At 42.0% G+C, this 72,089-nt stretch overlaps 2 protein-coding genes across 4 annotated transcripts in view; one reads left to right on the top strand and one right to left on the bottom strand.

The window, feature by feature from the left end:
* Window positions 1-31,488, top strand: part of ikbkb (inhibitor of nuclear factor kappa B kinase subunit beta) — an 84,655-nt gene extending 53,167 nt beyond the window's left edge. For all 3 annotated transcript variants that reach the window (XM_061928950.1, XM_061928949.1, XM_061928948.1), the window contains 4 exons: window positions 12,072-12,219; window positions 16,893-16,990; window positions 17,902-17,995; window positions 30,439-31,488. In XM_061928950.1, coding sequence (XP_061784934.1) covers window positions 12,072-12,219; window positions 16,893-16,990; window positions 17,902-17,995; window positions 30,439-30,498 — 400 coding nt within the window. In that variant the 3' untranslated portion in view covers window positions 30,499-31,488. The remainder of the gene's footprint in view (window positions 1-12,071; window positions 12,220-16,892; window positions 16,991-17,901; window positions 17,996-30,438) is intronic.
* A 5,108-nt stretch (window positions 31,489-36,596) lies between these two features.
* On the bottom strand, window positions 36,597-71,616 carry vdac3 (voltage-dependent anion channel 3). Its single transcript, XM_061928871.1, has 11 exons — window positions 71,390-71,616; window positions 71,229-71,283; window positions 55,820-55,920; window positions 51,203-51,274; window positions 51,067-51,116; window positions 50,502-50,654; window positions 48,532-48,584; window positions 48,208-48,435; window positions 38,525-38,675; window positions 38,383-38,440; window positions 36,597-37,041 (listed from the first exon to the last, which is right to left on the bottom strand). Exons 1-11 carry the CDS (start codon window positions 71,409-71,411, stop codon window positions 36,950-36,952), a joined length of 1,035 nt encoding a protein of 344 aa, XP_061784855.1. The 5' UTR covers window positions 71,412-71,616; the 3' UTR covers window positions 36,597-36,949.
* Between the last annotated feature and the right edge of the window lie 473 nt (window positions 71,617-72,089).

Genomic DNA, 72,089 nt, shown 5'->3' with positions numbered 1-72,089 from the left:
TAATTTCTTTTTATTCCTTTCATTGCTTGTCTCAATATATTGGTCAACTTGTTTTTGTAGTTCTTACAGCGTTTTTCAGCATTCTCTGTTCTTGATTTGATAAATGCCTTTCAAAGTCTATTTTTCTTTTTACATGCATTTTTCAAACTGTTTATCATCCAAGGTGCATTATTTTGCCTTTGTTTAGATCTGCATGGAACCTCAGGACAATGCTTGTTATACAGAGTAATATAATGTTTACGAAAAGAATCATAGACCGTGTTTATATCGTCTGTATACACCTCTTCCCACTCTTGTTTTAATAGGTCATACCTGAAGTTGTTAATATGATTGACACTTCTTTTCCTCTTAAGTATTTGATGATATGCTCTTTTAGGGAATTGATAGTCAAATATTGCAAATATAGGCAGATGATCACTTATGTCATTTATCACTAACCCAGTAGTGATGTGAATCCCTAAAACATTTGTAAAGATTTTGTCTATTAAGGTTGCACTAGTTGTGGTTATTCTACTAGGCTTTGTAATTAATGGGTACAGCCCTTTTTCATATAATATCTCTACAAAATCTGATGTTTGTTTATGTGAATCTACCTTTAGAAGATCAATATTATAATCTCCACAAATTACGATAGTCCTATTTTTATTTAGACCATTAATCATTTCCTTTAATTTATCCATAAAGATTTCCACTTTTGATCCTGGTTTTCTATATACACATGTAACAACAATGTTTCTGTTTTGTTCTAATTCTATCTCAACAGCTACACACCCCATTAACACATGTATGGCCATTATCATACATTTAACTGGTCTGCATTTAGTTCATTATATACATAGAGGGCCACCCCTCCTCCAGTCCTATTGTCTCTGCTAGTGACATACAGATCATAGTCCTTTAATTTCAGATCAACCTCCTTGCCTTTCTTTATCCATGTTTCAGATAAAGCAATTACCTTAAATCTACCTTTAAGCGACTCCAAAACATTTTTGATTTTAGAAAAGTGTTTTGGTAGACTTCTACAATTAAAATGAATCAAAGAAAATGTATTTTCTATGCCTACGTCATCAAGTTGTTCCTCAGTATAATATTGGAAGAATCCTTGATATGCTTAAATATATGAGTCTTTGGATGCACTTCATTATCAAAATCAAATGTGTATCCATTTATCTTTCTCTTTTGGAGTACTTTGTTGTTGCATATCTTTTAGTACATCATTATTCATGTCACTAGTTTGTAGTTTGAAATTTGTATTTCCTTTTCTGTTGCTTGTTTTGCTGTTTTGTCAGCAAACACATTTCCTATTGATACTGTGTCTGTTCCTTTGGTGTGTGTCGCATATTTGCATATTACTATTTTAGCTGGTAGCTGTACTGCTTCTATTAATTCTTTTTTCTCTCTTTTTTATTTTTTTATTTTTATTTTTTTTTTATCAGTTCTCCAATGTGTTACAGATTTTCCTGTTGACTTTATCATTCCTATATTTTGGCTATCTTTATATATATTGTGACCTTTTGATCTTTCATTAATTTACATGCTTCTATTAGTGCTTCTAGTTCTGCCGCTTGCATTGAGCAATTTGATGGTCATTTGATAGCTTTCAAAATTTTCGTTACTGTAACAATCGCACATTCTGTTCTATTTTTATTTCACAGAATGCTGCTTTAGCTTCTGAATTCCACTCTACAAATGATTTAATTTTTTCATTAATTTACTTAAAGGAGCTACTATTTCAGCATAATTTGGTATTCAACTTCTACAATAATTAGTTAATCCTAAAAATTACTTCATTTGCTTCTTTATTTGTGGTTTTTGTACTTGCCGTACTTAGTTTTTCTATTTTCCACAATAGTGCGTCCATTTTTGTTTAGAGAACGTTCTAGATTCTTTACTTCTCTTTTGCATAATTGTACTTTTATTTTGCTAATTTTGTGTCTTTCACTATGTAGATGATTTAATAACGCTAATGTTATTTTTCCTCCTAATTCAAATGTTATACATATTACTTTATGCATTTTTTAAGTACCGTATTTTCCGCACTATAAGGCGCATCGGATTATAAGGCGCACCTTCAATGAATGGCATATTTCAAAACTTTGTTCATATATAAGGCGCACCGGATTATAAGGCGCACCTATGTCAACAAAACAGTCAGATAGGTCAGTCAAACTTTATTAATAGATAACAAACCAGCGTTATGACAACTCCGTTCACTCCCAAAATGAATAAACAGCTGATTTACTCGTGTTACGTAAATCAAACGTGCAATCACAATATAGTAACACGTGAAATAGTGCAGAGCAATAACAATATATCAATAACTCAACGTTGCTCAAACGTTAATGTCACACAACACAACACACTAAATAAAAATGTAAAGCTCACTTTATGAAGTTATAGCTCATTCACAAATCCCTCGAATTCTTCCTCTTCAGTGTCCGAATTAAACAGTTGAGCGAATACGGCATCCAACATGGCCGGCTCCGTCTCGTCGAAGTCGTCATTAATGGAGTCAGTGTCGTTGCCGTTTATTAGTTCAGTGACAATTCCTGCCTTCCTGAAAGCTCGGACCACAGATGAGACTGAATCAGACCAGGCATTTACGATCCACTGGCAGATAGTGGCGTATGTCGTCTGGCGCTGTCTCCCTGTCTTGGTGAACGTCACGTGTGTTCGCCTTCTGTCATCCACTGTTCCCACGCAGTTAGCAGTCTAGCTTCGAATGCCCTGTTGACACCAATATCTAGCGGCTGGAGGTCTTTTGTCAATCCACCCGGAATGACGGCGAGTATTGAATTAAGCGCGTAAGCGTGTCTCTTAATGTGATGTTATGAGCTAGCAAATATAACAACTACACTACCCAGCATGCAACGATAGTGACGAGCATGCGTGGTAGCCCTGAGAAGCGTTGTTGTATGCTGGCAGTTAGAATGTGGTTATGAGCACGCTGTGAGTAAACGTTGAGAACTCAGTTAACACGCCTCGTCTGCATTATTTATAATTAGACAGACAACACACTTAATAGGAGCCATTTTGGGGTCTTTACATAAACACACAAATGGAAATGAAACGTCACATATCCCAGCATGCACCGCGCGCTTCTTCTTCTTCTACGGGGAAAAAAGATGGCGGCTGTTTACCGTAGTTGCGAGACCGAAACTTTATGAAAATTAATATTAATATTAACCCATATATAAGGCGCACCGGATTATAAGGCGCACTGTCAGCTTTTGAGAAAATTTGTGGTTTTTAGGTGCGCCTTATAGTGCGGAAAATACGGTAATGTTTTAAACTCACTTAACTGTCTATATGCCACTTAATCTATACTTTTAAACTCTGAATTTACATTATTCCCATTGTTTATATTTTTTATTTGCAATTACTATTCAACAATATTTAAAACAAACAGTTGTCTATCGCTAGCTGATAGTTTTCCTGATTGCCATACCTCCTTATTTATTTTATGTTATGTCATTATCTTATCTTAGCTCAACACTCAGATGAATGGTTGCAAATGTCTAAAACATAATCTAACTTAAGAATGTTATACTACACTTCAAAGTTAAACCTACTTTAAATTTACATGTAATAAATTCACTTCCACACCTCCCCCACTGCGCCACGCACACACACACACACACTGTGGTGTGCGTGAGTGCACTCTTAAGGGCAAAGGTCAGCAACACTTGAAGAGATTTCTCTTTTCTTTTTTTTTTTCTCTCTTCTTTCCTCAGCTAATAACCATGTAACCCACTTTATCATTTTATCATACTATACATCTCAACTCTTATTATAGTTATTAATCTAGGTTTTTATTTATTCCATTATTTAATTATACATATATATATTTGTATATATAAAAGCGCTCTTTATATATCCAAACATACATGTATATCTTCAGTCTACCTTTTCTTCATCTCTTATTTCAATACCCCCATTATCTCTCTTTCGCATTAGTTTATTTCATTTTGCATTAATTCTTATTATTGATTTTTCCCCATTTCTTCATTTATTTTTACTTTTCTCTCACTTCAGCACTTTGAGATTTTTCTCCTATTTGCTTTTTCTTTTAACCTATTTTTATTTTTATTTGAACCTCCGGGGTTTTTACACAATTTGTACCTGGAAAGATACACACTTAAACACACACTAACAAACAAACAAACAAACACATTTGCAGCGATCTTACCACCAATGGCATACGCTGACAACATGACTAATTGGTGTTGTCTTTTAACAGTCATGCTGAGTTACTTTGATTGTTAATTTTTTTTTTTTTTTTTTTTTTTTTTTTTCCCCAGGACAGTTTCTTGCAAAATGCCCTTCTCTGCTACAACGCCAACATGTAACCGCTGACGTTGTGGTTGTTGTCTTCTATTTTGGTTTAAATAGATTGTAATAGACCATATTCGATCTGCGTTTCTTTGTGTCCCTCTTTCCATTTTGAGAATTTGGAGTAATCTGTCGTCTCCTACAGAGCCGAACTTATAAGGATTACTTTTGTTTTTGTTGTAAGATAGTGGTTTAATTTTATTATTGTGGTACACATCGCTTCTACTGGAGATGGTTCCCCAGTGGAGGTGTCTTGCCTAGAGCATCCACAATAACCCACTATTTACTTCTCACAACTTTAATATGGAGTGATAGCCTAATGGCGATTACTCCCACACACTCTCACATTCACACCTTTCAGTATATTGATCTACGGAAATTTCAATGTATATTACATGAGGATCCCGTCGCCCTCCAGGTTATTGTTTTTTAGACCATTTTAGGTCTGCATTGGACGCCGTCGTCCCCAGGATAATGGCTTACGGATATTTCAAATAATTGTGGGCTCCGCCTCCCCCTAGTATATTTGTTTACGGATATTACGGATTCCAGTTTTCGCGGTTCCGTTTACCTGCAGAATATTGGCCTCTTCAGTTTTAGAATTTTATTTCGGGTATTCCAGTTTTCGCGGACACCGACGTCCTGCAGTGATTTTGGCCTTTTATACCTGTTAGAGCCTAGGATTTACAGGGTTTGTTTATGCGTCGTAACCCTCGTCACACGCTTTTTCTTAGTCGTTTCTTTCTTCGTCAATTTAAAACGTACTCACTTCTCTCTGCGTTCCTTCCTCTTGTCCTTGGATTTCCGTCAGTCTTTCAATTCCAGCCCGAAATGAATCAAAAGCAGTTCCTCAATCAGGATTTGGATGCCATGGTCTTTCTGGTTTCACTCACTCATGCTGGAATCGTCAGACGTGTTGGAATCCGGCTCGAAGGACCAATTAGATGTCACGTTCAAACACAGGACATCTATTACACAAGACAAAAGGCAAAGAATCAAACAGAGACAGAATTCAATTTGGACTCAATATTGAGGAAAGACATGGCCGCTGCACTCTCTGCACAGTCCTGCACCACGCTCTGAGGAAGAAGGTCTTCGTCTCCTCTTTTAATTCAGATGTTCCATGTTCACGCACCAACATATGTCACAGCAGGAATTGGGAGTATGTAAAACAGTCATTGTTTTCGGTCGCCTTGAAGTCCAAGAAGAGGACTTCTCGGGCTTGGGCTCTTCCTGGATCCAGCTGGGGCAGGTGTTGGAGGACAATGGACAACCCCTCCCGTCTCCTGTCCACAGCAACTTCAAGAGGGCAGCGGGTCGTAAATAGCGTTGACCAAATAGTTGGAAGAGAGTTTGGGAACCACTTCAAAGAGAGTTCGTTTAACACTTCAAAGAGAGTTCCTCCGGGAGTTGAGCACATCCTGCCATCTGTCCGTGCTGAAATCACAGTGGCGTCTCACGAGCCTTCCTCCTCTTGTTAGGCCTCGAAATACAGCCTTCATCTTCTCATCAGGAACATAATGCAATATAATGTTTCTTTTGTGATAACTTACAAACAATTATTCTAACACAAACTTTTCAGCAGCTTTGAGGTCTTCACTGAGCCCCTTTTGACGAGGGGTTCAGTGTACGGAGCAGGTTGATGCATCACCTCTGTTTTCTTTGTACTGATGGTGAGTCCAAAGTCTGAGCATGCTGTGGCGAAGTTGTTCATGCTCAGTTGCAGTTCGCGCTCGTTGAAAGCATTCAGGGCACAGTCGTCCGCAAAGAGGGAGTTGCGAACCTTGGTGGTCTGTACTTTCGTCTTTGCCTGGAGTCTTCGCAGATTGAACAGCTTGCCATCAGTGCAGTATCGCAGGTCTATCCCCATGTCCCCAGACCGGAAAGCATCTGTCAGCATGGCTGAGAACATCATGCTGAACAGAGTGGGTGCGAGAACACAGCCTTGTTTGACTCCGTTTTCCACATGGAAAGGCTCAGATGATGCGACGTTGTCCTGGCCTCGTGCCTGCATTCCATCATGGAATTCACGGACCATGTTAGAGCAGCCAAACTTTGCCATGATCTTCCAGAGGACCTCTCGGCTGACAGTGTCGAAGGCCTTCGTCAGATCTACAAAGGTGGAGTATAGACTGACGTTCTGTTCTCTGCACTTCTCTTGGAGTTGGCGAGCGGCAAAGATCATGTCGACTGTACCACGACCCTGCCTGAATCCGCATTGGCTCTCCGGTAGGAGGTCTTCGTGTTCAAGATGTTCCGTCAGGCGGTTCAGCAGAATTCTGGCCAGGATCTTTCCTGCTACAGACAGCAGAGCAATGCCGCGGTGGTTGTTGCAGTCCTGCCTGTTGCCCTTGCGTTTGTATAGATGGACAATGGAGGCGTCTTTGAACTCCTGTGGCAGCTTCCCTTGGTTCCACATGGTGCAGAATAGGTCTACCAGTTGTTTGGTCAGAGGTGGTCCACCAGCTGTGTAGATTTCTGCTGGAATTGCATCAGCACCAGGTGCTTTGCCATTTGGAAGTCCTCTGATGGCTTTGATGACCTCAGCTTCTGTTGGTGGTTCGTCAAGGGAGGTGTTGACTGGGACTTGAGGGAGGCGTGCAATTGCTTCGTCATTAATGGCTGAGGGGCGGTTGAGAACACCGTGGAAGTGCTCAGCCCAGCGCTCAAGGATCTTCTCTCTGTCTGTGACCAGTGTGCTGCCATCAGCACTGAGGAGAGGGGGAGATCCTGATGTTGTAGGCCCGTAGATAGCCTTGAGGGCGCTGTAGAACTTCTTGCTGTCATTTTGGTCTGCATAGGACTGGATATCGTCAGATTTTCGGAAGAGCCAGTGGTCGTGCATCCGATGCAGCTCTCGCTGGATGGTTGCTTTGATGTTCCTGAGGGCATACTGTTTCCGAGAGGATGTTGTATCACTGAGGTGGGCTTTGTGCAGACGATGTTTCTCCTGGAGAATATCTCTGATGTGATCATCGTTCTCATCAAACCAGTCCTGTTGCCTGCGGGCTGTAGGTCCTACTGCGTTGAGAGCAGCAGTGAGCGGCCCAGTCCTCCTCAACGTTCCCAGAGGGTTTCAGGTCCTGCAGTTTGCTGGTGAGCTCTTCAGTCAGGGATTGCTTTACAGAGGCATTGGTGAGCCTGGAAATGTTCAAGCGCTTCGGAAGTTTGGAACCTTGAGGCCTTCTGGTAGGATGGATCTTGATGTTCAGCTTAGACACAAGGAGCCTATGGTGAGTCCAGCACTCTGCACCGCAACCGCCTTTGTAACCCTGACATCCTGTCTGTCCCTTTGCCTCACGATGACAGTCCAGTAGGTGCCAGTGTCTTGAGCGAGGATGCATCCATGAGGTCCTGTTGCGCTTTGGGAGGCTGAAAACTGAGTTGGTGATCAAGAGCTCATGTGCCGCACAGGTCTCCAGCGGAAGGGTGCCATTGCTGTTACAGCTGGCCATGCCATTTTTGCCGAGGACTCCTTCCCATAACTTGTGATCAGTGCCGACCCTGGCATTGAAGTCACCGAGGATGATGAGCTTGTCTGCCCTGGGCACTGCCGCGATGGTAGAGTTCAGGTCTTCATAGAACCTCTTCTTCACATCGTCTGGGTTCGTCATCGTGGGGGCATAGGCACTGATGAGAGTGGCAGAGTGTTTTCCCTGGAAGAGGCAGGCGCAGCGTCATCAGGCGGTCATTGATGCCTTTGGGAAGTGTAGACAGCTTACTGATCAAGTTGGATTTAATGGCAAAGCCAACTCCTGCCTCACGCCGCTCTGCTTCAGTGCGGCCCATCCAGAAGAATGTATAGCCATCACCAGTCTTTGTCAACTGGCCCTCTCCTTGTGACTATGGCTTCCAGTGAAGTCCACACCTGCCACTTTGCCACGTGCCCGACGCCGCAGGACTTGGGTGGAGGTGGGGGGATATGTGGGGGTTGTGTGTGTGTGAAGTCATGACTTGCGCGGTGCATTGGATTTAAGTGAGGGTGGGTTGCGCAGCGCCGACCTCACTCTCGCGCCCGAGTCCACCTGTATCCAGTGGCAAGACGGAGTCGAGACGGCTGGAGATGGATCCAGGTGTAGTGAATGGCCTGGACACATTGTAGCATAACACATCCAGCCCGTAGCGCTCCACAGAGCTTGCTGGTGTCGCCATTCAGCCCGTTGAACCTCTGAGGGTTTCTTCCGCGCAGTCAGCCGAGAACCAGTCTTCTATCCCAGTGTGCTGGCTAGGCTAGGCACCACGGGATGTGCCATACAGGCATGCAGGAGGACCAGGACTATTAGTAGGGATATTTCCTTAGCTAGAGGACCCTTGCTGAGGTAAGGTGCTACCTCTCTACAGCCTGCGGTTGCAGTTTAACGTTATACCCAGGACATAAAGGACAAAAATATAAATAACTTAGGTCCCAATACCGAGCCTTGTGGAACCCCACAAGTTACTCTTCTTGGCCGTGATTTAGTCTTATTAATTTCCACATATTACACATATACACTTAAACAACTACTTAACCACTGTTGTGAAACACCTCTTATGCCATAGTTTTCCAATGTTTGCTGAATCTGTGTGAGTATCACAATAAATGTTTGTTTATACCTCCTTTAGACCTTGATTTACGATCTTAATTGCTTCTTGAACGTGGTTCGTAAAGTGAAGCAGAGTTTTCCATAAGAAACAATGTAAATATGAATAATGGGTTCCAGTCTTGATGAAAGTCCCTATTTTAGTTAAGGTTTACACACTTTGAACACAATATTAAGTGATATACAGTACTGTATATCAAACAAACATAAAAGGAGGTGATGGATCAACTTTCTATGTAATAAAAAAGTCAAAACAACAACAAACTGCTGTATGCTCTGCTCTGCCAACACACACAGAAGTCACTATGGTGCTCTCACAAACAAAATCACAAAATCCGTGACTTTAACAACCATATTGCTACAATAATAAATATTTATAAAAGTTAAATCCAGCCACATTAAAAATGGCAGAGAAGATAATGAAAAGCACCAGACAGAGGGAGGCAGAAGTGCATTAGTAGAGCGAGGGGATTGCTCTGGAAAGAGAGAAGAAATCCTGTCTTTTCCCTCGCTGCAATTTAAGTCTGCTATGGCAAGAGACCGGTCTCCTCACAATTAAAACTTGGTGTGGTTACTTACTGTGCTGCGGTCATGCTTGTGAGTGCCATGAATGTAGTCCTCACAAATAGTCTTCTTTTTTTTTTTACCCCACAGCGATTTGTTTCTTCTTTCTACGCTGGTCTGTTGAGTTTTTGGCGCTCTTATTGAGTTAGGAAAATGGACAAAACTTGTCAAAAGGCGAAAAACTCAAGAAAAGGCAAACATGAAGTGTTGGGACGTGACTTCTCATGTGCAGCAGGTGAAGTGGAAGGCTCCGCCACCCCAACAATGTTTCGACCTGCTTTTGTGCCTCCGGTCGCCTGAATGAATAATTTGCACACAGAGGCATATTTGGCTTGGTCTAAAAGTTTGTAAATCAAAAATTTGCATACAGAGGGGTTCCTAAATCGAGGTTTCACTGTAAAGTTAAAGTACCAGTTAAAGTACCAATGATTGTCACACACACACCAGGTGTGGTGAAATATGTCCTCTGCATTTGACCCATCCCCTTTGATCACCCCCTGGGAGGTGAGGGGAGCAGTGGGCAGCAGCGGTGCCGCGCCCGGGAATCATTTTTGGTGATTTAACCCCCAATTCCAACCCTTGATGCTGAGTGCCAAGCAGGGAGGTAATGGGTCCCATTTTCATAGTCTTTGGTATGACTCGGCCGGGGTTTGAACTCACAACCTACCGATCTCAGGGCGGACACTCTAACCACTAGGCCATTGAGTAGACTAAAATAGTATTCTTTAGAGTCGAAATGACAGTTTATAGCACGTTTGTGTTGCGAATTCGCACGGCTGCCGTATTTGTGACCCCAAGATGCAGGAACCAGGAGAGTGAAGATCAGGTAAGATGATTTTAATTCACTCAAAAGAGAGAAGGAAGCAGTTGTGCATGTAAGGTTCTAAACATAAAGCAATCCTTGAGCACTGAGGAGCGCGCGAGACAGGCATAAATAGAAACATGCTGATTGGCAGCAGGTGTGGACCCCCTGCCAATCAACAGCAAGTGAGGGGGGAAAACAGCTCAGGACATGGAAACAAAATAAGAGCACTGATCAGAAATAAACACAAAACAAGGAAGCACAATCAGAAATGAAGTTTGACTGAATTTACTGGTTTCTTGCACCCTGTCAGGGCCGGAGCACAGTGAATGTGGTTGTCAGTGCTTTTCCGTGTATATGGTGTGTTGTTATGACGAGTACTTCGAGTGATGGACTCGAATCCCAGTGGGGTCTCCCTGCACAGGTTTGAATCCTGCTGACAACAGGGTGAGGATGAAAAACTAAACTATTCTGAGGCGATTGTATAATCAGGCATTAAAAACCAATTTAATCAACTGTAATTGGACTGTTCAGTTTGTCTTAGAAAACGTTTTGCCTTTCATTCCAGCAGGCTTCATCAGTTCATGCTCACAAAATTAAGATTGGTCAGATCTTATCTGAGTGCTTGGTGCCAAAACTATTTAACCTCTAGTCTACAGGACAGGGTGTATGCCCAGACAAGAATTGTTTCACTCTATTGTGGTGCAAAAACAACTGTTAAAATGCAAAGGAGCAACATCTCTGTCAACAAGTAAACTACTGCACTAAAAATGCGTACTGAAACAAACCAACGCTGTCTTATGGGCGTGTTTACACAACAATGAATTAACAAAAAATGTGTTGTACAATGCTTACACTTATTCACTTACTCATCACAGCCAGAAGACAAGAGGAAGTCTCAAGTAATGTCAAAAACAAACATATCCATACAATCATTGTGTGTTGTCCCCTTCTTTTAAGATGTATGAGGTCATTGCATTAATCACTGCATACACAACAATGCTGAGTTTGCTTCCTAAAATGTTGTCCTTGGTGTGAACCAGCTTTTAGATCGATATTTGCTGTTGTCACACAATATCTTTTGCTGTTTTTGTTATTGTTTATAAACCAGGAAGTTGGGCAAAAGCCAAAGGATTTAAATCAGAGCCAATTGTAGTGTATTTTTATGTTTAGTTACTTTGCATAATTGACTATATTTTGTTTAAAATATTATATGAGAGAAAAGAGACTAAGGAAATAATTTAAGATTGATATGGTTACACCGCCGTCCTCAGTTTTTGGATTGTAATTGTGATCAAAATATAATCTTACAATATTAATTATCTTGAAAATTTGAAGTATCAGTATCAGTATTGGTCTGAGCAATACTGCCCCTCTAATTATTTGGTATTGAATTGATACCCAAATTTGTAGTGTTGTCCAAAACTAATGTAAAGTAGCCAAATAGCAGAAACATAAGTGTCTATTACATTTAATGAGAAGTATAGAGAGAAAAATGTTACAACAGAAAGTAACCAGATATTAACAGTTAATTAACAAGTAGATTATTAATAGTTTTGATAAAATATTACAACCAGAAATGACACACTGTTACCGCATACATCAGCATACTAAGTAGGAGCCTCGGAACCAAATAATATATTGTGTTATATATCGTTATCAAAGGAGGCTGCAATATCGATATTAGGCCATATTGCCCATCTCTAATGTCCTACAAGTCTCACCACAATAAAAAGACAAATAGAGCAACACATTTTACATGCCTTTTGTTCTTTTTTTTATTGTTATTGCAGCAAGACAGGTGTTTGTCGCCAGCGCGTGATGAAGCTTCTGCCAAAGGTGGAAGGTGTGGTGCAGAAGATGGCTGAAAGTGAACAAGTCCTGATGAATCTGCAGAAAAAACGACAGAAGGAGCTTTGGAACCTCCTGAAAGTTGCCTGTGTGAGGATGCACACGCATTTGTATTAAGGATGCACCAAAGGGAAAATTATTGGCCAAAACTGAAAATTAAGAAACCAAAGCCGAAAACCGAAACACACACCGAAATAAATTATGCCAGTTATTATTAATAGTGCATTTATGTCAATGACTGTGTACTAACCTCACTAAAATCAAGGCATTGCAATTGCACAAATCAATATTTATCTTTCAAAAAATAAATCAATCATAAAATTATGAAAAAATATTCACCACTGGCATTACAACAACATAACATTTAAATATTAATGTACAGGCAAAACACTGAATGTTGCCTAAGACGAGGTCGACTGTTCGCATAGTCATAATGGTGATGAAATAGTTTGGATTTCAGGTGATTAAACCTCATGTGGAAAAGGGTTTATATCCCCCTCTTGGGCCCTGATCTACTTAAAGGGGAACTGCACTTTTTTGGAATTTTGCCTACCGTTCAAAATCATAATGAAAGACATGACGATGGATGTTATTTTCCTTTTTTTTTTTTTTTGCATTCTAAATATTAGATGATGCAAACGTCTGCTTACAATGGAGCCTATGGGAACTGTGCAATTCCACCTATAAAGCCCTTAAAAAACATCCAAACACTTCCATTGAGGTTTTATATACATGATGTAAGTATATATGTAATGTAGTAACGCGCACGTTTATAATAACATTTAATATTTACGTATTTTGATCATTTTAAGAATACGCTGTGCATTAATTTCAAAAATGCATTGTTTGCTTTTTTTTTCTTCATCACTGATTACTGCTCACTGCAGACTTCATTAGAGTCAACAAGCATAATGAAACGTCACTTACTGTGTAAGGTCTGCTGTCATTAGGATGCCAACTGCTGGGATGTTCATATATTCCTATTTAAGTGAAGAATATCTCATAATCCTCACAAAGAAATATGGAGGGGGGATGGGAACCAAGCTTCTTTTTGTGTTGTCCTCGCCGGTTTCGGGTCCTAAATGGCTGTCAAAGTGTACCAACTTGTCGGAATACTTACTCAGACGTCTTCTGTCCAGGTGAGATGAGTGATTTATGATCCACAATAAACTTACAGAGAGCAAGGAAGTGATAAAACAGCAGACCACTGGATGATGTAAACATAGACACATAGTGATCACGGTGCTGCTATAAATAGTTTGTCTCCGTTAGCGTTTATAATAATATCATACTTGGTCAAGTCACAAATTGTAAATGAAGTATTGTTGGCGGTTTTTGAATGGTTATTTATTGGATTTTATGGACGGAATATAAGAGCTCCCATTGGCTCTGCTGTAAGTGGACTTTTATTGACTTTTATTTACAAGTTAGAATGCATAAACAAAAAATCCATCCGTCATCATGTCTTTCATTATGATTGTGAACGATAGGCAACATTCCAAAGTGCAGTTTCCCTTTAAGGTTTGCGTGTATTAAACCTGTGCAAACTTGATAGTACACGCAAAGCTGATCTACTAAACCTGTGCGCATAGGATTGCGTACATTAAGTGTGCAAAATAGTGAGCGCATTCCATTTAGTGTGTCTGTTTTCATGAATATGCAGAATATATGCTAACGATTAGAACTTCCAATTAGAACGCCCACAATAATGTGAGGAGAAGGTTCAAATATGATTATTTCGCACACGCAATTTGATCGATCAATGCTGAAACTGTGGCAACTGTTTTGCGTCTACATTTAGTACATCTAGGCTGTGCAAACTGGCAGTTGTGGAAAAGGAGGCAATCGCGCTGCAACTCAGTCTTCTGTAGGCTTATGTTGATAAGCATGAAGACCGTCATATATGGACTGTCAAAAATAAAAATATTTTCTTGTATCTGAAAACATTCTAGCGCACACTTGCAGTTAATGGCAGCATTTTCTATGAACCCGACTTCAAAGTGGAAAAAAAAGTGGGTTCTGTTGTAGATCGCACTGCAGGACTGCGTTTGAAATGCCCAGGAAAAAAAGCCCCTTGTAGGAGCATGACAACATGAATGTGCAGTAATTATTCGAGTGTTTCCATGGTGAAAGCCGCTAGTACATGCAAAAACCCCATGTAAATAAGGCGGTCTGCACCAGTTAGCAATTTTACACTCAGTCATTGGAGATCACACGCAACACACTCACGAATAGTGGATCTTAGTAGATCAGACCCGTAATGTTTCCACATTGCACGTTTTGCAAATTGCTATGCGCTGGTCTTTCTGTCCACACCGCAGGCATGTTACTTCCACTCCAGACTAGGCATGAGCTGGTGTTTTGGCGAGACATGCTTCTCATTGGAATTCATACGCCCCCTGCATCTGCATATAAATCCAAGGATTGTAATTGTGCTTCCCAGAGTATGCATCCCTTTTAAAGGAGTTGTTCATGCGCATACAGTTGTTACCCATATTTAGTTGAATATGCTACAAAGACAACATATTTGATGTTCAAACTGATAAACACGTTTTTTTGTGCAAATAATCATTAACTTTAGAATTTGATGACAGCAACACGTGACAAAGAAGTTGGGAAAGGTGGCAATAAATACTGATAAAGTTGAGGAATGCTCATCAAACACTTATTTGGAACACCCCACAGGTGAACAGGCAAATTGGGAACAGGTGGCTGTCATGATTGGGTATAAAAAAAGATTCCATGAAATGCTCAGTCCTTCACAAACAAGGATGGGGCGAGGGTCACCACTTTGTCAACAAATGCGTGAGCAAATTTTTGAACAGTTTAAGAAAAACCTTTCTCAACCAGCTATTGCAAGGAATTCAGGGATTTCACCATCTACGGTCCGTAATATCATCAAAGGGTTCAGAGAATCTGGAGAAATCACTGCGCGTAAGCAGCTAAGCCTGTGACCTTCGATCCTTCAGGCTGTACTGCATCAACAAGCGACATCAGTGTGTAAAAGATATCACCACATGGGCTCAGGAACACTTCAGAAACCCACTGTCAGAAACTACAGTTGGTCGCTACATCTGTAAGTGCAAGTTAAAACTCTCCTATGCAAGGCGAAAACCCAGAAACGCCGTCGGCTTTGCTGGGCCTGAGCTCATCTAAGATGGACTGATACAAAGTGGAAAAGTGTTCTGGGGTCTGACGAGTCAACATTTCAAATTGTTTTTGGAAACTGTGGACGTCGTGTCCTCCAGACCAAAGAGGAAAAGAACCATCCGGATTGTTATAGGCGCAAAGTTGAAAAGCCAGCATCTGTGATGGTATGGGGGTGTATTAGTGCCCAAGACATGGGTAACTTACACATCTGTGAAGGCGCCATTAATGCTGAAAGGTACATACAGGTTTTGGAGCAACATCCAAGCAACGTTACCATGGACGCCCCTGCTTATTTCAGCAAGACAATGCCAAGCTACATGTTACATCAACGTGGCTTCATAGTAATAGAGTGCGGGCATTAGACTGGCCTGCCTATAGTCCAGACCTGTCTTGCATTGAAAATGTGTGGCACATTATGAAGCCTAAAATACCGCAACGTAGACCCACGGACTGTTGAACATCATCAGTGACCTCTAGGATTCATGGGGCGTTTCGGGTCTCTCAACTGGTCATATGCCCTCCTCTAAGCAACCCAACTGGGGGTGATCAAATCCCCCGTCCAGACGGCTAGCTAGCTACCATGACTCCAAGGATCTCCTCTTTGGAGCCACAACCATCTCGAGGCCCTTTCCGCCGCTTTGGTGCACTGCGGATGGCCCTCCTCTTTCTCTCTCCATCGATACCCAAACTTCTGAAGGCTCTGACCAAGGAACGAGCTGCAAATCCTCTGCATCCAACCTCCACAGGGAAACGCCTTGCTCTCCAACCGCCGCTGACCAGTCCTGCATACTTGGAGAGCTTCCTCTCAAAGCCTTCTTCCAGGCGATCTTCCCACGGGACTGTCAGTTCCAGCAACACAGCTTGTTTGGTGGACTCAGACACAAGGACAATGTCTGGTCGCAGGGTGGTGACTGCGATATGGCTGGGGAACTTTAGCTGGTTTCCAAGTTCCACCAACAACTGCCAGTCTCTTGCAGACGTCAGGATGCCTGCTGATGTTCTTCTGGCAGGAGTTGGCGTGTCCCCAGCTGACAAAGGCGATGGTTTTCTTGCAGGGGTGGAACTGTTTTGCCCATGCCAGTCCTGCGCTAATGGCCTTCAGGACTTGGTCATGCCTCCACCTGTACCTTCCATCTCCAAGTGCCTTTGTACAGCAACTAAGGATGTGTTCCAGGGTGCTCCAAGCAAGGAAACCTGGAACACATCCTCAGTTGCTATACATCTATATTTTATTATAGTAATTATAATATTATATTATAATATATTATTATATTTTATTATAGTCATTTAAAACAGTATATGTGTCTCTTACGAGAAACAATGAAATGTATGATTTATTGGATTGTCTTTTTTTCTCTGGGAAACCGAAAGCACTCCCAGCATGCCTTTAACATCTTCATATGAAACCATAACCTAGTTAGTCATGCATTTACCTTAAAACCTGAAACCGGACCATGCATACATTGCCACAACATCAGTTTCGGTATTGTTGTTATCGTGATAAGTCTATCGGATGAAGATTTTCAGTGGACAAGAATTTGGTGCATTCTTAGTTTGTATTCATTCTATCTTAAAAAAAAATGCTAGTAATTGAATACATTTACTTCCTGTAGAGTAAAGTTCGAAGCCCCGTAAGTGGCAGTCCTGATGGCTCTCAAACGCCCTCTTCAGTGCCACCCTTGATGACCCCCCAACAAAGTTCACAGCAATTGTGAGTACACACACCTTTACACTCAGCCTGCCTATGTATACAGTAGCACACCACATCACAACATTCATCACCACACCACCATGTGCTAGATGTAGTGCAGGGGTCGGCAACCCACGGCTCTTTAGCGCCGCCCTTGTGGCTCTCTGGAGCTTTTTAAAAAATGTATGAAAAATGGAAAAAGATGAGGGGAAAAAAATATTTTTTGTTTTAATATGGTTTATGTAGGAGGACAAACATGACACAAGCCTCCCTAATTGTTACAAAGCACACTGTTTATATTAAACATGCTTCACTGATTCGAGTATTTGGCGAGCGCCGTTTTGTCCTACTAATTTTGGTGGTCCTTGAACTCACCGTAGTTTGTTTACATGTATAACTTTCTCGGACTTTCTAGGACGTGTTTTATGCCACTTCTTTTTCTGTCTCATTTTGTCCACCAAACTTTTAACGTTGTGCATGAAAGGTGATGTTATTGACTTGTGTGGAGTGCTAATCAGACATATTTGGTCACTGCATGACTGCAAGCTAATCGATGCTAACATGCTATTTAGGCTAGCTATATGTACATATTGCATCATTATGCCTCATTTGTAGCTATATTTGAGGTCATTTAGTTTCCTTTAAGTCCTCTAAATTCAATTTATATCTCATGACACACTATCTGTATGTAATATGGCTTTTAATTTTTTGCGGCTCCAGAGAGATTTGTTTTTGTATTTTTGGTCCAATATGGCTCTTTCAACATTTTGGGTTGCCGACCCCTGATCTAGTGGATGACCCCGATGCAAGCAGACTGTTACGATCATGCGCAGTTATTCAGATCATATTACAATTGGTCCCATGCACCCACACAATAATAAGGCGAAACAACCTTTTTGCGTAAACACATTTTGCCTTTTTTTACGCGACAGGGACGAGTCTCTGGTGGAGGAGAACAAGAACTTTGAAAGTCGACTGCAGAGTTTGCTCCATGACACCATTCAGGAGTCGGAGAGCAGCATGGAGGTAAGATGGTTGTATTTTTCCAATAAAGTTAAAATGAACATGTCAATTCACAACTTAATTCATTTAAAGGGGAAATGCACTTTTCTTTAAAATTATGCCCATCATTCACAATCCTTATGTAAAACAAGCAAACATAGGTTTTTCTTTTTTAATGCATTTTAAATAGTACCGTATTTTCTGCACTATAAGGCGCACTGGATTATAAGGCGCACCTTCAATGAATGGCCTATTTTAAAACTTTGTTCATATATAAGGCGCACCGCATTATAAGGCGCACCGCATTACAAGGCGCATAGAATAGACGCTACATTAGAGGCTGGGGTTACGTTATGCATCCCATAGTTGCAAGACCTGTTGTGGCTCAATATTGGTCCATATATAAGGCGCACCAGATTATAAGGCGCACTGTCAGCTTTTGAGAAAATTTGAGGTTTTTAGGTGCTCCTTATAGTGCGGAAAATTCGGTAAATAAATGCTGACAAAAGTCCGCTTACAATGGAGCCTATCGGAGTCACTCTATTCTCCCTATAAAGCACTTGAAAAATTATACATACACCTCCTTCAATGTTTTATTTACCGTATTTTTTGCACTATAAGGCGCACCTAAAAACCACCAATTTTCTTAAAAGCTGACAGTGCGCCTTATAATCCGGTGCGCCTTATGTATGGACCAATATTGAGCCACAACAGGTCTCGCAACCCCAGCCTCTACTGTAGCGCCTATTCTATGCGCCTTATAATGCGGTGCACCTTATATATGAACTAAGTTTTAAAATAGGCCATTCGTTGAAGGTGCGCCTTATAATCCTGTGCGCCTTTTAGTGCGGAAAATACGGTACATGCTGTAAGTACATATGCAATGTAGTAACAGGCACAGTCATAATAACTTGTCATATTTACATATTTTGCTAATTTTAAGCATACAGCGGCACATTAATTAAAAAAAAACCATCACAACGTTCGCTTTTTCCTTCAACAACATCACTGATTACAACTCACTGCAAACTTTTTGAGAGTCAACAAATATAATTCAATCAATCAATAATTTAATTCAATCATTTGTATAGCCCTTAATCACAGGTGCCTCGAAGTGCTGCACAAACCATTTTCATTAATTTCATTTAATTAAGACACATATGAAGGTTAATTTGTGTCTTTGTTACGAAAGCTTTTTTTGACACTGAATTTATGTAACTGAATGTTTTGCATTTTAATTTTGTGAACTAATTTTTTTACATCAAGTTTGATTAAAAAAAAAAAAAAATGTAATTCTAATAAAAATTCAGTGTAAAAAAATTCAGTGCTGAACAATTTAAATTTACAGACTCACTTCCTGTCCCTACCGCTTGTCCCTTTTGGGGTCACTTCTGGTAAATTAGGACTGCAGCAATCTGTCTCAGAACCAGCCAATGAGGTGTCAAGTTTGAAGTCACGTGACACGAGTCTTGCAAAACAGCATAAAAAGGCAGTTAACTGGGCCAACATAATTAAAATTTCCAATGCGGTCCGCTGGATATTTTTCAACTATAATAATGATTCCAATGGTTAGAATCTGCACTGGGCTTCACGGTGGCAGAGGGGTTAGTGCATCTGCCTCACAATACGAAGGTCCTGAGTAGTCTTGGGTTCAATCCCAGGCTCGGGATCTTTCTGTGTGGAGTTTGCATGTTCTCCCCGTGACTGCGTGGGTTCCCTCCGGGTACTCCGGCTTCCTCCCACTTCCAAAGAAATGCACCTGGGGATAAGTTGATTGGCAACACTAAATTGGCCCTAGTGTGTGGATGTGAGTATGAATGTTGTCTGTCTGTCTGTGTTGGCCCTGCGATGAGGTGGCGACTTGTCCAGGGTGTACCCCGCCTTCCGCCCGATTGTAGCTGAGATAGGCTCCAGCACCCCCCGCGACCCCAAAGGGAATAAGCGGTAGAAAATGGATGGATGGATGGAGAATCTGCACTTTTGAGTGACATACAAAGCTTTGCTTCATGCAGAACAGCCAGTGGGGCTTGTTTACGGAGCAGCGTGTGTCAGACAGGGGCAGATTTTTACAACAAAGTTCTGCAGAACAGTGATTTTGTATCGAATATGTGTTTTTTAACCTTTGCGTTTATGTTTCGCTGTGTTTGTTATATCATTGTTGCCCTTGCTCGATTATAAAAGATGTCGATCAAGGAGGTACCGGTAGTCTGGGAATCAACGTTTATATATTTTAAATAATTAATGTTTTATTGTTTGTAGTTAGTATTGTAAATCCCACATTCTATATTGTATGTACATTCTGCCTGTCGTATAGTTCAGGAAAAACAACTAAAGTTAACTCCGTGTTTGAGATGGTCTGTTAAGACAGTGGAACTACCGTATTTTTCGGAGTATAAGTCGCTCCGGAATATAAGTCGCACCGGCCGAAAATGCATAATAAAGAAGGAAAAAAACATATATAAGTCACACTGGAGTATAAGTCGCATTTTTTGAGGAAATTTATTTGATAAAACCCAACACCAAGAATAGACATTTGAAAGGCAATTTAAAATAAACAAAGAATACTGAACAACAGGCTGAATAAGTGTACGTTATATGAGGCATAAATAACCAACTGAGAACGTGCCTGGTATGTTAACGTAACATATTATGGTAAGAGTCATTCAAATAACTATAACATATAGAACATGCTATACGTTTACCAAACAATCTGTCACTCCTAATCGCTAAATCCCATGAAATCTTATACGTCTAGTCTCTTACGTGAATGAGCTAAATAATATTATTTGATATTTTACGGTAATGTGTTAATAATTTCACACATAAGTCGCTCCTGAGTATAAGTCGCACCCCCGGCCAAACTATGAAAAAACTGCGACTTATAGTCCGAAAAATACGGTAGTTAACTACATTACCTTCCAACTTATTGTGCAGCTCTGGATTATTGTTATTTAAATGTTTACCTAAATTTGATGCGCAGGAGGTCTGGACACCTTTGGTGAGGCATGTTTTAAAGCACTGCTTACAGCGTGGCACTTCTGTGTTTAAAGCGTCACTTTGATCGATAGTTTTGAAGCCCAAATACCTCAATTTTGCGCTTCACACATCCTCTTTATCAACCAGTAGAGTTGCCTTTATTTTCCAGTTTTCCTTTCCTCGCTGTTCCTGCCTGTGTACTCTCAGTGCGTGTACGCTGTCACAATCGTCACAAAGGCAGTATAATACTGTTTTCAAATCATTGGTACCACCGTACTTTATTAGTACCGGTATACTGTACGACCCTATTTCCTATACACATGATCTAGAAATGAGAATCGCTCCCCGCCCCCCCAGCTGCAGTAAAAAACAATTGGCGCCTACAGCTATAGGCAACCTCTACACGTAGACAGACACGTGGCAGTAGCTACACGTAAAGCAGTCCTGGGCAAAATACGGCCCAGGGGTCACATTTTCAATCCGGCCCGCCGGATGTTCTGTATAATTTTTTTTTACCTTTAACATCAAAACTGTAGCCGCCATTATGATGTGCAGTGCTGTTTTTAAATGACCGTAAGTCTTGAACTATAGAAAGTATTTCAATGGGTGAAATCTGCGCTTTTGGGTGTTATACAAGTTATTACGGTACTCTACGTCACAGCAGCTCAGATGAGGAACAAAACAGATTGGGCGGGGTTTGTTTTCAGAGCAGCCAGCCCCAAACGCGTGTGTCAGAAACAGACGCGGAAGCAGATTTTTACAACAAAGTTCTTTATAAAAGTGATAATAAATCATATTGTAGGTGTTTATTACACTTTGCATTCATATCTTGCTGTTTTTTAAATGTTTGTTGTGTTTGGCTTGATTGTAAAATATGTCCATGGAGGAGCTGGTCTGAGAAGTAAAAGAGGAGCAATGTTCATATGTTGTTAATATTCAGTGTTTTATTGTTCATAGTTAATATTTTAAATCACATTTTCTTTATTTTAATGTACATTGTGGGTGTCCCGTTCAGTAAAAAACTGTAAAATTCCATTCCTTTTTTGGAGGTGGTCTGTCATAACTTTTTTAGAACTCTATCGGACATTGTGACTTTTGGTATTAGTGTTCCTGAAAAAAAGGGACTCAAACACACATATTGTACAGCAGATTTTTACAGCTAAATGTGTATATATCATTGTGAAGACGTCTCTGTCTCGGGTTCTTCTGGGACCACAGGAAAGGGCACAACACTTTGGGTCGGCGTTTTACAATTCTTTTAATTCAATTCTCACACAAGTCTCTGTCGGCTTTTCAGCTCTCCTCCTCCTCACAATGTCTCTCTTTTCGGCTTTTCAGCACTCTTCCGTGGCTTTTCAGCTGCTTTCCAGGTCCCCTCTCCTCTCATGGTCTCCGACGCCGCTTAATAAAAGGAACAGGTGATTAGATAACTCGTTCCAGCTGAGTCATCCACTCACCTGTCTGCTGCTTCATGGCCGGCCTCCGCACACACCCCGCCCGCAGGGAACGCGTGAACCACGCCCCTCTCCACATGCCTCCACCGCCAGATTTGAGGCCGGGCAGCCGTCCGGCCGCGCTCACTCCCCCCCACCCCCTATAGCGGGCCGAGAGAGAAAATCGGCCACGGCCATCTGCGCCCCCGGCCTGTGGACCACCCAGAAGTTATAGGGCTGTAATGCCAGATACCACCGGGTGATCCGTGCGTTGGCGTCCTTCATGCGATGGAGCCACTGGAGAGGCTTGTGGTCTGAGCAGAGACTGAAGGCACGCCCCAACAGGTAGTAGCGGAGGGCCCCGACCGCCCACCGGATGGCAAGGCACTCCCTCTCCACCGGGCTGTACCTTGCCTCCCGGTCTGAGAGTTTCCGGCTGATATACAGCACGGGGCGGTCGACGTCCTCCACCCGCTGAGACAGCACCGCCCCCAGTCCCCGGCCCGACGCGTCCGCCTGCAGACAGAAAGGGATGTCAAAATTAGGCATGTGCAGCACCGGCTCCTCGCAGAGTGCTGTTTTTACCTTCTCAAACCCCCGCTGGCACTGCTCCGTCCACTGGACCAGTTCTGGAGCACCCTTTCGGGTGAGGTCAGTCAGTGGGCCGGTTAAGTCCGCGAACCGGGGAATGAACCGCCGGTAATAGCCCGCCAGTCCCAAAAACTGCCTCACCTCTTTTTTCGTCTTGGGGGGTGGACAGGCCGCGATTGCCGCTGCTTTGTCTACCTGCGGCCGCACCTGTCCCCCTCCCAAGTGGTACCCCAGATACTGTACCTCCCTCCGGCCAACCGCGCACTTCGCCGGGTTGGCGGTGAGCCCTGCCCGCCTCAGGGACTCGAGCACCGCCCCCACTCGCCGCATGTGTTGTTCCCAGCTGCTACTCTGGATGATGACATCATCCAGGTAGGCAGCCGCGTATGCAGCGTGGGGGCGCAGCACTCGATCCATGAGACGCTGGAACGTGGCGGGCGCACCAAACAAGCCAAACGGAAGTGTCACAAATTGGTACAAACCGTCCGGAGTGCAAAAGGCCGTTTTTTCTCGGGACTCTGGTGACAAGGGAATCTGCCAGTAGCCCTTGGTCAAATCCAGTGTCGTGAAAAATTGAGCAGTGCCTAGCCGATCCAGGAGCTCGTCGACCCGAGGCATTGGGTACGCGTCAAACCGTGATTGTTCATTCACCCTGCGGTAATCCACACAGAACCGCACAGTCCCATCCTTCTTCCCAACCAGAACAATGGGACTGCACCACGCGCTGTGGGATTCTTCTATCACCCCCAACTCAAGCATAGTTTTTAATTCCTCCCGAACTACTTTGCGTTTGTGTTCGGGAAGTCGATATGGCCGAGACCGCACCGTAACCCCCGGGCTGGTCTCAATATGGTGTCGGATGAGATCCGTGCGACCGGGCCGCGAGGAGAACACATCAGAGAAGCGCCGCTGTAACTCAGCCACATCCGCCCTCTGCGCTGATGTGAGCTGGTCGTCACAGGACAGCCGGGGGGCCGGGCCAGAGCGCGGGACCTCTGGCCCCAACTCCTCCTCCTCCCCCACTACTGTCACCATGGAAACAGGCTCCGCCTCTTTCCATGCCTTCAGCAGGTTCAAATGATAGATCTGAGTGTCTCCGCCTCGGTCCGAGCGCCGAACCTCATAATCGACATCACCCACTTGCCGTGCGACCTCAAAGGGTCCCTGCCACTTTGCAAGTAATTTGGAGTTTGAGGTTGGAAGCAATACAAGTACTTTTTCTCCCGGTGTGAATTTGCGTAGTTGGGTCCCCCTGTTATACGTGCACCGCTGACGTTCTTGGGCACGGAGCAAATTCTCACGTGACAAGTGCCCCACCTTGTGGAGTTTTGCTCGCATGTCCATGACGTATTGAATTTCATTCTTGCTGGAGCTTGGACCCTCCTCCCAGCTTTCTTTAATGACGTCCAGCACTCCGCGAGGCCTCCGGCCGTACAACAACTCAAAAGGTGCAAAACCAACAGAGGCCTGGGGTACCTCCCGCATCGCAAACATTAGGGGGTCCAACCATTTATCCCAATTCTGTTTGTCCTCGTGCATAAACTTACGGATCATGGTTTTCAGCGTTTTATTTAATCTCTCCACCAGCCCATCCGTTTGCGGATGGTATACACTGGTGCGGATCGCTTTAATTCCCAGTAACCCGTAGAGTTCCTTTATCGTGCGCGACATAAAGGACGTGCCTTGGTCAGTCAGAATCTCTTTCGGGATTCCAACTCGGGAGATGACCTGAAACAGCGCTTGCGCAACACTCTTGGCAGAGATGGAGCGCAAAGGTACTGCTTCGGGATAACGCGTTGCATAATCCACCAGGACTAACACAAAGCGGTATCCCCGTGTGCTCGGGTGGAATGGTCCGATGAGGTCCATCCCAATTCTTTCGAACGGGACCTCCATAAGCGGTAATGGGCGCAAGGGCGCCTTTGGGGTGGCCGCTGGGTTCACCAGCTGGCAGTCCGGACAGGCAGCGCACCAACGGCGCATGTCTGCCCTGAGGCCTGGCCAATAGAATCGGACCATTACCCGATTAAGTGTTTTATCATACCCTAAGTGGCCAGACATGGGATTAAAATGCGCCGCCTGGAAAACCATTTCCCGGCAGTGTTTTGGCACCAACAACTGGGTGTGTTCCTCCCCGGTTTGAGTGTCACGGCCCACTCTGTATAATCTATCCCTAATAATTGAAAAATGGGGGAATACCCGCGCTTTCCCCGGGCGCACCAGCTGACCGTCAATATAATCCACCTGGTCCCAGGCCTCGCGCAAGGTTTCATCACGGGACTGCTCGAGGGGAAAGTCCTCAGTAGGTTGCCACCGGGGGACCGGGGGGGCCTCCCGCGAAGCCCCCACCGGTTCCCGCTCGGCAGCCCCGGATGAAGCTGCGTCGCCGCTGAGAACCACGTGGATACTCCCCTCGCCTACTGTCCGTGAACGCAACCCCACACATTGTGTCACCAAATGGTTAAATCCCGGCCAATTCGTCCCTAGAATTACGGGGTGCGTAAGTTGCGCGCTTACGGCAACCTTAACTTTATGCTTTTGTTCCTTATATATAATTTCCACTGGCACCATAGGGTACTCGTGCACATCCCCATGAATACACCTAATTTTCACCAGTGTCGCCTGCCTCAACGCCCCGGGCCAAACCAGGTTTTGGTGGATCATGGACTGTTTTCAGCCCGAATCCACCATCGCCCGATATGTACCCCCTTGTACCCTTACCGGGACACAGTACGTCTCCCCCCGATGGTGGGCGGGTGCTGGAGGCCCGACAACCCGCAACACCTGCCCCACCTCCATTAGAGAGCACTCCCGGCGCACGTGCCCGGGCCGTCCGCACCTCCAGCACACCGGCCCTGGGGTTTGAGGTGCCATCTGCGAGGGAAGCCCTCTCCCCGCAGCGTCGGTACCCTGCAATGCACAAATCATAGACATTTTATGACCCCGTGTTCCCCCCCTTTGTCGTCTGTCTCTGGGTGTGTGTGTGTGCGTGTTCTTTTTTTATGTCCGTGTGGTGAACCTGTTCGCTGGCTCCGGGTGGCTCAGGCTGGCTTGGTTGCCACTGCGGAGACTCTCCCTCCACCCCCCCCCAGAGCGGGGCGAGTCGTCGGCGGGGTGCTGGGGTGGGTCCCTTGGCCGTTTTGGTTGTTGTCTCCCGCTGTACTGCCAGGTGTTCCTCCGCCAGTTTCACCGCAGCTTTGACGTCCGGGGGGCTGTGGTACCGTACCCACGCGGAGGTCCTGGCCGGGATTGCCTCCACGAATCGCTCCAGGATGATGGCCTCCAGCATTTTTGGGTCCAGTCCATTTGGCCCAACATCATGGCCCGGAACGTCCGGCGATGGTCTTCGGGGCTGCTGCCGACCCGATCTAGTATGGCACAGCGCAAGTTTGTATACTGCATGCGGGCGGACGCCGGGAGACTCACCGCCGCCCGCTGCGCCTCCCCCACCAGGAGCGGCAGCAGCTTCGCGCCCCATTTTTCCTCTGGCCACCTGCACGATGTCGCCGTGGCCTCAAAGACATCGAGGAATGTCTGGGGGTCCTCCCCCTCCACCATGCGTTTCATGGCGGACATTCCTCCCGCCGCCTCTGCTCTGTCCATTAATGCCTGCAGCACCTGTGTCTGCTGCCGGCTTGCCGTTGACACCTCGGCCAGCACTTGGCCCAGCGCCTCCAGCGGGGATGTTGTCGACATTTTCTGTGGTCCGTCTTGTTGGGCGCCACTGTGAAGACGTCTCTGTCTCGGGTTCTTCTGGGACCACAGGAAAGGGCACAACACTTTGGGTCGGCGTTTTACAATTCTTTTAATTCAATTCTCACACAAGTCTCTGTCGGCTTTTCAGCTCTCCTCCTCCTCACAATGTCTCTCTTTTCGGCTTTTCAGCACTCTTCCGTGGCTTTTCAGCTGCTTTCCAGGTCCCCTCTCCTCTCATGGTCTCCGACGCCGCTTAATAAAGGAACAGGTGATTAGATAACTCGTTCCAGCTGAGTCATCCACTCACCTGTCTGCTGCTTCATGGCCGGCCTCCGCACACACCCCGCCCGCAGGGAACGCGCGAACCACGCCCCTCTCCACAATCATGTATACACACATACACATCGGCCCCCCCAGACACATTTTTTTCTCTCAATGTGGCCCTCGAGTCAAAATATTTGCCCGGTACTGACGTAAAGGATCATAAGTAGTCAGCATCCAGCTGCTTTATCTACCTTTGCCTCTGCTTTAAAAAAGTTGGTGGCTCAACTCAACAGTGTGAAACCCATTTCACTCGCAGTCATGTTTACTGTTAACCTACCAGTGGGGATGGGTACAAAAATGTGGTTGCGTAATGTTGGTAATCGACATAAAAGGTAGTAAGTAAGTAACAAAACAGTGCTTAATTTTAGTGCTAAATAAAAGCAGACTGTTGTATGTTTTGCGACTATTGTCTTGTAAGTCATGTAATGTCCTGACAAAAGTACAACACAATTTTAAACTTTATCGCTAAACCCAAACATGCCAACAGCAATGCTCAGTTCCAACAACCAACACACATTTCGTCGTGGCGCTCTTCACAAAGCCACAACAACATTTCCTCATGCAACAATCATGCACATATTACTGCAATTTGTTTTAATTCATATTGTGGAATGTATTTCTTCGTTATCATCTTACAATAGTACCTTAATTTATGAGCTCAATTGGTTCCATGACAGAGCAAAACACTCGTCTCTCAAATCAGCGCCCAAGTATTGTTTGAAAAACAATACAATAGAACAGGGATTCTCAATCTGTGGTACAAGTAAAAAGTACAACTAAAGTTAAAGTACCACTGATAGTCACACACACACACTAGGTGGGGTGAAATTACTATCTGCATTTGACCCATCCCCTTGTTCCACCCCCCTGGGAGGTGAGGGGAGCAGTGAGCAGCAGCAGTGGCCGTGCTCGGGAATCATTTTGGTGATTTAACCCCCAATTCCAACCCTTGATGCTGAGTGCCAAGCAGGGAGGTAATGGGTCCCATTTTTATAGTCTTTGGTATGACTCGGCCGGGGTTTGAACTCACGACCTACCGATCTCAGGGCGAACACTCTAACCACAAGGCCGCTGAGCAGGTTTTTTGTACCACTCGTGGGACGCGAGCTCCATCTAGTGGTACGCCAAAGAATCACTCAAAATCACCGGCTAGCTTATGTTACCATTCGTGGTTTAACAGAACACATTTGTTTGACAATTGTCTATATTTTTCACAATTACAAAGTTTATGTCATAGAAAAAATTTACCGGCTGGAATCTTTCACGTGTGCTAGTACAAAAGCAGTCCAAGAGAAGCAATCAACACTTTGCAGTCGTGTTGTTGTTATGATAGAATATGCATTCAGTGACCGCTAATGCTAGCTAGCCAAATGGCTATTATTAGCTAACAACACCTAAAGCTAATGTGCGTGCATGTCTCACATAAGCACAAGAAGCCGTAGGAGGGCAGGCAATATTGTGTAGAATACATCGGAAAGTTAGCGCTCTCTAGGCATCTGTGTAAATGTTGCAAACGGCCCTTTTGATTACATTTTCAAACACAGTGTTACTGTTTGAACTGTGTGTAATTATACAGTGGCCAACAATATTAAATACTCTTGTTAAATAAAATCTCTTCTTTGTTTTTTTACAAATACTTAGGCCTACTAAGCTACTGTATTTTAATGTTGGTCATTATGGTGGTAATTGGAGGGCCAAGTGTTTTCTGAGGTGGTACTTGGTGGAAAACAAATTTAGAACCACTGGTATAGTAGTTGTATTCAATAATGTAATCATAACATATAGCATTTATACTCAGGGTAGGGGACTTCTGCAGGTGTCGTCTGCGGGCTGCTTCACCGTCATTGTACCAATAAGAATGTTTACGTTGTTTATAATAGGAAGTAATATTGTTGTTTATGTGGCGGACAAAAGTCTTTGATTAGCGGAGGTCAGAGTTGACAGCAAGCCAAGTAATGCTCGATCGTCCAGTCTGTAGAGTCGTGAGACAAAAGGAACTTAAACACGTTTGGCACACCCTCGGCCGCGTCCCTATATTTTCATGGATAAATGGCCGCCGTTTGGATGTTTGGCTTCTTTGGCTGCATGGCGCAGAGGTTGGCTCCTGCTTCGTGAGATATGTTCTTCAAGGGGAACTGCACTTTTTTGGGCTTCACGGTGGCAGAGGGGTTAGTGCATCTGCCTCACAATACGAAGGTCCTGAGTAGTCTTGGGTTCAATCCCGGGCTCGGGATCTTTCTGTGTGGAGTTTGCATGTTCTCCCCGTGACTGCGTGGGTTCCCTCCGGGTACTCCGGCTTCCTCCCTCCTCCAAAGACATGCACCTGGGGATAAGTTGATTGGCAACACTAAATTGCCAATCAACTTATCTGTCACTCCTAATCGCTAAATCCCATACGTCTAGTCTCTTACGTGAATGAGCTAAATAATATTATTTGATATTTTACACTAATGTGTTAATAATTTCACACATAAGTTGCTCCTGAGTATAAGTCGCACAAACTATGAAAAAAACTGCGACTTATAGTGCGAAAAATACGGTACAAATGCATAAAAAATGTGTTTTCTTTTGTATTATTTTTTAATGAAATAAGTAACATTTATGACAACCTTTTTCTGAAACACAATATAGAATGTGAGATATAACAGGATAATGCATACATTTATCGTTTGTTTTCAAAACGCTTACAAAAAAGTGGTACCCCATTTTTATGACTTGACATTTTGTAAATTCCTAGTGCTAACACTAATGGAGTATTGGTGCGTGCAAAACAGCAGCAGGTGGCTGTGGCCTGCGGGCCGGTTCTAATACTAATCAAATATCACCCCGAGGCTGTTTGAAACTTGCTCAAAGCTACATTTTTTTTCCAAAAAAAAAATATAACAAGAAACCTATCGACTGGCTACCATTAACGGTTTAACACAGAGGTCTTCAATAGAAGTACAGCAGGGGGCCGGGAAATTGTTGGTAGATTTAAAAAAAAAAAAATGTTTTTTTTAATATATCTCCCGGCAATTTTTCCCACAAATGTCTTTAAATACTTGAGCCAACACAATGTCATGCATTAAATGTGTTTTCATTATTGCTTCTGTTATGTTATGTTATTTTCATTTATTATGCGCCCATGCTGCTGTGTTGTATAAATGAAATGGCCTAATAAATGACCATGTGGTTAAAGAAAGCTACATTTTCCTTTTCACTTCCCAGATCATTATTAAAGTTTTCAAATTCCAGAAATAACAGCCTCTTTCCAATCATCGCCTGCTTCCAAATAACCCTGACAATAATAATAATAATAATAATAATAATAATAATAATATATAATATAATATACAATATTATATATAATAATATATATGTATATATAATAATATATATAATAATAATAATAATAATAATATATAATAATAATAATAACTAATGTCCTGTTGTGTGTTTGTGTGGCAGATGTTGAGGGAGTGGAAGTGGCTCAATGGAAGCCAAAGTCTCTCCAGCGACCTCTCCTAGACTGTGACGTCATCTGCTGCCATCTAGTGGCTTGAGAGCCAACTACACACTTGTGTTCAACAGAAGGGAACAACAGTGCTTTCAAATATTCCCTGTCTGAAAGGCATGTCTGCAAATCAAAATATTCCATATATTTTTTATGTGTAATGCATTTCTTTGTTGTTTTTTTATAGTGTATATATATATATATATATATATATATATATATATATATACGATTGTAGCTGAGATAGGCTCCAGCGCCCCCCGCGACCCCAAAGGGAATAAGCGGTAGAAAATGGATGGATATATATATATATATATCTCAAAGGTGCCGACAGTCCACACAATCTAAAGGTTATACTATTTTTTTTTTTTTAATTCTATTTCACAACATTGATGATGGATTGACTTCAAAGCACAATCCGTTATTGCTCCAAAGTAATCTGTCCCAGTGTCAAACCATGAACATTAACATCAAACTATTTTTAATTGCAAAAGCTCTTTTTTAGCTCGCATTTTGACATTCCGACTTGTCATTAAGTGTACAGTGTAAAAAGAAGTTGGCCACTAGGGCCAATGTGGTGTTGCCAATGAGGCTTTCCACAGGTGCATGTCTTTGTGGGTGGGAGGAACCCCCACAGTCACAAGGAGAACATGCACACTCCACACAGAAAAGACCCCGAATCAAACTCAGGACCTTCTCACTGCGATGTACGAACGCTACCCACTGCACCACCGTGCTGCCGACTGCTAATGCTCAAATGTAAATACTTTATAACACATGAATTTGATGCGGTGTCATAATGGCAGTTCGGTTTGTGTGACTTTAAAGGCTTTAGTTAATGAATAAATAAACTTCTCAGGGAAAATGTTTGTCTATTTTAAGATTTACTTCATGTGTTACCATTTTATTATATCTTCTCAAGGGACAGTACAATCAAAATACACTTAAAAGTGATACATGTACTGTTTGGAAATAAGTATAAAGTTTATTTCTTCTGAAAATGACTTGACTCACTGTTTATTGAACCGCCGCCCGCCCAGCACTCATGCAGCCTCACACTATGACGTTACCACCACCATACTTTACTTTAGGATGTTCTTGTATTTCTACCCTTTTTGAGACACCAACAAGGAAAAATACCTTCCATATGAGGTGAACAAGTTAGGACATAAACCATGGTCCCAATACAGAAAACCATTGCATCTAATAGAGAATGTCTCATTTGCGCACCTGGTGGTGAAATCTATCAAAATGAGGATGGTCCCAAAAAGGAGCAATTTTTAAAATTGACTGTGTGTCGGTTTTAAAAGTGCTCCCCCTCTGGTCAACATATGAAATAACAAGTGTGTGTAAGAAATTGAAATGCGCCCCCTTTGGCCAAAAGTAATGTAAAAAAATAAATATGTATATAGGGACATACTGTAATAACTTGTAGTTAATAATGAAGATTAAAAAACAATTGCAAACAAAAATAAAAAAAAAAGCAAATTAACTAAAAGCAGTCTTTTTCTCACAATGTGTCGACTTTTTTCTAATAACTATTTCTCATATTCTGTTTCTGTAATATTGCAATGTTTTCTCGTAAATTTATCACTTTTTAATGCAAAATGGTGACATTTGTCAAAAACTTCTGACTTTTATCACAATATTGCCAATTTTTTGTTGTTCTTGTGACATTTGTTGAGTAAAATTATGACTTTTGTCATAATTTTGCCAAGTAAAATTCCGATTGGTGTTATAATATTGTAACAAACGCACCCAAGTTCTCCGGGTGTCTCTGCCACTACGCAATTAAGGATCGAGTCACGGGTGGGACCAGCTGATATTCATCTGGGAATGATTAATATAGTAAATAAACACAAGACATGTATAACTATTAGCCACAAGACGATCAGGCTCGTATTTAATATGCCACAAATTAATCCCGCATTACAAACACCTCCCCCCTCCCGTCCATACAACCCGCCAATACAAACCACACACCCGCACAAAACACTCAATCCCACAGCCCAAAGTACCTTTCACCTTTCCAAAGTTCATACAGCACATATATTTCCCCAAAGTCCCCAAAGTTACGTACGTGCCATGCACATAGAGGCATGCACGTACGGGCAAGCGATCAAATGTTTGGAAGCCGCAGCTGCGTACTCACGGCACCGCGTCTGCGCATCCAACTCAAAGTCCATCCATCCATCCATTTTCTACCGCTTATTCCCTTTGGGGTCGCGGGGGGCGCTGGAGCCTATCTCAGCTACAATCGAGCGGAAGGCGGGGTACACCCTGGACAAGTCGCCACCTCATCGCAGGGCCAACACAGATAGACAGACAACATTCACACTCACATCCACACACTAGGGCCAATTTAGTGTTGCCAATCAACTTATCCCCAGGTGCATGTCTTTGGACACATGTACATTAAAAATATAAATGCAACTAGAACAACATTTACACACTAGTCCTCCTGGAAAAAGAGTCTGTTGTGCCGGTTCTCCACAGGCCAATGGAAAGTCCACAAAAAAGGTACAAAATGAGGATTCTTCCATGAAGTGGCTCCGTAGCAAAAACCGCTGGGTCTGACAGGTGCTCCTAGGTGGTTTGTGACGTCAATTTCCGCTTCCGCTCGGTCTGATAGCACCGGATGCTTTTATATCCCCACATATTATTAAGTTACATTTTTAACATTAACATGATTATTTGATATGCCTGTAACAGTTTATAATAAGTAAATAAGTATATATATTTCCCAGCTGAGCACAAGTTAACTGTGACTGGCAATATTCATTATATATATACGCCTCGATGGACCCCTATGGCCATTACAATATTGCCAACATTTTAAAGTTTTCTTATAAAATTGTGACTTTTGTCAAGTAAAATTACGACTCTTTTCGTAAAATAGCCACAATTTTAAGCTTTTCTTGTGAAATTGCGACTTATTGAGTAAAATTCCAACTTTTATCATAATATTGCACAAATGTTCAGTTTTTCTTGTAAAATTTTGACTTGCGTTGAGTAAAATTATGACATATTATAATACTGCCAAAATTCACCTGGGACCTTTCTTTTGAAATTTCAAATAATTTTTCACAACAAGCTTTTTTATATTTGCATCGTATGTATATATTATTAATGTTGTAAATACAAATATATATTATATATATATATATATATATATGAGGTAGGCATTTTTTGAGGGTCTCAAGAAGGCAACAAATACAATAATGTGTGTGTGTGTGTTCTTGTATTTCTACCCTTCTTGAGACATCAACAAGGAAAAGTACCTTCCATATGAGGACCGGTGAACAAGTTAGGACCGAAATCATGGTCCCGATACGGAAAACCATTGCATGTAATAGAGAATGTCTCATTTGCACCCCTGGTGGTGAAATCTATCAAAATGAGGGCGGTCTCAAAAAGCAGGGATTTTTCAAATTGACTGTCGGTTTTAAAAGTGTTCCCCCTCTGGTCAACATATGAAATAACAAGTGTGTGTAAGAAATTGAAATGCGCCCCCTTTGGCCAACATATGTAATAACAAGTGTGTGTAAGAAATTGGGCCAAAATTAATTAAAAAGAAATAAACAAATATGCATATAGAGACATACTGTAATAACTTGAAGTAAATAATGATTAAAAACCAATTACAAACAAAAAATTCGGGAAAAAAACAAAACCAAAAGGCTTACCTTTTTTATATTTGCATAGTATGTATATATTATTAATGTTGTAAATACAAATCTTTATATATCTACAAAGGGTGGTTCTAAAGAGGTCTCAAGAAGGTAACGAATACAAGAATGTGTGTGTGTTTGACTCATTTTTAGCGCAGTTAATTGGTAGCACTTTACAATGTTCACGGCTCACCGTCTAAATATTTGTCCGTTTGAAAGATTTGATGTATTAAAAAAATGCAAGGACTGGACTCTTGTTGGAGAATGTATGTATGATGTGTCTCCAGCTATTGGCACTAAAGAGAAGTGTAAGTAAAGTCATGTCAATTCCTGTTTTAGACAATCATTCGTCATTTCCATGTCAAGGTATGAGGACACAATGTTCACCAGAGTGTTGACCTTTTGCTTTTATTACTGCACCGATGCAATGAAATCAGCGTTGAAGTGACGAGAACTGTTGACTAACGTTCCCATGCAAGCATCACAAGTCAAATGTTGCAGTAAAAGCTGAACAGCACGAGACAACAAGGTCAGCGTGGAAATAAAACCATTCTTTAGGGCAAGTGAAGGCACTGAGATGATGAACGAGTGGAATTAAAGCTCCCTTAGTTGTCACCTTTTATTGGCAACAAGGCAAAACAGGTGAGGGAAGCTCGCCGCAGTGAAATACTCAAACATGCACTTCCTCAGGACCATTCAATATGAATAAGACCCAACATTATTCATCCCCTGGCCGAAAATGTGCATTTTATTTGTTAAATCTTTGTGACACAAGAAAGTCATACATTAGCTGAACTTTTTGCGATCATTGTGAGGAAACAGACTGGTGCGTCATTTTAAAAGCTTACAGTAACTACTGTATATATTCTATCCGAGTACAATGATTACCAAATAATGTGCAGATTGTGTGAAAGATCATGAGAGGTGTGCAGCTGGAAGTAATCACTTAGCAAAGGGTGGCTATTTTGAAGAAACTAGAATATAAAACATGTTTTCAGTTATTTCACCTTTTTTTTTGTTTAGCACATAACTGAAAACATGTTTTGTATTCTAGTTTCTTCAAAATAGCCACCCTTTGCTCTGATTACAGCTTTGCACACTCTTGGCATTCTCTCAATGAGCTTCAAGAGGTAGTCACCTGAAAGGGTTTTCACTTCACAGGTGTGCTTGAAGCTCATCGAGAGAATGCCAAGAGTGCGCAAAGCGGTAATAAAAGCAACGGGTGGCTATTTTGAAGAAACTAGAATATAAAACATGTTTTCAGTTACTTCACCTTTTTTTTTGTTCAGTACATAACTGAAAACATGTTTTGTATTCTAGTTTCTCCAAAATAGCCACCCTTTGCTCCGATTACTTTTTTGCACACTCTTGGCATTCTCTCGATGAGCTTCAAGAGGTGGTCACCTGAAATGGCTTTCACTTCACAGGTGTGCTTGAAGCTCATCGACAGAATGCCAAGAGTGTGCAAAGCAGTAATCGGAGCAAGGGGTGGCTGTTTTGAAGAAACTAGAATATAAAACATGTTTTCAGTTATGTCACCTTTTTTTTTTTTTTTTAAAGTACATAACTCCACATGTGTTCATTCATAGTTTTCATGCCTTCAGTGACAATCTATAATGTAAATCAGGGGTGTCAAACTCATTTTAGATCGGGGGTCACATGGAGAAAAATCTACTCCCAAGTGGGAGTAGATCCGGACTGGTAAAATCACGGCAGGATAACTTAAAAATAAAGACTACCTCGGATTATTTTCTTTGTTTAAAAATAGAACAAGCACATTCTGAAAATGTACAAATCATAATGTTATTTTTTTTTTTACAATTACCTGTTGCGTTTAATAGTATTCTATCTTTGTCGTTATTTATATTTTCTGAATAAATTATGTGATAATGTTCATCAGTCAACTCATTGGTGTTCATTTTAAATCTATCAATATAAAAAAATGATAACAAAATCAAATAACAGGATGTTATTAATGTAGTTTGCTCATTTTCCTCGACTGAGATATGCGGCATCATCTACAAAGATAGAAAGAATTGCTATTGCGACATCCAGTGGACACATTTAGAACAGCAGGTTTTTTTCATTCAAAAACTAGTTTTTATACTTAGCAAAATCATCCCGTGGGCCGGATAAAACATGTTCGCGGGTTTGACACCCTTGATGTAAATAGTCATGAAAATAAAGCAAACGCATTGAATGAGGAGAAGGTGAAGGTGTGTCCAAACGTTGGGCCTGTACTGTATGGCTCGTCCACAGCACCCCTGTATACAGTATCTACTGTACTCTTGCTGACATTTCGATGTGCCGCAAGCTTTTTCTAATGCGCCTTGGCTCATTTAAAGGTTGGGAAACACTGCTCTAAATCTTCTCAGAGTGTGGTACCACTGATGGTATACATGTTGTATCTAGGAAACGATGGAAAAAAGAACATGCCTGAATGAACCAAAGAGTCGATGTTTATGCTCCAAGCCTGAGAACAAAGCACTTTAGTCAAGTGAAACATTGCAGAGGTGGCAAACAGTGATACTTGCAAAACAACATATTCTTCTCACTGTTGACTCAAAGGTGGCCAGTGTATGAATAATACTTGATCTACTGTAGATGTCATTGTGAATGAAGTGGCCACACAGACCCTGTTTAGGAATAATATTGCATTAAAACTGTCAAGTCCTGCAAGGTTAAGCCCTTAGAACCTTAGAATGTGTTTCATTGGATCTTTTAGGTGTCACACTCTTTCCTCTTCTTTTCCTCCCTGGTGACATTTTTGTTTTTTGCTTCTTTCCCGTCACATTCACGCCTCAAGCTCAAAGCCCATGCCCACTTTGTGTCCGCCGCCGTTCAAGTTCTTGCTGTCCACGAGCGCCGAGAGCGTCAGCTTGACACCTGCGGTGAGAGAAGCGTCAGTGTTGTGCTTTGTGTCGTATGCGGAAAAATATGGAAGTAGAATTGTCTCACATCAACTTATATATATATATATATATATATATATATATATATATATATATATATATATATATATATATATATATATATATATATATATATATATATATATCTATCAATATGATATTAATACATATGCATTTATTAATAAATATACAAATACAAATGTGATATACAAATAAATAATTTGTATAAATACACACATATTTGTAAATATATTTTTGAGATTTGAAAATATATACAAATAAAATGTATAAATATAAAAATGTGACATACAAATAAATCAAGAATCTGTATAAATAAACGTGTATTTGTAAATATATTTTTGGGATTTGAATATAAATATGCTTGATTTTGTATTGAATTGAATTTGCATATGTGGATCGCTTTTTTGCTTTTGTGTCGATGAGACATTCCTCCCACAAACAAGATGCACAAATAAATGTGACCTACACACTCCCCTGAACAACCAGCAGAGGGCACTGCAGCTAGAGCGGTCTGGGTCACAGAGCATTATATGCATTATATGCAAAATTCCCGGAGTTTTCTGCACAAAAACAATCCACGTCTTAACAGAGAGAACGCACAACGGGCCTGAGCTAGCTAACGTTAGCGTTGTATTAGCTAATGCTAATTTATCCAGTTAATCTGAAAGACCGTGCTAGCTGCTTTTTATTATTGTATCAATGCCATTTAATGACCTTGTCCCGATGTAGATACTGATCTCTTATCAGTCCAATGGGTGTCAAATCATCCCAAAAGTCATGACGTAATATGACCCTCCCGAGTGTGCCTCTAATTGGCTCGCCAGTGTCTGACCATGTCTGTGACCCAGACCGCTCTGGCTGAAGTGCCCTCTGCTGGTTGTTCAGGGGAGTGTGTAGGTCACATTTATTTGTGCATCTGGTTTGTGGGAGGAATGTCTCATCGACACAAAAGCAAAAAAGCGATCCACATATGCAAATTCAATACAAATACAAATACAAAATCAAGCATATTTATATTCAAATCTCAAAAATATATTTACAAATACACGTTTATTTATGCAAATTCTTGATTTGTATCTCACATTTTTATATTTATAAATTGTATTTGTATATATTTTTAAATCTCCAAAACATGTTTACAAATACGCGTTTATTCATACAAATTATTTATTTGTATATCAAATTTGTGTTTGTATATTTATTAATATATGCGTATGTATTAATATTATATTGATATATATAAGTTGATGTGAGACAATTCTACTTCCATAGAAAATGAAGCGGCGGCGCAAACCTGGCCGAAGGGTTTGAGTGTAACCGACGCCAACGTGGCTGTTGTTGTAGACTTTGGTCTGTGTGGAGAAAACAAAAAATGTCCTGAGTGTCCACAGACATGACGAGTGAATGAATGAATGAGTCATGTGACCGTTCCTTACAGAGACAGAAGCGTCCTTATCCAGCTGGTATTTGGCTCCCACGCCAAAAAGCGTGTTATTGCTGCCGGCTGTCCACGCCAGGTGCACTGCCATCTCCATGTTGCTGTTCACCTTCTGGTAAATGGAGCCGGCAAACTCTGTGCCATCATTGCTGCAAGATTCAAGCAGCGTGCACAATAGGCTGTGAAAAATAGTCTTATCCAGTGGTTCTCAAACTTTTTTCAGCAAGTGCAACTTCATAAAAAACCGTGGCCCTCCAAGTACCACCATTGAAATACAATAGTGTAGTAGGCCTAAGTATTCATTGAAGAACAAGGCAAAGGTTTTATTTAACAGTTTTTTCCACCTTTTGTGAGCCAAGGCACATTTTTTCACTTTGAAAAAATGCGGAGGCACACCACCAGCAGAAATCATTAAAAAACGAAACTCAGTTGACAGTAAAAAGTCGTTGTCGCAATTGTTGGATATGACTTTAAACCATAACCAAGCATGCATCAATATAGCTCTTGTTTCAAAGTCGGTGTGCTGTCACGACCTGTCACATCACGCTCTGACTTATTTTAAGTTTTTTGCTGTTTTCCTGTGTGTAGTGTTTTAGTTCTTGTCTTGTGCTCCTATTTTGGTGGCTTTTTGTCTTTTTTTGGTATATTCCTATAGCAGTTTCATGTCTTCCTTTGAGCGATATTTCCCGCATCTGCTTTGTTTTAGCAATCAAGAACATTTCAGTTGTTTTTATCCTTCTTTGTGGGGACATTGTTGATTGTCATGTCATGTTCGGAAGTACATTGTGGACGCCGTCTTTGCTCCACAGTAAGTCTTTGCTGTCGTCCAGCATTCTGTTTTTGTTTACTTTGTAGCCAGTTCAGTTTTAGTTTTGTTCTGCATAGCCTTCCCTAAGCTTCAATGCCTTTTCTTAGGGGCACTCACTTTTTGTTTATTTTTGGTTGAAGCATAAAACACCTTTTTACCTGCAAACTGCCTCCCGCTGTTTCCGACATCTACAAAGCAATTCGCTACCGGCTGCCACCTACTGATATGGAAGAGTATTACACGGTTACTCTGCTGAGCTCTACACAACACCGACACTCAACATCAACACATAATTTGCAGACTATAATTACTGGTTTGGAAAACATATTTTTAACCCAAATAGGTGAAATTAGATAATCTGTATCTCACGGCACAGTGGTTGAAAAACACTGATTGAACAAGTATATTTAATATTTTAGGCCACTGTAACGTTACACACAATTTGAACAGTAACGCTGTTTGAATATAGGAAAATAAAACTCTAAACTAATGAATCAAATAAAATTAATTGCGCATATATTTAATTAAGTGATTATTTGGTGCACCAATAGATGGAGCCCACGTATCAGTTTGAAAACCACTTGTCTGATCTTTAATGGGTCCTTTTGTGTTATCATTGCATCATGTGTGACCGTGGGCACACACCCTAAGTGCGGGGGGAAAGCAACAATGCCACCAGCGACAAGTGGGAAGTTGTATTAAATATGGCCGCACGCCACCTTCCTTGTGGTTGCACGATGACACGATGCTGTGATGTGGATTGCTGACAGAGTGAACATTATTAGACTTAACATCATGAAGAATAAGTGTAGACCTGCTCTATACGACAATGTGCTGACACAAGCGATGATGTTCAATGATTTAGGGCTAAATTAATAAATTAATTTATTGATCTTTTTTGTTTCCCCATATTTATACACAATAACTCAGATATGGTAACACTAGTGAGCAGTAGAGAATATGAAGTGATTTTTGGTCCAGAACATGTTTTGCTTTATTCATTATTGACGTGTTTCTTGCCACTTTGTTGTAAATTGTGTACATGAGGTTTCCAGTTCATTTTATCATCTATTATTACACTCAAAAATATGTTATTTTACCCTTTCAATATCTACTCCGTCTATTTGTATTTGTTTGACTTTCCCTTCTACTGTTACCGAATAGTATTATTTTAGTTTTACTGAGATTCAAAGATACCGTAGTCTGTTTTTGTCAAACCATCTTTTAATGTGTTCATTTCTTCTACTATTATTTGTATCATCTGCAAATAATACTAACTGTAAGTCTTTTGTAATTTCATAAATGTTGTTTGTATAAAGACTGAACAATTTTGGTCCCAGTATTGATTCATCCCTAAGGTACGCCCCACAATATTTTCAGCTCTGTAGACGTTTGTTCTCCTATCTTCACGTACAGACGCTCCCCTTTCCTCTCCCTTTCACTCATCCTCCCCCAGCGTCTACCTTTTTCCCATCTTTTATGGGGGCCTTGTGGTGACCCATCAGCGCTCTTGTTCTGTAACCCTGTACACTTTGTTTGTCTAATCTGGAACTAGAGATGTCCGATAATGGCTTTTTTACCGATATCCGATATTCTGATATTGTCCAACTCTTAATTACCGATACCGATACCAACCGACTCCTCTCTGAGCTGCCACCTTAACGTGGTAGAGGAGTTTGCGTGTCCCAATGATCCTAGGAGCTATGTTGTCCGGGGGCTTCTATGCCCCCTGGTAGGGTCTCCCAAGGCAAACTGGTCCTAGGTGAGGGATCAGACAAAAAGCAGCTCGAAGACCTCTATGAAGAACACTAACAAGGAACCCAGATTTCCCTCGCCTGGACGCGGGTCACCGGGGCCCCCCTCTGGAGCCAGGCCCGAAGGTGGGGCACGATGGCGAGCGCCTGGTGGCCCCATGGGGCCCGGCCGGGCACAGCCCGAAGAGGCAACGTGGGTCCCCTCTCCAATGGGCTCACCACCCATAGCAGGGGCCATAGAGGTCGGGTGCAGTGTGAGCTGGGCGGAAGCCGAGGGCAAGGCACTTGGCGGTCCGATCCTCGGCTACATAAGCTAGCTCTTGGGATGTGGAACGTCACCTCGCTGGGGGGGAAGGAGCCTGAGCTAGTGCGTGAGGTGGAGAAGTTCTGGCTAGATATAGTCGGACTCACTTTGACGCACAGCAAGGGCTCTGGAACCAGTTCTCTTGAGAGGGGCTGGACTCTCTTCCACTCTGGCGTTGCCGGCAGTGAGAGGCGACGGGCTGGGGTGGCAATTCTTGTTGCCCCCCGGCTCAAAGCCTGCACGTTGGAGTTCAACCCGGTGGACGAGAGGGTAGCCTCCCTCCGCCTTCGGGTGGGGGGACGGGTCCTGACTGTTGTTTGCGCTTACGCGCCAAACGGCAGCTCAGATTACCCACCCTTTTTGGATTCACTCGAGGGAGTACTGGAGAGTGCTCCCCCGGGTGATTCCCTCGTTCTACTGGGGGACTTCAACGCTCATGTTGGCAACGACTGTGAAACCTGGAGAGGCGTGATTGGGAAGAATGGCCGCCCGGATCTGAACCCGAGTGGTGTTTTGTTATTGGACTTTTGTGCCCGTCACAGATTGTCAATAACGAACACCATGTTCAAACATAAGGGTGTCCATATGTGCACTTGGCACCAGGACACCCTAGGCCGCAGTTCCATGATCGACTTTGGAGTTGTGTCATCGGATTTGCGGCCTAATGTTTTGGACACTCGGGTGAAGAGAGGGGCGGAGCTTTCTACCGATCACCACCTGGTGGTGAGTTGGCTGCGATGGTGGGGGAGGATGACGGACAGACCTGGCAGGCCCAAACGCATTGTGAGGGTTTGCTTGGAACGCCTGGCATAGTCTCCTGTCAGAGAGAGTTTTAATTCCCACCTCCGGAAGAACTTTGAACATGTCACGAGGGAGGCACTAGACATTGAGTCCGAGTGGACGATGTTCCGTGCCTCTATTGTCGAGGCGGCTGATTGGAGCTGTGGCCGCAAGGTGGTTGGTGCCTGTCGTGACGGTAATCCTAGAACCCGCTGGTGGACACCAGCGGTAAGGGATGCCGTCAAGCTGAAGAAAGAGTCCTATCGGGCTCTTTTGGCTCATAGGACTCCGGAGGCAGCAGACAGGTACCGACAGGCCAAGCGATGTGCGGCTTCAGCGGTCGCGGAGGCAAAAACTCGGACATGGGAGGAGTTCGGGGAAGCCATGGAAAACGACTTCCGGACGGCTTCGAAGCGATTCTGGACCACCATCCGCCGCCTCAGGAAGGGGAAGCAGTGCAATGTCAACACCGTGTATGGTGAGGATGGTGTTCTGCTGACCTCGACTGCGGATGTTGTGGATCGGTGGAAGGAATACTTCGAAGACCTCCTCAATCCTACCAGCACGTCTTCCTATGAGGAAGCAGGGCCTGGGGAATCTGTGGTGGGCTCTCCTATTTCTGGGGCTGAGGTTGCCGAGGTAGTTAAAAAGCTCCTCGGTGGCAAGGCCCCGGGGGTGGATGAGATACGCCCGGAGTTCCTTAAGGCTCTGGATGTTGTGGGGCTGTCTTGGTTGACAAGACTCTGCAACATCGCGTGGACATCGGGGGCGGTACCTCTGGATTGGCAGACCGGGGTGGTGTGTTCCAACTATCATTGGATCACACTCCTCAGCCTTCCCGGTAAGGTCTATTCAGGTGTACTGGAGAGGAGGCTACGCCGGATAGTCGAACCTCGGATTCAGGAGGAACAGTGTAGTTTTTGTCCTGGTCATGGAACTGTGGACCAGCTCTATACTCTCGGCAGGGTCCTTGAGGGTGCATGGGAGTTTGCTCAACCAGTCTACATGTGCGTTGTGGACTTGGAGAAGGCATTCGACCGTGTACCCCGGGAAGTCCTGTGGGGAGTGCTCAGAGAGTATGGGGTAACGGACTGTCTTATTGTGGCGGTTCGCTCCCTGTATAATCAGTGTCAGAGCTTGGTCCGCATTGCCGGCAGTAAGTCGGACCCGTTTCCAGTGAGGGTTGGACTCCGCCAGGGCTGCCCTTTGTCACCGATTCTGTTCATAACCTTTATGGACAGAATTTCTAGGCGCAGTCAGGGCGTTGAGGGTATCTGGTTTGGTGGCTGCAGGATTAGGTCTCTGCTTTTTGCAGATGATGTGGTCCTGATGGCTTCATCTGGCCAAGATCTTCAGCTCTCACTGGATCGGTTCGCAGCCGAGTGTGAAGCGACTGGGATGGGAATCAGCACCTCCAAATCCGAGTCCATGGTTCTCGCCCGGAAAAGGGTGGAGTGCCATCTCCGGGTTGGGGAGGAGATTTTGCCCCAAGTGGAGGAGTTCAAGTACCTCGGAGTCTTGTTCACGAGTGAGGGAAGAGTGGATCGTGAGATCGGCAGGCGGATCGGTGCGGCGTCTTCAGTAATGCGGACGCTGTATCGATCCGTTGTGGTGAAGAAGGAGCTGAGCCAGAAGGCAAAGCTCTCGATTTACCGGTCGATCTACGTTCCCATCCTCATCTATGGTCATGAGCTTTGGGTCATGACCGAAAGGACAAGATCAAGGGTACAAGCGGCTGAAATTAGTTTCCTCCGCCGGGTGGCGGGGCTCTCCCTTAGAGATAGGGTGAGAAGCTCTGTCATCCGGGGGAAGCTCAAAGTAAAGCCGCTGCTCCTCCACATCGAGAGGAGCCAGATGAGGTTGTTCGGGCATCTGGTCAGGATGCCACCCGAACGCCTCCCTCGGGAGGTGTTTCGGGCACGTCCGACCGGTAGGAGGCCACGGGGAAGACCCAGGACACGTTGGGAAGACTATGTCTCCCGGCTGGCCTGGGAACGCCTCGGGATCCCCCGGGAGGAGCTGGACGAAGTGGCTGGGGAGAGGGAAGTCTGGGCTTCCCTGCTTAGGCTGCTGCCCCCGCGACCCGACCTCGGATAAGCGGAAGAAGATGGATGGATGGATGGATGGATACCAACCGATACAGATATATACAGTCGTGGAATTAACACATTATTATGCCTAATTTTGTTGTGATGCCCCGATGGATGCATTAAACAATGTAACAAGGTTTTCCACAATAAATCAACTCAAGTTATGGAAAAAAATGCCAACATGGTACTGCCATATTTATTATTGAAGTCACAAAGTGCATTATTTTTTTTAACATGCCTCAAAACAATAACAGTGCAATACTTTTTCATAACATGGTCACTACTGCCTAGTTTCTCTTGTTATATTCTTAATTTATTGTTATATTTTTATTCTCATTGTTGCTTTTTATTTTATTCTTATTGTAATATTTTTCTATTCTGTTTACATTTATACCCCCATTATATACTTTTTAAATTCAATCTCAATTCTGTACACTGCTGCTGGAATTTTTATTTTCCTGAGGGAACTCTCCTGAAGGAATCAATAAAGTACTATCTATCTATCTATCCAAACAGCAGCTTGGAATTTGGGACATGCTCTCCCTGAGAGAGAGTATGAGGAGGTAGAGGTGGGCGGGGTTGGGGTGGGGTTTATATTGTAGTGTCCCGTAAGAGTTAGTACTGCAAGGGATTCTGGGTATTTGTTCTGTTGTGTTTATGTTGTGTTTCGGTGTGGATGTTCTCCCGAATTGTTTTTGTCATTCTTGTTTGGTGTGGGTTCACAGTGTGGCGCATATTTGTAACAGTGTTAAACTTGTTTATACGGCCACCCTCAGTGTGACCTGTATGGCTGTTGACCAAGTGTGGCTTGCATTAATTCACAATGAGAACAGCCGGTAGATATTATGTGACTCGGACGGCATGCACGCAAAGGAAATGCCTTCAAGGTTTATTGGCACTCTGTACCTGTCCTTACGTCCGTACACAGCGGCGTTTTAAAACGTCATACATTTTACTTTTAGAAACCGATACTGATAATTATGAAACCGATACCGATAATTTCCGATATTACATTTTAAAGCATTTATCGGCCGATAATATCGGCAGCCCGATATTATCGAACATCCCTATCTTGAACGGATTTGGGCTGAAAACACAATTTTGTTGACAAAGATTCATCCATCCATCCATCTGTTGGTTAAGTAGCTTCTTACTCAGTTGAAGAACAACCCTCTGATACCGTACCTTTCTAATTTGTTTATTAAGATGCTGTGATTAATTGTGTCAAATGCTTTTGTTAAATCCATAAACACTGCAGCAGCACATTTTTTGCTATCTATTGCATTGGTAATCTCTTCCATTATTTCGATTAATGCCATTGATGTTGAAATGTTGGCTCTGCATCCATATTGGTTGTGAGTGTTTTGTTTTTATTTATGAATTTGTCCAATCTGTAGTTAAACAGTTTTTCAATAATTTTAGAAAATTGTGGAAGTAGAGAAACAGGTCTGGTGTTTGTCACCCGTCTTATAAATTGGTACGACTTTTGCTATTTTCATTTTACCTGGGAATTTGAAATGATAGGTTGCTGATATATGTTAAAGGTTCTGAAATATCTTCAATAACCTTTTTATTTGTTTCCATATCAATTTTGTTAAAATCAGTTAAGATCTTTGATTTACATTTTTTCACAATTTTGATTATTTCCTCTTTTGTCCCTCCTTCGAGGAATATTGAGTGGGGTTTTCTGTCTATGGTGTCATTCAAGTCCTCAACTGACTCGGGATCTGGAATCTTTTCCTCCAGATTTGGTCCAATGTTCACAAAAAAGCTTTCAACTACTTTGTTCATATTGTCATTTTTTACATTTCCATCTGAGAAGTATTTAGGATAATCCTTCTTAGCACCATTTTTAATATTTCTATTCAGGATGCTCCGTGTTGCTCTCATATTGTTTTGGTTCCGGTCCATAATTAACTGTAATATTATTTCCTCTGTGTTCGTAGTATGCCAGTTAGCTTGTTCTTGTATGTTTTGTACTTGTTTTCTACCTCTGTAGATATTTGTGTTATAAATGTTCTATAAAGTTTATTCTTCTTGCTGCAAACATTTTTCAGTCCATTTGTCATCCATGGCTGATTGTTTTTCTTTTGCTTCTTACAAAGTTGTTTTGTTTCAATGGACAGTGTGTGTCATAAAGCATCTCAAAAGTATTAAAAAAATACCATATGCATCATCTAAATCATTTTCACTGTATACATTGTCCCAACTTTGATCTCTCAGATTATTCTTGAAAGCTGTCATACAGCTGTGCATATTCTTCGAAAAGTCTTTTTGTCATCAATGTTCCTCTTCTTGTAGTTTATGTCATACATTATGAAAACTGGCAGATGATCAATAATGTTGGATATTAGAAGACAACTTGTGGTATTATTATCAAAATCATTAGTAAAAATATTATCAATAAGTGTGGTGCTGTGTCCTGAGATTCTGCTTGGCCTTGTGATTTTAGGATATAAACTCAAGCTACCGGTATACATTGTGTCAATAACGTCATCTACGGGCTTTTGTTTGTTAGGGTTCAAGAGGTCAATGTTGAAGTCTCCACATAAGAAAGTTATTGTTGTGTTTTATTATTCTCCAGCCTTCTGCTTTAATTAGATATCTGCATTTCGTCCTGTAGTTTTTGTTTTCAGTTCCTTTGTCCTCGGCAAATTAGCCTGTTAGTATTTAAGCTCGTCACTGACAGCTTTGCCTTGTCGGTTTTTGTCTCCTGTGCTCTCCACGTCTCATGCGCCTGCTTCGCCTCCCCAGTCCTGTCATGACCGAAAGGACTAAGGATATCAGGACTCCTTAGTCCTGATATCCCTAACCTCCTTGTGTTATTTTCCTAGCCTCCCTGAGGTAGAGAGGATATCTTTTGTTGGACTTTTTCTGTGCTCAGTGTGCCCTTGCCTATCCCCCTGCTGACCTCTGAGGATCCTGTTGGGTTTGGGCTACATTGTCTGCACTTCTGCCCCATAGCCTTTTGTTACCCCTTTTGGCCTAATTAAAGTATTTCCTTTTTGTAATTCCACCTTGCCTCCCTGCCACCTTGTCTCTGCATCCTGGGGTCAACACCTTGACCGATACCTTAACAGTTATTTTTTGACTGATTTCAGTAAAGTTGCCTTAATCCATTTCTCAAACGTATCAAAGTTTGACTTAGATGATCTATATATACACAACGTTTTTGCTTTTTTCATTGCATATTTCAATGGTTATACATTCTAAGATATTATCAATAGCTAATGACATATTTTTTACCACTTTGTAGTTAAAGTTCTTCATCACGTACACAGTTACTCCCCCTCCGTTCTTGGTGGTTCTGTTGAAATAATTTAGTTCATATCCTTCCAGGTCAAAATCCATTCCTTCATTCATATATACACACTAATTATATATATATATATATATATATATATATATATATATATATATATATATATATATATATATATATATATATATATATATATATATATATATATATATATATATACACACACACACACACACATACATACATATATATATATACATACACACACACACACACACACACACAGTCAGTATCCTATAGGACTAAAGCTTTCTGCTGTTTTTAGGACTTACTGTAAAAATAGTTGTGTAGATCCTCTTTTTTTATGAGTGTGCTCTTCTGCTTTTGAGAATCTAGTTTTTAAGGACCTGCTACAAAAACGGTAGTCAATGATCCTCTTTAAAACCGAAGTGGTTTTGTGTTTTGGAGAATCTACTGCAAACTTTAGACAAAGATCTTCTATATGACAGGCGCGCTCTGCTATATTTTAGGACCCACTGAAAAACGGTACTCAAAGATCTTTGCGGTTTGTGATTATATCCTGCAAAAACAGTAACATGCTCGCTATTTGACAGCAGTTTTCGGAGATCTACTTGAATGTCAGGTGAGCATCCACAACAAAATAGTGAGGCGGTGACACTCACACGCTGGTATGAAGCTGGAAGTCGGGGGCTTTGTATCCCAGAGCAAAGTTGTTCTTTGTCAGCCTGGACTTGGCCGTGTCAAACGCCACCTGGTAGCCCGCTAGCCAACCCTCGTAACCCAGCACAGCAGCGCCGTGGACAGTGAGGCCGGCCATGTCGAAGTCCAGGTCACATCCCACGTTGACAAAGTCACGCTTGTAGGCCGTCTTCAGTTTGGCGCTCTTTTTGCTAAATACAGAAAGGAATGAAGTGAACTACACAAAATAATAACATCCATTATTCATGTTTCTTGATGGTCCTAAAAATGTTGGGAATAGCTCCTACCCAGTGTTTGGTACAAAGGATGTGTCCAGACCCAGCTTCAAGCCTTTTGCCAGCTGCAGATCACAATCAATACGTTAGTAGTGTACAGTTGTACTTAAACTTACAAGTATTTTAAGATACGAACGGCTTCTCTGTTTTTGTTATGTTTTAAGTTGCGAGCATACTTTGAATTACGAGCTGCCCCGCCGCTAGCTGGTGTAGCTAATGTAAATGGTCTGTATTTATATAGCGCTTTACATATATGTCACATTCACACACACATTAACGGCACAGTTAATACCAAAAACATAAGTATGTGTGTGTATATACAAATACATACACTATATTGCCAAAGGTATTTGGCCACCTGCCTTGACTCCCATATGAACTTGAAGTGCCATCCCATTCCTAACCCATAGGGTTCAATATGATGTCGGTCCACCTTTTGCAGCTATAACAACTTCAACTCTTCTGAGAAGACTGTCCACAAGGTTGCGGCGTGTGTTTATAGGATTTTTCGACCATTCTTCCAAAAGCGCATTTGTGAGGTCGAACACTGATGTTGGTCGAGAAGGCCTGGCTCTGTTTTCGTTCAGATTCATCCCAAAAGTGTTCTATCGGGTTCAGGTCAGGACTCTGTGCAGGCCAGTCAAGTTCATCCACACCAGACTCTGTCATCCATGTCTTTATGAACCTTGCTTTGTGCACTGGTGCACAGTCATGTTGGAAGAGGAAGGGGCCTGCTCCGAACTGTTCCCACAGGGTTGGGAGCATGGAATTGTCCAAAATGTTTTGGTATCCTGGAGCATTCAAAATTCCTTTCACTGGAACTAAGGGGCCAAGCCCAACTCCTGAAACACAACCCCACACCATAATTATTCCTCCACCAAATTTCACACTCGGCACAATGCATTCCGAAATGTAGTGTTTTCCTGGCAACCTCCAAACCCAGACTCGTCCATCAGATTGCCAGATAGAAAAGTGTGATTCATCAGTCCAGAGAAAGCGTCTCCACTGCTCTATAGTCCAGTGGCGACGTGCTTTACACCACTGCATCCCACGCTTTGCATTGGACTTGGTGATGTATGGCTTAAATGTAGCTGCTCGGCCATGGAAACCCATTCCATGAAGCTCTCTGGGTACTGTACGTGGGCTAATTGGAAGAGCACATGAAGTTAGGAGCTCTTTAGCAACTGATTGTGCATCCGCTGACCCCCCTCTGTCAGTTTACATGGCCTACCACTTGGTGGCTGACTTGCTGTTGTTCCAAAACTCAACCATTTTCTTATAATAAAGCCGACAGTTGACTTTGGAATATTTAGGAGCGAGGACATTTCACGACTGGATTTGTTGCACAGGTGACATCCTATGACAGTTCCACACTGGAAATCACTGAGCTCCTGAGAGCGACCCATTCTTTCACAAATGTTTGTAGAAACATTTTAATTTTCCTGAGGAAACTCTCCTGAAGGAATCAATAAAGTACTATCTATCTATCTAACAGTCTCCATGCCTAAGTTATTGATTTTATACACCGAGTCAAGTGATTAGGACACCTGATTTTGATCATTTGGATGGGTGGCCAAATACTTTTGTTTATATAGTGTATATAATAAATAATGCCACATTTTCTTTTATTATTATTAATAGTGCTGTGTGTGTTTTCTTTTCTACTACTTTTTTTTCCTTTTTGTTTGCCACTTCCCTGTGTATGAAAAGTGCTATATAAAAGTTTGATTTGATTAGAATTTTCTGCAAACACCATCCTGTTCTCACTGCTTTTCCTCCATCAGGCTCTGGCTTTGAAGGGCAAGTAGTATGACTTTACCTTATATTATAACTTATCTTGTAAATATGTATTAATAAAAAATGAATACATATTTACATTGGTATGACAGTGAATGTTAAAATGTTACTTATAACTGTTATTTCACTCCATACTGTATTATTTCGGCAATGTTTACAAGTACAGTTTTGGTGTTTTACTCCACCTGGTCCTCCATGGTGACTTCTGTGCATAGAGTGTTGTCTGTGTTCCATTTCTGGTTGAAGCTCAGGCCTAGCTCACTGACTTTGTACTTGGTCTCCAGGTGGCCGCTTGACTTGCCAGTGTCAGTGTTGTTGGAGCCTGAGGTGGCAAACTCCTGTAAGACAAAATGAAGGGAAGTAATGAGGATGATGAAGAGGTGAAAGGACGTCAACAGAAGCAACTAGAAGCCGCGAGGAATACGCAAAAAAGCATCTTTGAGTCGGGAACTGGGAAGTAGAGGTGGGTGGGGAGTGCGTTGACAAGCTACAGCTGCAAGCCTTTTACGCTGCAGTGAACGGGTGTTAAACCCCCTAAACGTGCACACACCACCTTACCATCTGACAGAAGCATCCACAGAAGAAGCAGAAAAAAGAGAAAGGATAAGGTTAGAGCGAGAAACAGGAGGTATCACAACTGTACGCACAACATGGACAAAAGATCATCTGTTTGTTGTACTTAGCGACCAGAAAAAACATTACACTAACTGAAAAAGGTGACAAAAAGGTGCCAGAAGACTAAGTACTTACAACACCACTCTGGGATTTAGTCTTCACATCCAGCTTCATAACTCCATAGCCTGGGAGTATGAAAGGATGATGGACATCATTTATTAACATAAATCTACGGAAGGAGTAATGAGTGGTATGCGGAGTTATTTTTTACCATAACCCTTGTTGATGATGTCTTTGGCAGATTTCCCCAAGTCTGCGTAGGTAGGAGGGACGGCCATTGTGTCTGAAGAAACAATGACGGAAAAAGATTAATTCTACATTTTTATGCATGCTTATCGTTTAACCTTTGTGACCTCAGCCCAACTTTTCCATGATAGAGGAACCCAGGGCCCACTCAAATTTTAACACTAAATTAGTAATCGTACTCTTGATTTTCATCGTATTCAATATTTATATTTAACTTACTTACAGTTTAACAGGATAAACCATTTCAAATGATGTGTTGATCACAAAGATTATTATCAAGGCTTAGGTCAAGCTGATTATAAAAAACTAATCAAATTATCAGCAAAAGAAGGGACTCATAAAAACTGATGAAAAATACATTCTTGATATATTAATAAATAATATTTTGTTTTTTAAATAAACTGCCAATAAAGTTAAAGTTTAAATGAAAATACAGCATAACTACTTTTATTTAACTATTTTTAGTGCTTAAACTTTTCCTGTGACTTAAGCTCCAGACTTCTTCTGTTTGCTTGATATTGTCATTACTGCCACAAGTGGTGGAAAGGTGAATTACAACTGAGCACCGCTGCGGCCTATACGGACCCTCTTGAGGGTGCTTGCGGCTGAACAATGGGTTATTAAATGTAGGCCCAGTGGATTGATAGCTTTGTCTGTGATTGGTTATTGTTTTACATGCTCACGAATCTGGATGCGATCGCTCAAATCGTACATGGCAGAAGTGTCGCAAAATTAATGTGTAAAAAAGACGGCCAATAGAGGGTTCCTGCTTCTCGCAGATCATAAATATGTACGCGCAGATAGTTTTACACGCATGCACATCTGAATGCGCACGCACACCTAATATTAGACGCTCACAAATCTGAATGCACACGCTCTAATCTTAAACGGCATAAATGTGGCAAAGGTGACGTGTAAGTAGACAGCCTATTGAGGGTTCTTTCACATTACGAACAGACAGACAACTTAAAACACACGTACGCAGATCTGAATACGCACAGTCGGATTAATATAGAGACGCAAATTGGATTACACGCGCGTAGATTGAGGTACACGTTTGCAAAATATTTTTTGACAATACTTCCATAGGATCTCACGTGAGAGTAAGAGGGTGGTTGGTTAATTATTTTGCAACGCAGTCTGCTGAAAATTAAGGAAAGGATCTGACGCTGTGGTCAAAGTTGGAATTGCACAAAACACATTTGAAGATATTCAACACTATACTGCCATCTGGCGGCTAAGGTGGATATTAATTTCCTGACACCTTTTAGGTGGCAATATTGTTCAATTAAAGACACTCAGCCAGAACAAACAGGCTCAGAGACAGCTTTTTTCCCCAGAGCTGTCACCATCCTGAACTCTAACTTATAATAATAATTCACCCCTATACAATATCCTACCCTAATACCCAAATGTGCAATATTACCCTTCGAGTGCAATACATCCAACACTGATTGTTATTTTTTACTACGGTACTCTTGTCTTGTACTGTATATTCTACAGTATTTTGTATTTCTATAGTGTTTTGTATATTGTACAGGATTGCTTATTATTTTTATTGGATAGTAGTCTGTTTATTTCAATTGTTAGTTGTTTTTTTTCTTTATTACCTCTTGTGTAATTTATTTTTACCCCATATTTGTTCCCACTACCGCACCTTAAATTGGAGTCCTTAATCTCGTTATATGCAAATATAATGACAATAAAGTCCATTCTATTCTATTCATTATAGTAGGGATGTTGTGATCCAGGTTTTATGCTGCCGATATCAATACTGATATCGATGACATGTATTAACCGTAACTTTCTCCGTTTATTTACAGTCAGTGCTATCGACAGTTTAACAATATCAGTGCAATATTTCAACTAGTTCTTTGTTCTTTTATTACCAACAATTGTTTGATCAAAACAAAGTCAATAGTACACAATAACTAAACAAAAGCAATGTTGACAATATAGTTGAAACATGGTTTATTCAATGTCAGAATTGGTTGGGAATAACCTTATTTCAGTGTTGATCATAACATAGTTGAACCAACGTTGATTCAATGTCAAAATTTGTTGAAAATTTAACATTGTTTCAATGTTGATCATAACGAGCACTTATAATGTCACAAATCTCAATGTTGATTCAATGTTTCTTTGCTATCTGGGCAGCATATAGCCCATATGTTTTGACATTTTTTTCGGTGTCGAACTTTGCACTAGTAAACACGCTGCAGGACTGTTTGTATTTATTGTAGGTTCAAGCCAATATAATCTGATGCTTGTTTCTTTTTTCTTTCTTTTTTTCCCCAGTATCAGACCTGTATGAAATCAGATCAGTACACCCTTAATTATTACCAAATATCTTTGATATACTGTTGTAAAATATTGACATATAATCACTAAAAAAATAAGAATGGATCAAAATATTTCATAACATTCAAACTTTTTTATGACCTCATTTATGTCATTTCAAAACTGTATGACATATTTTTCCTGCCAAAAGATAATGCTGCTTGGTTTGAGAGGTGATAATTGAACAATAAATATGTGCTTGTGCAGGTGTACCTGTGTGTGATTTACGAACAGATTATGTGACAGATGCGCTAGCTGCATAAACATTAGTGGTTCTGATTGATCAGCAAGTAGGCGCCCTGCAAAGCATTTCACTACACGATGCTACACTACACTGCACAGTATCTCGGACGGGCATCGTCAGTGTCCCAATCTCAACATCAAACACTTATTTACTGCTTCAAAGTTCTAAAAGAGGGAGGGGGCTACTAACCTGACTCTCGCCAGACCCTTGTAGTTCGCAGAGCTCCACACAAGGATCTGGGAGTTCTCAATAGGAGATGTAATTCAGAAGGCAGGGCCTTGTAAAAAAAAACATTTTATGTGATTGGATAAACCACTTGTCCGTTATCTTGAATGACGTGCTACTTCAACCACTCACATCGAAATCAACCTGTGACGCTAGGGGTGTAACGGTACGTGTATTTGTATTGAACCGTTTCGGTACAGGAGTTTCGGTTCGGTTCGGAGGTGTACCGAATGAGTTTCCACACAAACATATTAAGTAGCCGCCCAAGCTAAAGTCTTAACAAGCTGCTCCGCTTCTTCTGCCCCTGTCTCTGTCAGTACTCTACACAGCACCCAGCATTGTCCCACCCACACAACCATCTGATTGGTTACACGCAGAGCGGTAACAGCCAATCAGCAGTGCGTATTCAGAGCGCATGGAGTCAGTGCTTCTGCGGTGGGGTTAGCAGGTAGGTGTTTAGCAGGTAAGCATCAGGCAGTGGACTCTCCCCAAATCATAATAAACACCTCCCAGTCAACTACTAGTAACATCACTATGAGCCCGTTGACGTTCTAGAAACAAACGGCAGCTCAGCTCGCTCGCAATCCTGGCTTGAGGTGAAGGCTAATTAGCTTTTAGCGTAACATTAGCTCATTTTGCGGTGTGTGTGTGTGTGCGTGTGTGTGTGTGTGTGTGTGTGTGCGCGTTACGGACAGCAAAGCCCTGTCCGTCTATTATTTCACTTTACCTTTTTCTGTGTTGATTGAGCTGTGTTGAAGCAGCAAAAAAGGACATTATGTTAAATGAAGACTTTCTGTCTCTGATAGTTGATATAATAATGTAAGTGCATCATTAAACCTACATTAACTCCATGGTGTTCAGGGATGAATAGTCTCTCCTATTGCTGTTGTACTATTTTTTTCAGCTATAGTTACATTAATCATTAGTAATGGAGCAGCCTAGTTTTGAATGGCAGGGTCCCTGCTATCACATGTTGATAAAAATATAACATTTACATTATAAAAATCAACTACAGGCTTCCTAAATGCTGTAATAAATTAAGCATGATGAGTTGACTTGAAACTGTTTAATGTTGCACTTTTTATATGTAGAAGAAAAGTTTTGTCATTTTATTTAATCTGAGCAACAACTTGAGGCAGTTTAATGTTGATTAACGTGGGCAAAATTATTATTGTGTTCCCAATGTTAAAAGGATAAAGCCATTGTTTACAAATTTGGTAAATAAATAACCAAAAAATTTATATTTTGTTGTTTTCTTACTGTACTGAAAATGAACCGAACCGTGACCTCTAAACCGAGGTACGTACCAAACCCAAATTTTTGTGTACCGTTACACCCCTACGTGACGCTGATGAGAGTGACGCTGTGAAATCTAAACCCGGTCGGAAGAAGAGCCAAAACATCCTTGCCACCAATAAATGCTTTCAAAACCGTTCTCTGTTCATCTTTTAAATAATTAATATTCGATAGATTCGACAAAACAGTTGCCATAGCAGAATCAATGTCAGCACACGACGCAGGGCTGCGTGCCGCCATTGTTGTTTGAATCAAACAGTCGTTTCGGCGCTATTCACATCTATGAAATCCCGCCCGGTGATCCTGATTGGTTCATTATTTTTTGCTATCTTGAAGGACTTTGCATTGCCCTCGAGCCCAGATCCTTGTGTGGAGCTCAGCGAACTACAAGGGTCTGGCGAGAGTCAGGTTAGGGGGCTACTATACTTGATTGGGACTGTGATGATTCCAGCGTCTGTTGATGCGGCTTGCACTCACCGTGTACCTTGGATGCAGCATGGTGCTGACAAGTCATACAGCCTTTGTTCCCTGCCTTGTCCTGCTGCGCCACACTGCCCTTTCTCTTCTCCGCCATGCCTCTTCAGAGGAGCGAGGAGGGACAACACACAACTTTGGCATGCACTCTTTCTTTCGATCAACTATGGCAGCTTCAGTATTGGTGTGTTCATTGTGCATGTGTTTGTTGTTGCAGCTGGGGTCCCTGCAGAGCGCAGAGACCCCCCATTGCGTCTCCCTGTGCCGTTTATGTTGCAGAGGCCAACTGATTATGACTGCTTGTACTTTGTGCACAGCAAGGGAACAAGATAAGACCATAAATGGCCACATCAACACTTCATCACACAATGAAACATCATTTCTTATACTCATCAGTTCTTGAGGTCGTACAATAATCTCGAAAGGGCAAGTGATTCCGCAATGCATTGTGGGGCCACAGTAGCCATTTTTGTTGGCCAAAGCTTTTATTTACATGGTTGTACTGTACCCGCGGTAAAGAAAGCAACGGACTGCATTAAAATTAATCATACTAAAAAAATTAAAAAAAACAATTGTAAGGGACCGCACAAACAAACCGACAAACTGTACCCTATTCCAAAGGCTCGTTACTTCGAAAAATATATATAGCTCTATATGAGCATGTCCAATGGATAAGAGATTTGAGTAAACTGGCGTAATTGTCAAAGCCAAACTTGTATATACTGTATCTCATCAAGGAGTCAACATTTCAGAATGGAACGTCTGTTAAGGCTCCTTGTCCTCCGTCCAAATTGCTCATAATCTACGGCTTTAATCTCTTATGGAGTGAGGCTGCCCAGTCTCATTTCATAAGCAGGTTTTCCCATTATTAGTTTTAAATATTTTGATTAACGTGCTACTTCTTACCAATGACTAAACAGACAATGTATTTTTTTTTCCAAAACACTGTACGTTATTGGTAGCCTGCAGGTAGCTTGGCTAATGCCAACAGCCTATTAAATGCTACATGTGTAAATGAATGAAACATGCTTATTTTAATCGTACCGGGTCGGAAAATGCAGTGAAAACACCAACATGTACCAGGTGATTGTGTGAAAAAATTATGTTTGATTGTCTCACAGCTATCATCCAGGCTATTCACAGTCTCTTTATTAGCTCACAACCCCGAGTTCTTTGACTTTGCTTTCATGCTAAAAATGAGAAAAACCTCACCAAATATTTTTTTTTTTTCGAAAGCGGTCATGACAACGATTGTGGCAGTTAATGATGCTTGACGTTCGTGCCTTATTGTGAACTTGTTCAGGACTAGAACAAAAGCAAAGTCCTGCATTTAGTCGTGTAAATAAGATACTCAGAATCTAGCAAGACCCACAATGCATTGTGTTTGCTATGTCACACTTTCTATAGGTTAATTTCTGTCTTTATAACAAAAGCCTTTTTTAGACACTGAATTTATGTAACTTTTTTTTTGCATGAAATTATTCTGACGATTTCATTGAAAAACAATGTGTTAGCAAAATGTTTGTTTCAAAATTATTTGTTTTAAAATTCAGTGTAGAAAAAATTGCTGCTTCAAAACGCAAGACCCACTTCTGGTAAATTAAGACTGAAGCAATCGATCCTGTCTCAGAATCAGCTAATGAGGTGTCAATTTTGAAGTCACGTGACAGGGGTCTATAAAAAGAGGCAGGTTATGCAGCACTACACGCCACAAGGTATTTAATCTGCTCTATGTGCTTGAACGCCTTTTTATGAACACTTTAAACAGTGGAGATTGCCGTGCATTAGTGAAAAAAATCCCAAGATTTCGCAAAAAAGGATAAAAGCTGATCATACGATGGTACAACACTCCCACAATTATGTCTGATACCAAAACATTGTAACAGACCATCTCAAAAACAGAATGAAATTTTATTTTTTTTACTGACTAAAAACACAGAATGTACATGAAAAAACAATAAGTGGGATTGACATTATTAACTGGGCTTGCAACTGTGCTGCAACAATTGGTCGTCATTGTCGTCAATAAAATTTGTCGTCGACATTTGTATTTGTCGACAATAGTAATCACTCGTGGTTTTCCGTCCGGAAGTGGGTCACTCGCAAAAACATCACTAGTGATAACATGTCATGTTTGAGGATATTTAGTCTTATTCTTGTTAAAAACATGAATACCCGACTAATTTTGCAAAGCGGCCCTTGTTTTTATGGCAGTAGGTCTGTGATATGCAAGCATTTAAAGAGGAGACGTGATGTTGGACATTTGGAGGAAGATGCGGACACAGCCTCGGTAAGAGTACTGTTGGCTTCTACCTCGCATGCTCGCTAACAAGAGTGAGGCAAAGTTGTGTGGAAAATAACTTAAATTATCGTTTTAGCCAAAGTCATCCAGCTAAACTTTGTCTACATCAATTCAAGTATGTTGTAAAGCAGCGTCAATTTGCTATGTCGTAAACTTTAACAAATGCACTCGGCGGTATCATACAAATAAACATTTAATCTATTAAATAGCCAACATTTTAAGAATCAATGACTTTTCTGCAGAACTTTTTTGTAGAAATCTGCCTCAATCTGACACTGGCGTATCAGGCTTGTTGCTGTGTAAACAAGCCCCGCCCACTCTGCCCAGCTCTGTTCATGCCTGGTCTGCATGAAGCAGTTACCATAGTAACCCGTATGTCACTCAAAAGTGCCAATTCGAACTATTGTAATCATTTCTATAGTGTGAAAATAAATATCCAGCGGAAAAAGTCTTGTGACTTCAAACTTGACACCTCAATGGCTGGTTCTGGATTGCTGCAGTCCTAATTTACCAGAAGTGACCCCAAAAGGGACAAGCGGTAGAAAACGGATGGATGGATGGAGTCTTGCTTTTTGAAGCAGCGAATATTTCACCACTGAATTTTTCAGCACTGAATTTTAGGAACACACTGATTTGTATTACATTGAATTTTTAAACACTGAATTTATATGCAGCGCATTTTAAAACACATGCAATTTGCTTTCGTAATAAAGAAACACATTGTTAAAAAGTTAAAGTTCCAATGATTGTCACACACACACACACACACGCACACACACTGAGTGTGGTGAAATATGTCCTCTGCATTTGACCCATCCCCATGTTCACCCCCTGGGAGGTGAGGGGAGCAGTGAGCAGCAGCGTGTGCAACGCTCGGGAATCAGTTGGTGATTTAACCCCAAATTCCAACAAATTCCAATTTCAAGTCCTATTAATCAGAGGTGGGACCAAGTCATTGCTTTGCAAGTCATAAGTAAGTCTCAAGTCTTTGCCCTCAAGTCTCGAGTCAAGTCCCGAGTCAAGACAGGCAAGTCCGAGTCAAGTCCAAAGTCAAGACTGGAAAGTCTCAAGTCAAGTCCCAAGTCCTGCATTTTGAGTTTCGAGTCCTTTCAAGTCATTTTAACCACAGACTAATATATTTACACAGATTGTGTATGCTTTTAAAACGCTGTATTTATTTATTAAAACAAGTGCATTTGAAATTGCAGGGAAAAAGATAGTGCTGACATTGCACTTCATAATAGCACTATTAACCAGTCATTTTAAACATGTAATTCATTCCTTTACAGAATAAACACATTTGAAAAAACAAGTGCAACTGTACTTATTTGCACAAAAGTGTTAACATTGTATTTCCATGGCATATTGCATTGTAACTAGTTCCACAGCAGTTTCTGTCCTGTTCTTACCTTATCTCATTGATCTCATCTCATACTGTATGTGTGCGTACACATGAAAAACATAACAAATATATGAACATAACAATGAACAGAGTTGTACTTTTTAGATGTCAGGGCCCTATGCAATATGTACACATATTCTTAATATAGTATACATTATAACTGACCTTTATTTGACTATGTTTGTCTTTTTGTAGGTGGCTAAAATACGCGGTGCTGCTGACCGCCGTCTAACGTTACGTTACTGTGTGTGATACATTGACTAACGTAACGTTATGTGTAGGTACCTCATGCAACCCTGCTTAAAAAAAATCACTTGACAAAAAGTATGAATAAGGTAGCGAACTGCAGTGGACGCAACAGATTGGCGTGTTTGCAATGAAGTTATAACCATAGACATCATATAAGTAGACGCAGCATTGGTTGCTGTGACGTGAGCAATTTGGCCGCCATCTTGAAGTGGTGATGAGGAGCCGGCGAGCAGCCTAAACTGACAGTTGACAGGTAGAAAACAAAGATGGTGTTCAGCGTTTTCCTGCTCAAATGAGCGGACTGTTGAAAATAGGAATCGGGGGATTACTTTTCACAAGTAAGATTTAACATTAACGTACTATTGGTTGTATTTTATGAAAATAATATTACCACAGAGTTGAGAAGGAGCAAAGATCTTCAATATTTGTATGTGAAAATCACAAATAAATCTTCTGGGGGAGGATGACGCCCCTACAGGGGTTTGGTTTACAAACTTTCAGCCCCACCTAAAACAAAATTCATCAGCCGCCACTGATTATGATGCATTCTCATTTTAGGCAAAGTATAAGACAATACTTTCTTAACAGTATAATTGTAACCAGGAATAAGTCTTCAAGTAACAATATTCAAATACTAACATTGTTGGGTAAAACAGAATTTGGTTTTATTCTGAATCCAGTGAAACAGACTCGTGGTTTTAGCTGAAATAAAGACTTTCAGGTATTTATATATGTTTAAGTATTTGGCAGACGCTTGTATCCAAAGCGACTTACATAAAAAAATACATATAAAACAATCACTGCAAACATTATCATTTATGGGAAGAATGTAATACAAAATATCAATACAAAGTGTCAAGACAGAATAAACTCTCTGCTGCTGAAGCAACAGAGATACAGTCTATAGGTCCCTAAGATATATAGATATCTAATGTATTCATACATTGTTTATGTAGGATATACGCATGTATATATAACCTAATCATATTGTTTCTTCAACTTAAAAATAGCTTCCCGTTTTTTTCCCCCTTCTCTGGGATTATATTCCCAGTTTTGATCTCGGACGTCTGGTCACTTATAGCGTATAAGAATATTATATTACTGTTAAGCAAACTATGAATAATAAAACACGCCAAAACATGTGTCTGTTATCATAGCTACACGTATGACAAAAAAGGGGGTGAAAATCAGTGGTATTCAGTGAGGTAAGATGAATTAAATGCGCTGACAGTTCATTGCTCCTGCCAAATGAATTGCACTGAGTGGAGCGGATCACCACTCCAAGATGGCGGCCACGCGTCTAGTCTGCGCCGGTAGGCAGTAGCGCTCTATGCTGCGTACCCTTATAAGATGTCTATGGTTATGACGTTTGCAGTGAGTTTGCAGCCTCACTGATTTAACTACAAAGCAAATAAAAGTCACGTTACTTAGCCAATAAACGTTATCTTACATTCAAAACGTACCCTTTTTTGTGCAACTTCAAATGTCGAACGAAGTTGGAAGTTGTTGCGTCTCCGTCTGTAATATTCGAACTGCGTGATTTGCATACGGCAATTCGGTTTTTTTTGACCAAGTCGTAGTTTTTATACTCGAACGAAACCAACTTTGGCATAATTGTTTCTCACTGGCACGTTGTTGGGCAACTCTTGTTCATTGGTTGTACTGCAATTTGATTGGATGAATGCTGTGTGATGAAAACAACGTAGATCTAATTTGATTGGCTGTTGTACTGAGAGCACACACGCTGACAGGAACAACACGCTGATCGACACAGACGAAGAAAATGGAAGATACGGAGCGCTCCCAAATAACTTTTTAAGTTTTGGATTTTGGGGAAAGTGGCAAGTCATGTCAAGTCAAAAGGCTCAAGTCCAAGTGAAGTCACAAGTCATTGATGTTAAAGTCTAAGTCGAGTTGCAAGTCTCTTTACATTTTGTCAAGTCGAGTCTAAAGTCATCAAATTCATGACTCGAGTCTGACTCGAGTCCAAGTCATGTCACTCGAGTCCACACCTCTGCTATTAATTTAATTTGTGACTAGTGACTATAGCAAGATTAGGGAACCTAGATGTGGCTCTTTTGATGACTGCATCAGGCTCTCAGATAAATCTTAGCTGACATTGCTTAACACGATAAGTAATGAATAATTCCGCTGGTAATCACAGTGTTAAAAATAACATTCAAGATGTAAAACATTCTCATGCATTTTAATCCATCCATCCGTTTTCTACCGCACCTGTTCAAAAAGTCGCATTAATGGTATGAAGTATTTTATTTATTATTGGTTAGCTTCAGAATAACAATGTTATTCAAATGTATAGGAGACTTATTATACTCAAAAAATGTTGGTCTTAGTTAAAAATGCACACATTTAGTTGTACTCAGTGTTAAAAAATATTATCTTAGCAATATTAACTGTAACAACCGGGGCGCATTGTGATGCGGGGTTTCGTTCTCCCAGGATGCAACGGACTTCGGACACAGCGTGAAGGTAAAAGAAATGATTTATTTACCGGAATAAATTATACTGGAACAAAGAAAAGGGTGCTCATAGCACATAAGGCAAAAACTAAAAGAGCTAGCATGGGAGCTAGAAGGTAAAAAAGGAGTTTAGTGTGGAAGCTAACAGGTACAGAGCCAGAACAAAAGTCGTCAACTGTTGCATGAAAACAAACTGCGAAGCAAGAACGAATGACAGGGAGGACAGGCTTAAATAATAATGTCAGTGATGACAAACAGGTGCGTGTCGGGAACAAACGCGGCAGGTGAAAATAATAAGCAGCCATGGCAACAAACTCAGGTGTACAAAACAGGCACTCAAGGAGTCCAAAACTAACCAAAAACACAAGTATCTTGAAAACGTAAACAAAAAATATGATCCGAGCAGCGGATCATAACAGTACCCCCCCCTTAAGGGACAGATTCCAGATGTCCCCTGGAAAAACTAAAACCCCCTCAACTATAACAAAGTTCAAGAGTCAAGGGAGGGTGGAGGGAGGCTTTGGCGGAGGGTCGCCAGGCCACGTGTCCCCGAATCCACCGGGGACGACTCAGGTGGCGGCGGCGAATGGAACGCCGCTGCCGGAGGCGAGGCGGGCGACCACGGAAAGGCCACATTCGTGGCTGCCGAGAAGGTGGGCGTGAGTGGCGCCAGAAGTTCAGCAGCCGGAGACTTCTACGACTACGTCTCGGGTGTCGCTGCTGTTTGCGCCACTGGCGTCCATACACTAACCTCAGAGAGCGCCGCTTGCGCAGCCAGACCACTCGAGGTCGCTGAGACGACGATGAGGGCGAGGAAGGTGGCGTCGCCGTGGAAGCAGGAGGAGTCGTCGTCGCAGTGGAAGCAGGAGGAGTCGTCGTCGCCGTGGAAGCAGGAAGCGGCGTCGTCGCCGTGGAAGCAGGAAGCGGCGTCGTCGCCGTGGAAGCAGGAAGCGGCGTCGTCGCCGTGGAAACAGGAGGCGTCGTCGCCGTGGAAACAGGAGGCGTCGTCGCCGTGGAAACAGAAGGCGTCGTCGCCGTGGAAACAGAAGGCGTGGTCGCTGTCGGAGCCAGAGGCGGAGCAGGCGGCTCGTCTGTCGGCGTGGGCGGAGCCAGAGGCGGAGCAGGCGGCTCGTCTGTCGGCGTGGGCGGAGCAGGCGGCTCGTCTGTCGGCGTGGGCGGAGCCAGAGGCGGAGCAGGCGGCTCGTCTGTCGGCGTGGGCGGAGCCAGAGGCGGACCAGGCGGCTCGTCTGTCGGCGTGGGCGGAGCAGGCGGCTCGTCTGTCGGCGTGGGCGGAGCCAGAGGCGGAGCAGGCGGCTCGTCTGTCGGCGTGGGGGCGGAGCCAGAGGCGGAGCAGGCGGCTCGTCTGTCGGCGTGGGCGGAGCCAGAGGCGGTGCAGGCGGCTCGTCTGTCGGCGTGGGCGGAGCCAAGGGCGAATCAGGCAACGGAGTATCTGCGGGTGGTGGATGTCTCAGCTGGGCTGCTGGGTTGGCCGTAGGGGGAATCATCACCTGCAGCGCGGTGAGAATACTTCCCAGCTGTCTCTCCAAAGCGTCAAGGCGGGCGTCTTGGCGTTCCGCCATGGCGTTGACGCAAGCCCCAAGAACGCCAAACTGTTCCTCCTGTTGTCCAAGTTGTTTGGCCTGTTGGTGCAATGCCCTTTTTACTTGGTCGGTCTCTGCGGGGTCTCGTGTGCTTTGCAGCGATGGAGCAGGAGGTGGAGAGGATGGTGTTTTCAGGACCACCAGGGTTGATGGTGGCGTCAGAGTGGCAGGCGTCCGGACTGTCGTTGTCGTGGAAACAGGTGATGGTGCGGAAACCAGACTTGAAGTCGGTGCTGGTGTGGAAACCAGACTTGGATTCGGTGCTGGTGCGAGAACCAGCCTTGGAGCAGGTGCTGGGCGTGACTTTGGCGGAGGTGGCCTGGCCGGGGGTTGCGGCTTAGCATGCCGAAGGTCTGGTGGCGGAGGCCGGCATGGAGGTTTGGGCTTGGCTGGGCGCAGCTGTGCCCGCCCACTAGCAAAGCACCCAGTACTAGCCCCCCCCCCCCTCAAGAAGCGGATCCCAGACGCGTTTTGAGCAGTCTGGAACAGTCTTTAGGGGTGGGAGGGAGGAGGTGAGGAGGTGGGTAGGCTCCTCCCCTTTTGATTGTCCAAATTGTCTATTCTGCTCTTCAATAGTGGACTGTAGGGACAACCAAGAGGGAGAAAACAGAGGAGTGGGCGGAGCTTGAGCCATAGGGGGTGGGGCCAAAGTAATTGGGGGCTGAGCTTGAAAGTCAGAATGTGACTGGGACTGACTAGACTTATATTTAAAAAAAAATGTCCTGATAATGCTTAATCTTAGAATTAAAGTCATTTGTAAATGGCTGACAGAAAGAATGAACCGAATGTAAAAAATGTCTTTGTCTATGACGTCATCAGAAATAGACGAGAGCGCGTCATCAGGGGGCGTGTCGTTACGGGGCGCCAATGGGATGACGTCATAGCTGCAGTCCCAGTGATTGACAGGCCAGTTGGATAACTCTTTGGAAAAGTGATCAGAATAATTACCGAATATTTGAGGAGGGGAATCCTGGGCTGCTTGTTGGTGGCTGTGTTCCGGAGGGAAGAATTGCGGGGGTGGCGCGTCTCTGTCACGAGCTGAAGCCGTTTTGTGCGACTTCCGCCTTCGCTGACGCGTGCGAGCGGGCTGAGAGCGGACCTCCCCGGGCCAGATGGAGTCGATCGGGACCAGAACACCTCCAGGTCCCCAAATCATCTCGTCATCTGGATTGCAGCGGAGCGTCTCTGCCTCCATCGCTCGGAGGACCATCCACGCACCTTCTTCTACCTCCGTTAAGAACGTCGCGAGAGAAATTTTTCTTGCTTGCTTCGTACTGTAACCACCGGGGCGCATGGTGATGCGGGGTTTCGTTCTCCCAGGATGCAACGGACTTCGGACACAGCGTGAAGGTAAAAGAAATGATTTATTTACCGGAATAAATTATACTGGAACAAAGAAAAGGGTGCTCATAGCACATAAGGCAAAAACTAAAAGAGCTAGCATGGGAGCTAGAAGGTAAAAAAGGAGTTTAGCGTGGAAGCTAACAGGTACAGAGCCAGAACAAAAGTCGTCAACTGTTGCATGAAAACAAACTGCGAAGCAAGAACGAATGACAGGGAGGACAGGCTTAAATAATAATGTCAGTGATGACAAACAGGTGCGTGTCGGGAACAAACGCGGCGGGTGAAAATAATAAGCAGCCATGGCAACAAACTCAGGTGTACAAAACAGGCACTCAAGGAGTCCAAAACTAACCAAAAACACAAGTATCTTGAAAACGTAAACAAAAAATATGATCCGGGCAGCGGATCATAACAATTAACGGTGTGGCGTAGTTGGGAGAGTGGTCGTGCCAGCAACCTGAGAGTTCCGGGTTCAATCCCCACCTTCTACCAACCTTGTCACATCCGTTGTGTCCTTGAGCAAGACACTTCACCCTTGCTCCTGATGGGTCGTGGTTAGGGCCTTGCATGGCAGCTCCTGCCATCAGTGTGTGAATGTGTGTGAATGGGTGAATGTGGAAATAGTGTCAAAGCGCTTTGAGTACCTTGAAGGTAGAAAAGCGCTATAACCCCCCAAAAAATAAGAAATTGGCTCTCTCAGCCAAAAAGCTTCCCGACCCCTGGACTGGAGGGACAGGCGGTAGAAAATGGATGGATGCATGGTAAAAAGGAAAAGAATGACAACTAACAAACACATATCTGTCTTGGCAGCTCAGTAAGTATGGAAGTAGAATTGTCTCACATCAACTTATATATATCAATATGATATTAATATATATGCATGTATTAATAAATATACAAATACAAGCGTGCAGACATGGTCAGACACTGGCGAGCCAATCAGAGGCACACTGGGGAGGGTGATATTACGGCATGACTTTTGGCATGATTTGACAAACATTGCACTGATAAGAAATCAGTATCAACATCGGGACAAGGTCATTAAACGGCATTGATACAATAAAATAAGCAGCTAGCACGGTTTTTCAGATTAACTGGATGAATTAGCATTAGCTAATACAACGCTGACGTTAGCTAGCTCAGGCCCATTGTGCGTTCTCTCTGTAAAAACGTGGATTGTTTTTGTGCAGAGAACTCCGGGCATTTTGCATATAATGCATATAATGCTCTGTGACCCAGACCGCTCTAGCTGCAATGCCCTCTGCTGGTTGTTCAGGGGAGTGCGTAGGTCACATTTATTTGTGCATCTGGTTTGTGGGAGGAATGTCTTATCGACACAAAAGCGATCCACATATGCAAATTCAATACAAATAAAAAATCAAGCATATTTATATTCAAATCTCAAAAACATATTTACAAATACACATTTATTTATACAAATTCTTGATTTATTTGTATGTCACATTTTTATATTTATAAATTTTATTTGTATATATTTTCAAATCTCAAAAATATATTTACAATAACACGTTTATTTATACAAATTATTGATTTATTTGTATGTCACATTTTTAGATTTATAAATTGTATTTGTATATATTTTCTAATCTCAAAAATATATTTACAAATACATGTTTATTTATACAATTTATTTATTTATTTGTATATCACATTTGTATTTGTATATGTATTAATATATGCATATGTATTAATATCATATTGATATATATAAGTTGATGTGAGACAATTCTACTTCCATAAGTAAGAACATGGCTAAAGTGACAATACTAATGAAAAACAAAATGGACACTTCAAAGTCAGCCGTGTCTATCTCTAATGTGCAGAGAGGAATGTGTCTTACTATGCAGCGGTTACTTCTTTCTACACTTGCATGACAGGTAGATAAAAAAGTGCCACACATGCAGAAGACTTGCCTTGATTAACACTTCTGGGACACGTCAACAACGTTACAAAGGCTAGAGGGAAGGACCAGGCAGGTTACATGAAGACCTTTTTACCTTCACTCTTAACCCCTCTTCGCTCTCTCTCTCGATTTCTAAATGTAGTGCCTGAGTGAACCTGACACTAACACACGTGACTGGGGGGTTTTAAAATGGGTCGTCCAGCTTTCAACGCTACTGAATCACATCTAAATGTATTTAATTGTCCTTTCGGGGACACATTTGTTGCATGTACGCTCCGTCTGCTCCGCATACACAACGTGTCCACACGACGGAGCTCAAAGGTCAAAAAGATAAAACAAAAAGAACAAGTGGCGCACCGCCGGCCAGATGTCTACAAAAGGACACAGATGCATTCTTTACACCACTTTGTTTAGGAAATGTGCCGTTTTTCATGCTGTGCTAACATTGCAAATAGCTTCAATTATATATTTTTATTTAGTTTATGTGTAGTTAGTTGTGATACAAGTCCAGTGTGTAAAAAAATAATAATTATAAGGTGAAGAGCTTTTATAGCATGAACGTCATCAAAATCAGGGATGTCAAAACTTTTGACACTGAAAAAACCTGAAAAACAAACAAAGCATGCGGGGGGCCATTTTGATATTTTTCATTTTAAGGCTCCCTCAAGTTTGGACCCGGAAAGGTCTCAGTGGCCTAGTGGTTAGAGTGTCCGCCCTGAGATCGGTAGGTTGTGAGTTCAAACCCCGGCCAAGTCATACCAAAGACTATAAAAATGGGACCCATTACCTTCCTGCTTGGCACTCAGCATCAAAGGTTGTAATTGGGGGTTAAATCACCAAAAATGATTCCCGGGCACGGCACCGCTGCTGCCCACTGCTCCCCTCACCTCCCAGGGGGTGAACAAGGGGATGGGTCAAATGCAGAGGATACATTTCACCACACCTAGTGTGTGTGCGACAATCATTGGTACTTTAACTTAACTTAGTCATAAAATGCTAAAATAAATAAATCCTATATTGTTAAATTAAAAAAAAATGTATTCATGTTTATTTTTTAATTATTTTTTTAATAATGTTTATTAATTTTTTCAACACCTGTATCTTTAGATCAACTTAAGATCTCTCTGTTGAAGTTTACTTTTTTAAACTATTTTTTTTAACAGGTTTTATACGGAGCCCCTAAAGGGACGTGGATGTTTTACGAGATCTCGCAAAAGGTTTTTTTCCTATGTCAGTGAACCGGAAGTGAAACAGACACTGCAATGAAGGAGCTGGAGCATGCGGGAGCCTACCCATCATCTGTGCTCTGTTGTGGGACCATAATACGATTTGATGTCTTTATATGTTAGGCCAATACTAAAATAGAAATCAATAAACTTCTCCCACGGATGATGAGTAGGCTCCTCCATCGCTGTGTCTGTTTTACTTCCGGTTCACTGACATAGGAAAAAAAATGCGAAGAGAGACAAAGTGAGCATACATTTCCGGTTCACCATCGCTGTGTCTGTTTTACTTCCGGTTCACTGACATAGGGAAAAAACCTTTTGGGAGATCTCACAAAACATTTTTTTCCCTCCATGTCCCTTTAGGGGCTCCGTAGTTTTATGCCCTTTTATTTAAACACATTTCCCGCAAATTTTTTCAAGGTGGAACACTTAATGTAAAGTAATTGAAGCCTTTAAATAGGTCAATAATTCATAACAACATTGATTTTTATTCATTTTTATTTTTTGAGCAATGTTTTTTTTAATCCCACAAAAATTCTTCGGGATTCAAAAGGGTCCCACTCATTAAGTTGTTAAAAAAAAGTCATGAATATTTTTTTTGTTTGTTTACTTTTAACGCATTAATCTCAAGATTACACAGCCCCTAAAGGGACATGGAGGGGAAAAAATGTTTTGCGAGATCTCCCAAAAGGTTTTTTCCCTATGTCAGTGAACCGGAAGTAAAACAGACACAGCGATGGTGAACCGGAAATGTATGCTCACTTTGTCTCTCTTCATTCATGTAATGTCCTCTTTTGGGACCTCTCTAGACACTAAGAACCGCTCCAAATCGTTCTCCATGGTTGCAACTGACGTATCATGGTCCCACAACAGAGCACAGATGATGGGTAGACTCCCGCTCCTCCATCACTGTGTCTGTTTTACTTCCGGTTTACTGACATAGGAAAACAACCTTTTGCGAGATCTCGCAAAAAGTGTTGCGAGATCTCACAAAACATCCATGTCCCTTGAGGGGTTCCGTACAAGATCAACTATCCATCAATAATAATATCTTCTGATGGGTTTGTTGTTGTTGTTGTTTATCTGTTTTACCCTTTATGTCACAGAAAACTTTTGTCTTTTTATTGCAAACACACAAAATACGCAATCATTTACCCCCAAAACATTTCAGAGTATAATTTGATGTGAAGTAATTGGAGCCTCTAGGTCAATAATTCACAACATTGATTGGGATTCATTGTCGTTTTGGAACAATGACAATTTTAAATAGAAAACAGCCCTCATGGCAGCTTTGTATTGTTAGTGCGATTCAAGAACTCCTTCATTCCACACTCCATCCAGCTGTATAATCACTCGCCATACAGCAATAGATGATACCTGCCTATTACCTGACACCTGACACCTGACATGTTAGCTACTTCTCTTTGTTTTTAACGTCTATTTTCTATTTTCTGATGGATCTACTCTCTATTTTATGCTGCTGCTGTCACATATACTGTATATACTGTAATATTGTACATGGTCATTGGTATATATTGTATACCGTATTTTCCGGAGTATAAGTCGCACCGGAGTATAAGTCGCACCTGCCGAAAATGCATAATAAAGAAGGGAAAAAACATATATAAGTCGCACTGGAGTATAAGTCGCATTTTTTGGGGAAATGTATTTGATAAAACCCAACACCAAGAATAGACATTTGAAAGGCAATTTAAAATAAATATAGAATAGTGAACAACAGGCTGAATAAGTGTACGTTATATGACGCATAAATAACCAACTGAGAACGTGCCTGGTATGTTAACGTAACATATTATGGTAAGAGTCATTCAAATAACTATAACATATAGAACATGCTATACGTTTACCAAACAATCTGTCACTCCTAATCGCTAAATCCCATAAAATCTTATACGTCTAGTCTCTTACGTGAATGAGCGAAATAATATTTGATATTTTACGGTAATGTGTTAATAATTTCACACATAAGTCGCTCCTGAGTATAAGTCGCACCCCCGGCCAAACTATGAAAAAAACTGCGACTTATAGTCCGAAAAATACGGTGTATGTTATAGACATAATGTAATATATCTGTATATACATTATTCTGTACACATATTATGTATATATTCGTATATATGTTCGATTTTTTTATCGCTATATTAGTCTATTTATACCTGCATTGTCTTTTCCATCCTTACACTTTCCATCATTGTAACTGAGCTACTGTGTTGAACAATTTCCCTTGCGGATCATTAAAGTTTGTCTAAGTCTATTGCAACTTTGTATTTACTCTTCTACTCAAATTGTTCATGTATCTTTTAATAGTATTTTGAGAATTTGCTGTGGGCTGTTAAAATTTAGCTGCGGGCCCCCGAATGGCCCCAGGGCCACACTTTGGACACCACAGATGTAAAGTAATTCAGGATGTAACAGTTTAACTACTGCAAGTTAGTATTTTAAGCATATATCGATGATAATTCCAGCATGTACTGCATGCAAGTGATGGTGTTGATGTTATACTGTGTACCAAAACGGTTTCTTATTGCGCAATATTAGGGAATAAAGGAGTGTGCCTATAGGCTGCGGTGGCGGGAATGCCGACCAACGGATAACAGCAGATAGCATATTGACCTTTAAGTATAGGAGCAAACTTCTTCAATTCTGTATAGTGTTATGGAAGATATACATTACATATCCAGCCTTTCGTTGCCAACATCAATTATGGTCAGTTTGTGCTATCATCAGGCGTGATAGATAGAGTACGCGTGACGACAGCTGGTCGTCTTTATGCACCAAATAAAAACACGTGTTGACAGTTACTACTACCAAAGCGAAATGTAGTAAAACATACACAGAACCTTTGCGAAAGTTGTTGTCTTACCTTTGAAGTATTGACGATGTAAGCGGACTATATGACAGGAAGGACAACCTCGCTGCTGTGACACCAGAAGAAAATATAGGGTTGGAAACTGCGCATGCGTGATCAAGACCCTATTTTGAGGGCGGAGCCATTGTGCAAGTGACATTGAATGCAAAACTTACTTGATTGCGTCATACTTGTCATGTACTTGTTTGCCTTGTCAGAGCCACCGTAGCCTGCGCTCAGTGTGTGACGTCACGAGAGCGGAGATGTTTTAAAACCGGAGCGATCCGAGGCATTGAGTTGAAACGTGTAGCCTGACTATTATTAAATTAAGACACCTAAGTAAAGTATAACAGTACTGTTTAATGTTTATATAAATGAACAAATGGGCCTATGTGGTGTACAAATCGTTAAACTAAACACTGCCATCCCATTCGCACAAACTAATGTAATGTGTACATTCTTTGTGATGTCATGTTGAAATGGCTTGATTCCGTATATCTGTGACGTCATTTTTTTTTTTTAAGAATGACATCATTTCTACGTTTCTGATCATGTCCCAAAACGTCAAGTTCTAAATAAAACAATGCAGAAGACAGTGTAAATGGTTGAAATATATAAATCAACAAGGGTAATGCTGCATCTGCTTAAATCAGGCAACCCCAAATGTTGAAAGAGCCATATTGGACCAAAAATACAGAAACAAAAAATCTACCCGGAGCCGCAAAAAAAATAAAATCCCTATATACGTATTATAATGAAGACAACACATGATGTAAGCGTCAATATTAGCTATATCAGCCTACTATCAAAGGCTGACGCAAATCTTCGTTGACAGATATGTTGTATTTAAATTTTTATTCTGCACATTTTTGCAAC

The sequence above is a fragment of the Nerophis lumbriciformis genome, linkage group LG33 (genome assembly GCF_033978685.3).
Source record: "Nerophis lumbriciformis linkage group LG33, RoL_Nlum_v2.1, whole genome shotgun sequence".
NCBI classification, from domain to species: domain Eukaryota; kingdom Metazoa; phylum Chordata; class Actinopteri; order Syngnathiformes; family Syngnathidae; genus Nerophis; species Nerophis lumbriciformis.
Note: the sequence above shows the minus strand (reverse complement) of the source record. Positions and strands in the feature narration are given on the sequence as shown.

Coding starts and splice junctions, on each gene's coding strand:
- vdac3 (XM_061928871.1), bottom strand. CDS start 71,411: ATGACAAGTATGACGCAATCAA. Junction 48,585..50,501: donor AAGTCACCATGGAGGACCAG/GTGGAGTAAAAC, acceptor TGTGATCTGCAG/CTGGCAAAAGGCTTGAAGCT. Junction 38,676..48,207: donor TTCCAGCTTCATACCAGCGT/GTGAGTGTCACC, acceptor TGAATCTTGCAG/CAATGATGGCACAGAGTTTG.